At 33.7% G+C, this 72,089-nt stretch overlaps 3 protein-coding genes across 5 annotated transcripts; 2 read left to right on the top strand and 1 right to left on the bottom strand.

The window, feature by feature from the left end:
- Nucleotides 1-39,668: 39,668 nt before the first annotated feature.
- LOC107937329 (receptor-like protein 15) lies at nt 39,669-40,950 on the top strand. Its single transcript, XM_041116284.1, has 2 exons — nt 39,669-40,040; nt 40,263-40,950. The coding sequence occupies exons 1-2, from the start codon at nt 39,674-39,676 to the stop codon at nt 40,676-40,678; spliced, it is 783 nt and encodes a 260-aa protein (XP_040972218.1). The 5' UTR covers nt 39,669-39,673; the 3' UTR covers nt 40,679-40,950.
- A 92-nt stretch (nt 40,951-41,042) lies between these two features.
- Nucleotides 41,043-48,025, top strand: LOC107937352 (receptor-like protein 15). Its single transcript, XM_041116282.1, has 9 exons — nt 41,043-41,126; nt 41,197-41,349; nt 42,098-42,172; nt 42,442-42,585; nt 42,717-42,767; nt 42,915-43,040; nt 43,242-43,322; nt 43,963-44,109; nt 45,099-48,025. Exons 1-9 carry the CDS (start codon nt 41,063-41,065, stop codon nt 48,023-48,025), a joined length of 3,768 nt encoding a protein of 1,255 aa, XP_040972216.1. The 5' UTR covers nt 41,043-41,062.
- LOC107937350 (regulator of telomere elongation helicase 1 homolog) lies at nt 48,023-59,554 on the bottom strand. 3 transcript variants are annotated; one of them, XM_016870218.2, is made up of 23 exons: nt 59,313-59,550; nt 58,649-58,905; nt 57,410-57,558; nt 56,806-56,887; nt 56,509-56,656; nt 56,147-56,303; nt 55,527-55,810; nt 55,336-55,381; nt 54,337-54,478; nt 54,086-54,240; nt 53,348-53,439; nt 53,146-53,244; nt 52,983-53,051; nt 52,144-52,230; nt 51,947-52,006; nt 51,722-51,846; nt 50,912-50,969; nt 50,740-50,845; nt 50,320-50,411; nt 49,831-50,220; nt 49,639-49,755; nt 49,139-49,284; nt 48,023-48,646 (listed from the first exon to the last, which is right to left on the bottom strand). In XM_016870218.2, the coding sequence occupies exons 1-23, from the start codon at nt 59,502-59,504 to the stop codon at nt 48,571-48,573; spliced, it is 3,129 nt and encodes a 1,042-aa protein (XP_016725707.2). In that variant the 5' UTR covers nt 59,505-59,550; the 3' UTR covers nt 48,023-48,570. The 3 variants fall into 3 exon arrangements, with proteins under 3 accessions (XP_016725707.2, XP_016725708.2, XP_040972217.1); XM_016870219.2 differs by lacking the exon at nt 49,139-49,284 and having other exon boundaries at nt 59,313-59,551; XM_041116283.1 differs by lacking the exons at nt 48,023-48,646; nt 49,139-49,284; nt 49,639-49,755 and having other exon boundaries at nt 49,831-50,168; nt 59,313-59,554.
- Between the last annotated feature and the right edge of the window lie 12,535 nt (nt 59,555-72,089).

Below are 72,089 nucleotides of genomic sequence, written 5' to 3'. Positions count from 1 at the left end.
TATTATATGTTTATATATATGTATTCGTCTCTATTTCATGTTTAATACTATTATTATCATGTTTAATATCGCATATATTGTCATTTTTTTAATATTATTGTCATATTTATTATTTGCTTCGATGTATTTCTAACTCTTTTATTTTTTATTTTTGTTTTTCATTTCTCGCTCATTTTATATTGTCGAAACCATTTTTTTGAAAAACGGGATCGACTTTAAAAGCGAAAGTTTGGAGTCGCCACCGATCCTTTTTTGGTTTAGGTGTGATCGGATCACCTAATAAATCATTTTATTAAAATATGGATTTTCGCCCAACGAAAATCAAGGGATGGTTCGGGAGTCGGTTACGTACGGAAGGATTAGCACCCTCGTAACGCCCAAAATTGGTACCTAACTGATTAATTTATGTCCTAATGTTGAAAATTTAAAAAAAATTGAAATACTATCCCCTTAAAAGTGTGTGCACAACTCGAACTGGATTTCAAGATTCACTCGTTTCAAAGAAATAAAGTACCACATCCAGCACGTTAGGACAGTATATTTTAAGCCTCCAAAAATTAAGATCACTTTATGATTTCCAAGACGCCACGAAAAGGGTACTCCATTATTTGGTCCAACGAAAAAAACCAAACCCAGCACGTTAAGGCACGATTTCTCGAATTCCCATGTAACGCCCCAATTTTCGAGAATTCTGTGAATGTTGGCAAAATTTCATGCTTTAATTTTGTCATTTGTGAGTGAAATTATGAAATAGGACCTATGTGAAAATGTTTGAAAATGCTATAGGATAAGTTGAAGTGGCGAAATAAATAGGAGTGCAAAATAGGAGGATTTGCATGACAAACCTCCCATTTTACATGAAGTGGCCAGCCATCATGTTGTTGTAGACAATATGAGCACTTGATATCCATAATTTATGGTACAAATTGATACAAATTGATAATGGGTTAGGTAAATGTTCCATGATAATGGATTAGGTAAATATTCCATGATAATGGGTTAGGTAAATGTTCCATGATAATGGGTTAGGTAAATGTTCCATGATTGGAATTTCATGTCTTTTGTATTAAAGAATTAAATGGATGAAATATGAAATTTTATTAAAAGAAAAAGGGGTGAAAAGAACGAAGTTTTGTCCATCTTTGTTCATCATAGCCTAAAGTTAAAGAAGAGAAAGGAGAGGAGAAAGCTCTTGAATGTTCGATCACTTGGGGAAGAAAATTGAAGGTAAGTTCATGGTAGTTTGCTTCTATCTTGATGTTCATGAGTTCTTCTTGATTCTACCTTAACTCTTGAAGCATATTTTGGTTTTTGGTTGTGTTGTGAGCATTTGGTCATGAATTAAAATGAAGGAAATGGTTGTTGTTTCATGTTCTTTTGATGAAAAATGGAAGATAGGTGAAGTTGAGCCAAACAAATGAGCATGCATGTGCCTTAGATGCTAAGGGGAAAAATCGGCTAATATGTTGTGCTTTAAAATGATGAAATGGAGATTATACTTAAGTAAAATCATAGATATGTGATGATTGATTGGTGATATACATGTTTAAAAAAAAACACATGCATGCAAGTTATGTGTGAAAGAGTGATTTGGTAATAAATCTGCTTGGGACAGCAGCAGTAACGTGATTTTGGAAAATCACCATAAATTGTGGGAGATGAGTTAGAAGCTGCATAAATTATTTAATTAAAGTTTAATGAGTCTAGTTTCAAATGGAATAAACGAGAACATATTTTGAATTCTGTACAATGAGAAATTTGATTCGTAATGAAGAGTGGTCAGATTAGTCAAACAGTGAAACATGCGAAACTTTGAGAAAAATCTGGTATTGATTGGCCAAACCAAAAATTATGAAAATTTTATGGATATAAGATATATGAGTCTATTTTCAGGGAAAATTAACGGCACTTGATTTGGAGTTTCGTAGCTCCAGTTATAAATGATTTAGTGACTGTTGCTCAGGAAGACAGCTTGCAGTGAAATTATGATTATGTGGTAAACATTGACAAAAATTTGTTAATGAGTTGCTTATTGATTTCTTATAAGCTTACTATGATCTATAGGTGTGGTTGGCCGAATATTGTAAGGGGTTAATACGTAGTTTGTATTTGAATAGTTAGATTAATGTGTTAGTAATCCAATTGTAGGCGGTTCGTGTGTGGATCTCGTCAGCATATCGTCGCAAACAGGTGTGTAACTAACACCCTTTTCTTAGTCTGAATTGGAAAAAGTCGAAAAGCCGAAATGCCAAAAACCGGTATTTTGTAGATTTGCGAGTGTGCGAATGCTCGTGAGGTAAATCGATTAATGTTTTTGGTAAACTGCAAAATTTGGACTGCAAAGTGCATGATTTCTGTGCCCTCGATATTTTTGGGCTTAATGGGCCAAAATTGGAATGATGGGCCAACGGGCCCAATTCAGTAAGAACCCTCGGTACGTGATTCTGTTAGTACGTGAAAAGCAGGAATATGTATGAAAAACCCTAAAATAGATAAATTACTGAAATACCTTTAAAAGTGGAAAATTTACAGTTTTACCCCTAGTAGATAAATTACCGAAATACCCCTAGGGTTAAATTGACCTAAATGCATGTTTGATTGTTGTTATTTACTGCATGTCATGTTGTTATTATCTGATGCATGGGACTGGGATATTGACGGAGGAAGTACTGAAAGTGGCTTGTCCACGTACTGGAGGCTTTGCCTCAATTTACTGTTAACTGAGCAGCAAGGCTGCAACTGTGGAGTGTTGGGCTGGGTGGGTTGAGCTATTCCCCACATGGAGTGTATGGCTGGTACGGGTGGAGTGTAGTGGTTGGTGGGTTGAGTAGTCTCCCCAAATGGGCTTGCATATGTTTATTGATGTTGCATGTATTTTGAAATGGGCGTATGGGCCATACTGTTATCTGAATAAGGGGTTAAGGCCCAGTTTATTGTAATCTGAAAAGGGCTCTGGCCCAGTACCACTTTACCCAAATGGGCTTGCATATGTTTACTGATGTTGCATGTATTTTGAAATGGGCCTATGGGCCATACTGTTATCTGAATAAGGGGCTAAGGCCCAAATTATTGTAATCTGAAAAGGGCTCTGGCCCAGTACCACTGTTACCTGAATGGGCTTAGGCCCAATGGGCTTGAGCTGACTTGGGCTTTGAATGAGTTTTCCTTACACACTGAGTTTCCCCAAACTCACCCCTTTTATTTTCATCCACGCAGGAAATCCCCAACCATAGTGGGCTTAGAGCTGTGAGGGAATTCGGAGTGGCCACCCGTTCTGAAAGTTTGATTTTCTTCTGGTGAACTGGACATCCTTTTAATTATGTTTGAGGTTTTGGGCTTTTAAATGTAATAAGGCCGCTTATTTATTTTTGATGGTTTTTATATGTTTTATTAAGATAGGTAATATTTATATTTAACTGTTGAAATTGGATAGCTTTAAGGCGCGTTTTCAAAAACAGTAATTGTTTTCAAAATAACACGAAAACAAGCAAAGCTTTCGCAATGAAGATATTTTCCAAAATTAATCACTTTTCCTAAAAAGGACTTAATCAAATCGGTTTCCTAGAAATATACATGACGTTAAGGTATGGCAATGGTGGTTTGCATGTCTAGGGTTGGATTCGAAGGGAGTTTGGTACTTAAGCAGTCCGATGGACTCACCTCCTCTTTTCCGGTTTCCTACCTGGTGCACAGCTTCCATTCACTTTAACCTATAATGAAATTATCTTTTAAAACACTAAGTAAGTTTTTTTGGATCAACAATATAAAATGTTTTGAACGCTTCAATGTGGCATGTCGGATCCAGTCATAACGTCTGAGCTGGGTTTTGGGTGCTACATCCCAAATGTAATAGCCCAATTTTAATCGGGCCTTAAAACCAAATGAAATAAATAAATAAATGAATGATTGTTTATTTAACAGTCCATATAAAGTCCAGTTTACAAGGCCCGTTAAGCCCAAATACCTTAGACCCATTACCCTATACCAGTTACAACCTTAACCCAAATAACTTACAAACCCAAACTTAACCTACAGCAGACCCAAACCCGAAGGCCCAAATAGTAGGGGCCCAAATGACTTTCAGATAGGGTTAGAAACCCTAGCTCTCCTTTTCCTTGAGCCGCGACTGATTCTAGAAGGTTCAGGAAGCGTCTGTCCAGCTCCTGAATCGAGGCCACCATTCAAGGCTCTGCCTCCGTAATCAGCGCCTCACCATCACCACGAATCCTCACCACCAGACTGCAGGCCTCAATCAACGCCAGCAGCCCTTGAATCACGGAGATCCTCACGGTCACCTACAAGAAAAGGAAAGAAATCAAAGCAAGATTGCAGTAAATAGATTAGAACAGAGTTTGGAAAGAAATCTTTCGATTTCTTTCCAAAATAGGCAGTAAATCAAGGCTATAAAGCCTTTTCTCAAATCTGTAAAAAGGGAGGGAGGCAAATACACAGAGAGATAGGAAAAAACACACCACAAAAGCATTGTACACCAAACATTTGCAATAATATTTCAGAAGGTGATTATTTTTTTTCATACCTTGTTTTCTTTTCTCTTTTACGAACATATAAATCGTTTTTTTTAAAAGTAACGTTCGAAAGAAAAGGGAGTTACCTGTGGAAGGACGAAGGTTTTAGACCCTTAGACCACCATGTATGACGGCGCGTGGGGCGTGTGTAAGACCGATGATCGGAGAGTGGCCTACGGAGGCCAGACCCGGAGCTCTTCTCCTCTCCCCTCTTTCAGAGGAAATTTTAAAGTTTTTTTTTAACTCGGGTTTCAAATGAATATAAAACTAAAAATTTGGCTTATATAGCCTTAACAGAACGACGCCGTTTTAGCTTAATCTAATAAGCTTAAAACGACGTCGTATTAAGACTAAGGATCCGCGCGTTGACCCGATTACCTAGGAAGGATCCGCGTGTTTTTTGAGGATTGGGTTAATTATTCAATCGGTCCTTCCACCTTTTTTGTGTTTATAATTATGTTTTATTTTATTTATGATCTAGCCCTAATATTTTGTTTCAGTTTTGATTTAGTCCCTGCCACAGCTATTTTAAGTCCCGAGTTAAAACGCTGCCGTTTTGGGAATAGGGCATTTTGCCCAATGAGTCCCTTTCATTTTACGTGTGTTTTAATTAGGACATTAATTCAGCTTTATTTTTTTAAAAATTCGCCCCAGTAATTTTATTGAATTTCAAATCTAACCCTATTATTATATATAAATATATATATATATTATTATTATTATTTGTTTTATTTTTAACCTTATTTTTATGTTATATATTATATAATTATTTTATTATATATTATTTATATTATTATTATTCATTATATATTACTTTTCACAAAATATTATTATTTTACATTATATTTTTACTTGTATTATATATTTATTAATTATTTATATATTATATATTATTTTTACATATATACTTTCATATTATATATTATAATTATTTTATATTATGTTATTTTTATACTATTATATATATTTTTTTATCTAAATATTATTATCATTAAAGGTTTTAACTTGTATTACATACTTATTTTTATTTATATGTTAATAATTACTTTACTTATATTCTATTATTATACATTTTTGAAGATATTATAATATTATAATTTGTATAATACGTATATTTCATCATTAATTACTTATTTTATATTATTCTAAACTTATATTTATATATATTATATAATTATTTTATTATAAATATAAATTCTTTTACATATTTGGTATTTTATACATTATTTTTCTAAACAAATATATATTTTTTATTTTATATATAATTATTATTCTTTTATAAATTTTTGTTATTATATATTACATATTATATATTGTATATTAAATACTATTTTAAAATTATTATTAAATATCATATGTTATTTGTATTATATGTATATCTTGTTAACAATTATTCACTTTATTTTATATTTTTATATATACTAACTCTTTTATATTTTTATATTGTATATATCATTTAGGTATTAAATGTTATTTTATAATTTGATGTTATATGAATGCGTATATTGATACTATATTACCTTATATATATATATATATTAAATTGTATATCATGCATTTTTTTAATTATTACTTTGTATGTTTTGCTTATTCATCTTCAATATATGCTATGTATATCTTTGTACGTATGTTGTTAAGATTTGCTATATTTATTATTTTTTTATACGTATGCATCGAATGCATGATCTTTATATTATTGCTATCATTTTGTTTAAATGCATGTTTTATTTACCTATTATGATAATATGTTATCATGCATGATTTATAATGTAATGCGATTCCTCATGCATCAATTTTCCAAGTTTTCGAAAAATATAAAGGCAATGCTTGGCGCTCGGAAATTTCGAGAAAAAACAGTGCCCTAACTTATTGGGTTGCAACTTTTCTCGTTGAGTTCGAATAGTTAAGCACCCTTCTAAGTTTTAAAAGTTTTCAAAGTGCAAGCGACTGTCTTGGAATTTCAAGGCGATGTGTCCTAACTTACTGAATATGGCGCTTTGTTGTTTCAAGATAGGGATTTCCAAAAAGGCTAGCTTGGTATCAATATTTTGATACAAGTGAACCCCAATTTTCAAAATCAAAACATTTTAAAGAGGATTGCATCTTAAAATTTCTAAATTTCCGACATTAGAGACATTTGATAATTAATTAGGTACCAATTTTTGGGCGTTACAAGGGTGCTAATCCTTCCTCGTACGTAACCGAATCCCGGACCCCGTTCTTTTATTTCGTAGACCAAAACTAATGATTTTAAAACAAAATGTTTTAAAGGTGATCCAATAACACCTAAAAAGATTGGTGGCGACTCCCGTTTTCGTTTTTTAAAGTCAATTCTCATTTTCCTAAAACTCGATTTAAAAATGGTTTCAACACCATACATAGAACATTGCCTTTATTTTAAAATTTAGAAAAACATAAATGAAATTTTAAAGGAATATTTGACTATTTTGGGCAAGCGGAAAATTGAAGCTCAACACGTTAGGGCACGATTTTTCAAATTTTCAAAACGCCAAACATTGCCTTTGTTTTAGAAGTTTTTTACAATTGATAGTTATAAAAAACGAATTTAAAGACAACATGACATGCAAGACAACACAAGAACTAAGAATCAATGATATAGACAATTTAAAGACTATTAAATATATACAAAGAAATAACCCAAGCAGAAATTCGAAATAACTTATATGCATATAAAAACTGACAATATATGAATAACTATTAAAATATATATATTACGTAAGGGAAAAAAATAATATAAAATATAGACAAGTTAATTTAACTAAACATGTATATATGAAAATGGGAAAAACATAAAATAGTGTGAATGATATATACCAAGATGCTAAAATATTTTAAATTAATAAAATATACAATGATCTTTTAAAGATAATCGAATTATACATAAGTAAATTTAAAAATATATATATATAAAAAATTAAAAGAGAATATTTACATAACAGTTTTGAAAAGAAAATATATATATTAAATAGATTTAAAAGTAACTATAAAAATAAAATAGAATTAACAATGTATATGAAATAAAACTAATTTCATCATAATTATATATGTACAATAATAATATATAAAAGTATTTTAATTAAATATTATACAAGAATTTAAAATAATACTACATAAAATAGAATTTTAAAATTATACTTTCAATTGAAACAAATAAATAATAATAATAATAATCATAATAAAGTAATCCAAAACGTATGTTTAAATAAAATTTTTAAAAGTTAAATGCTAAATAAATTAAAGAAATAATGAATTATACATATAATAATAATAATAAATAATTAAAAAATGAAATAAAAGGGACAATTAATAAACAAAATAAGCGGTTGAAACCAAAATTAGGATCCAAATGTAGCGTGCGTAAATTCACAAGGACTGAAAAAGCAAATAAATCATGCCCCAAAACACTTCACCCATGCGCTTGCCAAATTAAAACAGTATGCAAACCTCAGGGAAAATTTTAAAAGACAATAAAATGTGAATTGGGCCAATTTAAAAGTGGACTCGAAGGAGGGGGATTAAAAGTGAAAATCCCCCATTTAAAAAATAAATGCACGTGGACCAAGTCATCTACTGACTTTTTCCCTTCCCAATGCTACTGCTTAAAAACTTATTACTCAAATTTAAAAAACTATTTTGAAAACCATTTGATTTTTGTTTAAAAAAAAACCCTCATGCTCTCCAATCTCTCACTCTCCCCTTGCTTCCTCGCCGAAATACTAGCACCGCGGCCATCCATTCGCGCCCAGCGAAGGCCCTCCGACAGTGACTCCGATAAGCTTTTCCTCCTTTCTCTTATTATTTACGTACAATAGATAAAAAAAATCAAAGAAAAAGGAAAATAAAATCGAAAGAAAAATGAGGCTTTTAATCACTTTCAACAAATATGGTTGCTATATTTCTCTGTGTGTGTTGATATTGTTTATATCTTCTATTTTTCCAAAAAAAAAAACCCTAAACACTTAAAAACGAAGGCTTTTATAACCAAAATACAAACAGTTTTTAGCTATTTTTGCTCAACTTGCAGGTCATGAAGATGTGGATGCGAACGTGGAGCAGGGCGTGCGTGCTTGACGGGAGTGATCGTGGCTAAAGGCTATGGTGCTAATGAAGCTTTTAAGGATTTAGGATTTCAGTTTTCTGATTGTTTAGGTTAGAGCATGAGTATTGGGCTTATGTAAACGGGCCAAAATTATTTGGGTTATTTTATGCAATTGGGCTGGTTAAAAAAATTAGGATTGCTGTTTTTTGTTTTATTTTTTGTATATGTATGAGCTCGGGTTAAAAATTGGGTCTACATATATCATTTTGCTATTCACTACTTTAAAGATTTTTATTCATGTTTCTTTACTAATTTCAATAAATAAGGCAATGAATCGATTTAACATTAAGTCATCGATTTCATCGCTATGTTGGGTGAAATTCATCGACTCGTGTTAAAAACGGGACACCCTTCTAAAAAATTGAAAGCAAAAATTCTCATTTTTCAATCGGATCACGATTAGATGTCTAATTGAATTCACATGTTCGAAAATCAAGACAACATCTGTTTAATAAAGATACCAATTTTGGGCATCGCGAGGGTGCTAATACTTTCCTTGCACGTAACCGACTCCCGAACCCAACTTTACTTTGACTTTTGTCGTAAACTTAAACTCGGCCTTCTTTTTTGTTTAAAAAATAAATTTTCTTTTAAGAAAGAGGATTTATTAGGTGTCCGATCTCGCCTAGGAAAAAGGATCGATGGCGACTCCCTTTCTTTTTAAAACCGAAACGGTTTTCAAATTTTCAATAAATCGCCTCAATTAGCGACCCAAAGCGAAATTTTTATGTCGCTACAATTATTATTATTGTTATTTTACTATTACTATCTAATATATTGTTATTATCACTATTATTAATACTTTATTATTATAACTTAAAGTATTATTATTATTATTGTTATTATTATAACTATCGTTATTATTGCTATCATTACCGTTGTATCATTACTATTATTATTTATACATTTTCTTTTCATGTTTACTTATATGTTAACGTTTTCATATCAAACTAATATACATATATACTTTTTAGCACACTTATATTATTTATACATCATCACTCCCTTTACTATCCTTTCATCATTCATTTTATTTATATCTTTTGTAAATAATTTCAACTTTAGACTATTTATTTTTGTTATTGTTATTATTATTATTATTTATTATTACTATCATTTTTACTTTTTGCTACCATTACTATATTGCTTTTTTTTTGTCATTTTCTATTACTATTGTCGTTATTATTAATACTAATATTAATATTTTTATTACTACTATTATTACATTAGTATTATCATTTTTGCTACTATTTTTATTATTATCAATATATATTATTATTTTTTTCATTATCATTGTCATTTTTATGTTGTCATTTCCCTTATGCATTTGTTTTATATTTTTGTATCACTCGCCTTGCTTTTTTTCATCTTTTTATAATTGCTCATATTATTGTTATTAACACCGTCACACTCATTATTATGTTATTATACGTATTAGTACCATAATTTGCTTTTATATTTCACTATAAATCACGTCATATTTTTACTCGATACATTAAATAATTCTTTTTTTAAAAGCAATATTTCATATTTAGAAATTCGAGAAAATAGTGCCCTAACTTACTGAGTTTCGATTTTCCTCGCTTAACCTAAATTATGGAATATTCTTTTAAATCGTAACACGAGTTTTGAATAAAACGCTTATTCTCGGAGGTACAAGGTGTTGTGTCCTAACTTACTGGATATGACATCTTGTTACCTCCAGATAAGATTTTTCGCAAACAAAGGTAATATTCGGTATTTGGAAGTTCGAGAAATCGTGCCCTAACTTACTGGGTTTCGATTTTTCTCGTTTAACCCAAATAATCGAATAACCTTTTAAAATTAAAACACGCGAGTTTTGGAAATCGAAAGACCAACTTATTCTCGAGGGTCTGAAATGTTGTGTCCTAACGTACTGGATGTGGTATTTTATTACTTCGGGACTAGAAGGTCTTTAGAATCCATTTCTATTTACTCAAGCAAATTCTTCGTATAGATCAACATAAAAAGGGATCGTATTCTAAATTCTTTTCGAGTTTTTAAATTTCGACATTAAGACATTTATTAATCAATTAGGTACCAATTTTGGGCGTTACGAGGGTGCTAATCCTTCCTCGTACGTAACCGACTCCCGAACCCATTTTCTCAAATTTCATAGACCAAAATCGTTGTTTTAGTAAATCGAAATGTTTTACTAAAATGACCAAATCTCTAGGTGATCCGATCACACCTAAACAAAAAAGATTGGTGGTGACCCCCGTTTTTTCATTTTTGTTTCCAAAATCAAGTAGACCCCGTTTTTCAAAAAAAATGGTTTCGACATAGATGATAAAAACCAATGTTTTTTAAATTAGATCGGTGGTCAAACTATTAATTAGCTCATTAATCCGTCGATTCAATTATAAAATTATAAAAATTGAAAAACTTTTAAAGAAAACCCTAATTCAATTGGTTTTTAGCCCATTCATACAGATTTTCGATCTAACTGGTTCAAAGTTAGTTTTCAGATTAATCTTCCAGTCAATTCTTGGTTTGATCAACCTGCCACACCCCGAAATTAGAGTTAGAAGTATTAAAGTATGTTAGTTTAGTCAAATGGATTCGGTTAGATTGTTTTATTTTCTTTGCGTATTAAAGTTAATGATTATCCTAATGGTTTAGTGGTTAGGTGTTTAGCTTACTCTTAGTCTTGTATTTGAATCCCAATGTGAAGAAAGAAAAAATTTTGGTTTAATTTTTTGATCCAATTTTGAAGAAAACTGATGGGTTAAGTTTTGTTTTAATTTTACTAGAAGCATATAAAGCACAAAAAGTAAACCATTTGAGCATGAATTTCTTGTAGCATCTAAAGCACCATTTAAGCATGTGTAATCGTGAAGTTGGGCCAGCTTCACCTAATTTCATAATCTGATTTTATCCTTCACATTGATTTTATATATTTTTATAATTAAATTAATTTTGTATTATTTCTTTTGAATGGTCAATAAATCTTGCTTGACTTGAGCTAATCACCCAACTCATGCACAACAATATTTACCGATATAAGGGTCGATTTGAATATACATTTTAACATCAATTTAAAATGAATTAACTATAAAATAACTTGTAAATCAAGGTTCTCATAATTTTAAAAAATATATATATTTTCATAAATTTAAATTTTATAATTAACAAAAAAACTATAACATATTTGATACATTAAAAAATAAAAAAAGAGTTTAAATAATTAATTAATATTTTTTGAGTTTTAATTAATTAATTGTTATTTAATAAAATTTAAACAAAATTAAATATTAAATAAATAATAAAAATTGTTTTATTAAACCCCGGCGTAAGCGGTGGGTGATTACTAGTTATGTTAGGATTCTATCACATCCAGAGGAAAGAAATAAGAGGCTTTTCCATGCAAAATATCAATCATAAATTTTGGGGAAAAATGTAAACCATTTAAGGGATGAATGGACCTTTGTGGAATGAGTTTCTTGGAAGCATGAGGGGGTAGTAATTTTTTATATTTTATATTTTATATTTTAATCAATTTTTTCAAATATAATTTTTTAAATAATATTAACTAATTAATTTTATATAAAATAATTTAATAAATTCTTTGAAGATTAATATATAACTAAATTAAATATAATTTTAAAATATTTAATTTTTATTAAAGTTAAGCATATTTTTTATTGAAAGAAGAAAAAATATTTAATTTTATAAAATGAAAATTACATAAATAAATAAGTAAATTCTTTTTAAAAGATTTAAAAATCTCTATACAAATTAAATGTCAAATATATATATTTATTGTTATGTTTAGTGTAGATGATAAAAAATAATGTTTTTTAAAATCAGATCGGTGGGAAAACCACCAGTTAGTTCATTGATTCGTCGATTCAATTATAAAATTAATAAAAAATAAAAAAATTTTAAAAAAATCTAATTCAATCGGTTTTTAGTCGATTCGTAGAGATTTTCGATTTAACTGATTCAAAGTTAGTCTTCGGATTTGTCTTCTAGTCAATTTTTGATCTAACCAACCTGTCACACCTTGAAAATTGAGTTAGAAGTATTAAAGTTTATTTAATTTTTTTTTATTTATATATTCAAGAATTATGTTGAATATTGTGTTAATGAGTTTTTTCATATAAAACAGTATCATTAAAATTTAAGAGAATTATTTCTTCTTTTTTTCATTTCAAACATGTTAGATTAAAGTTGTCAATGAAATAAATACAAACACAATTAAAATTCGATTAACATATTTTAAATATGATCCATATCATATCCAATCTAGTATTTCATGCCCATTATGATAGCTAGAGTACCTTAAATTTTGAACTCTCTAATTAAAAACATGGATCATAGTTATTGGGATGTATAATATAATCAAATCATATATATATATATAGAAAAATGTGAATCATATATATATATATAGAAAAATGTGAATGTATTTGGTAAGTCTTTCTGTTATAATGGTCAGATCAATTTAATCCTTATACTATTAAAAAATAATTTTTAAATACTTTTCTATAATAAACAAAATTAATAAAACTTATTTGATGAAAATAAAATCAACAAAGCAACAACAATTGGAAACTAAATAAACAAGTGTGAATGTACTGAGGATGATGAAAGACAAGAAACAACAGTGCTGTGTATGAGAAGTAAGCAAAGAAAAGGGTCCACACGGGATTGACTCACTGTACACCTTGTAAGCCATTTATATACATTAACGTGGAAGAAAAACAGAGAGAAAAAGTAAGATGCTTGTAATTAAAATGTAAGAAATATAGGAATTGAATTTTAATTTGATTGACATTAATATTGTTGTTAGTGTAGAAGAATATAGATTTAAGTGTATTAAAACGCGTTATTCTCCTATTTAATTGTTGAAAGAAACTACGGATAATTCTAACTATTAAACCAACTTAGTTGCAGCCTGTAGTTGGCGTTGTTGACTGCCACTCAACAACTATTAGCTCATTTTACCACAATAGAGAGAAAAAAATAAGAGAACTCCATGGAAAATATCTATAATCTATAATGTGTATATATATGTACATGATTTTCAAAAACCTTTTGAACAGATAAGAATACCCTTTATTTTTTATCATATTATTAAATTCACATTTAAAAATAATTATAGTTAAATGAAAGTTGTGATAATTATATATTTAAAAATAATTAGAATTTAGATTATAATTATTCGTTAAAAATTGTGATGATTATAAAATATACTTATTAGTTGAATAAAATTTTAAGTATATTAATCACCTCTTTTTTTTTCCTTCATTCAAACTGTACTGTTGTCAAATACAGACAGAGCAGCAACCAAAGAAAAACTATAATTATGTAGTTAGTTATTATTTTGAATAATATTACTTCACATTAATTGCATAAAATAAAACTATATTGTATGTTTAATATGTTTGAATTTTTTTTATTAAAATATTTGAATTGATAATTTAATACATTTTAATTATATTCAATAATTCAAATAAAAATATTACTTAATATTGAAATTACATTATTTAAAAATTGTTAAATATTAAACATGTAAAATCACATACAACACATGATATTTGAAATTAGTAAATAAAAAAGCTAGGAAAAATGTAGATCACTTAAGCGGGAAAATATAAAATAATTATATTTTCTTTTAAATGATTTTTTGAAATAACTAAATTCTGAAATTATGAAAAGTATAGCAACCTATAACATATTTAACCTTTAAAAAATTTTGTTGCTTTTGCATTATACCTAATTTTAAAAAGTGAATGATTATTTAATAGACAAAAATATAATGTGAAATTGTGATAAATAGAACCGATTAGCTTATTATTTGCCAAAATTGTTACTCTCAAGTAGGGATGTATTTCTACAACTTTCTCAATATGGATATTTATTGGGTATTTAATTTTTTTAAACTTTTTTTTCACTTATTTGGAACATTATATTTTCGTATTCATGTTTGAATATGTGGCCAATATCAATATCGTAAACGCATACTTCAACAAAGAAATGAAGAGTCTGAAAAAGCATTTAGTAAATTTATTTAGTAATAGACTCATTTTACAAGCCATCACTTAAGTCAATAATTCTATCTATTGAAGCAAAAGTCAACATTTTCACCTTCAAACGAAACTTCATAAATATAGTATCCAAACATTTCAAATATATGAAATTCAAATGTTAAATATTAGTATATTTTTAAATTTTTTTTTATTTATGTATTTTAAGAAATATGTTTCATGTTTACACACATTTTCAAATCAAACTTTGTTCTTTCCGGTAAATTGATTAAATTGTCTTTTTTAAGTTTAAATTTAAATAGAAATTAATTAATACAAATTTTAATTTGATTAAATAGTAATAATTGTAGCATATAAAATTGATACAAATTTTAATAAATTTTTTAATTTAAATATTCTATCACGGGAGAGAAATATTTAGATAATAAAATTGGGAAGAAAAAAGTAAAGCGATTAGTGGAATGAGTTTGTTGGAAGCATGAGGGGCTCTTCCTTTTTCTCAATATAAATATATATATATATTTAAAATTTAAAGAATTATTTTTTTCTCAATATGTCATATTCAAGTTGTCAATACGATAAGTAGATACACATTTAAAATTTGATCCACATGATATTCAAACTAGACTCATGGAATGCCAGATTGATATGATATTGATATTCTAATGACTGGATTCAAACACCTTGAAATTTGAAGTCTAATTTAAGACATGGATCATAGTTTTGGAATGTTTAGAATAATTAAACTATATATATAGTGCAGGGTGAATGTACCTGACAAGTCTCTGTATAGCCCAAAATTTGCCCGGGTTTAAACCCATTTTCATACCCCAAAATATAACCCAAATAACCAACACCCTATTAGTCCAACTAATGCCTAAACTAACCTAAACAATTAACCCAACAGAATCCCAAACCCCATTTTACAAAACCCACTTTCACCTAAACCCACTAACCCAAAACAAGACCCAATTACTCATTTAACCCATCTTCAAGCCCAAACTAAACCTACCCAAGCCCAATCCCGAAACCCTAGTCTCCACTCAGCTTCTGCCTAGCCTCCCCACTTGCACTGACAGCCGTAACCACCCCTGGCATCACCTGCTCCACCAGCCATACCCTGCAAAAACAAAGCAAACAACCAAGACAAAAAGAAATAGGAAAAGTAATAATAGAAAAGGCTTGTACAATGGCTATAAAAGCCGATTCAAAAGCTTTGTAAAGGGTTCGGCGTTTTTAATACAAAAAAACGATAGAAACTAGCAATTTTCCAGCAATACCAGAGCAGATCTAGCCTAGAGAAAAACAGTAAGCAGTAAGCAGATTCAATCCGGCGACGGATGGTGGTCCGATGGTCGGACCGGCGACCGACCCATGGCCAGAAATCCCACCGGAAATCGCCCAGCTCCCCCCTCTCTCCCCTTTTTTTCTGGTTTTGGTACAAATGATTTTTTTTTTCTGATTTTAAAGCTATTTATAGTGCTCAAAAAGGGCGCCGTTTTGGCATTAAAACCCAGGGCACAAACGACGTCGTTTTGCCCTGGGTCGAACCAATCCGACCCGACCCGCCAGGATCCGCGTGTTTTTAATTCAATGGTATATTTGCGTAATCGATCCTTCTTCATTTTCATATTTCGTAATCAAGTTATTTTTTGTTTATAAATTGGCCCTGAAATTTAATCCGTTTTATAAATTAGTCCCTTTTACTGCGCAGCGTTTTAATAGTTTGAAATATTGCGCTTTTGATCCCCCTTTGTTTTGTACGTGAAGTCTTTCTCTTTCGTTTTTATTTTAAAATCTATCCCGAGCTTTCTATTTTGTTTTCGATTTAATCCCTTTTTATCATTTTGATACTTTAATAATTAATTTTGTCATTTTGTTTTTTTTAATATTTATTATTATGTTATTTATTGTTATTATTACATTTTTATGTATATAATATTTATATTATTATTATTATTATTATTATTATCATTAATAGTATATTTCTACTATTATTAGCATTATTTTAATTTCAATTAATACTTACATATATATATTCTTTCACATATATTTTTAGTTTTTTTTTGTGTTACTTTTATTCCTAATATATATATTAATATATTATGTATACATATTTTAATACTATGTTAAGTATATATTTTTATTATGTATATATATATTTTTCAATATTATATTATTTAGATTATTTATGTATCATCTTATGCATATATTTTTGATATTATCTCATACATATATTTTCAATAACTGTTATGTACATTTTTAATACTATATATATATATATTGTATGTATTTTCAATAACTATATTATATGCATATACTACTACTATATGTCTATTTATGTAGCATTGTTAATGGTTGCTTTTTTTACTATTATTATTGTCCCTAGTATATATACTATGTATACATTTTCTAATACTTTATCATATATATGTGTAGCGACGAAAAAAAATTCTCTTTCGGTTGGTTGCTAATTGGGGCGATTTATTAAACATTTGAAAACCAACTTTCGATTTTATTAACAAAGGGAGTCACCACCAACAAGAGGATATACATCATAATAAAAAAATATAATAAAAATATATATACAAAACAAATATTAAAAAAATGTACCTTTTCCGGCCACCGCGTGAGGTGGCCGACGGTCGGCCGGTGACCGGCCCCTGGCCGGATTTCCCTTCCCCCCTCCCTTCTCTCTCCCTTCTCTCTTCCCTCTCTCTTCTTCTTTTTTCTTTCCCTCTCACCAAATGAATTTTTTTGGTTATTTTAGGTCTTATATAGCCCTCCAAAACGATGTCGTTTTGGGGGCTACACTTAAGCCCCAAAACGACGTCGTTTTGACTTGGACCGGATCGACCCGACCCGCCTAGGATCCGCGTTTTTTTAGGAGGGGCTAATTGCACTTTTAGCCCTTCCGCTTTTTTATTATTTTGCAATTAAGTCATTATTAGTTTTTTTAATTTGGCCCCGAAATTTGTCGCGATTTTCAATTTAGTCCCCGCTGATGTGCTGAGTTTTGATGGGAGGGAATATTTGTTATTTTGGCCTCCCACTATTTCCGCGCATGTTCAATATAGTCCTTTCCTTTTATTTTTATTTCAATTTTGCCCCAAATATTTTGTTTTTAGTTCAATTTAATTCTTTTTAGTTACTTTACTATTTAAATTAATTATTTTAGTATTATTATCATATTTTATTTACTTATGTACTGTGTTAATAATTTTTTATCATTTCTAATACGTATATATATTATATGTATTTTATATATATTATGTATATATTTTTTAATGCCATTAGTTATATATTTCTTATACTATTCCATGTATGTATTTTATATCATCTTATGTATATATTCTCAAATACTATTATATATACATATATATATTTAAAATACCATATTGTGTATATATTATTATTACAAATTATTACTATTGCTAGTATTATTATAACTATTATTATATTAGTGTATATTTTATGTACATATGTATATATATATTTTATGTACATATTATTATTTTATATTATTATTACCAAATATATCATTTTTCCTATTTTATTATTAGTACATGATTTGTTTTTATTTTTATTTTTTTGTAAATATCATTATTATTGTTATTCTAATATTCTAGTATTCCGTGTTAATATTTTTCATTAATGATATCATTTTTTTTTGCGTCCTTTATCTATTTTTAATTTCTCACTTTAGGAATATTTTTTCTCATGTTTTAATTAATGTCAAAAATAAGGCAATGTACCGATTTAATATTAAGCCATCGATTTCATCGCTATGTTGGGTGAAATTTGTCGGCTTGTGTTAAAAAACGGGACACCCTTTCTAATAAAAAACGAAAAACTAAAAATTCTCAATTTTCAATTGGATCACAAGTAAATGTCAAATTGAATTCGTATTTTTGAAAATCAAGTCAACACATGTTTATGAGATACCAATTTTGGGCGTCGCGAGGGTGCTAATACCTTCCTCGCGCGTAACTGACTCCCGAACCCCAATTTTTCTCTAGACTTTCACGTAGACCTAAATTTGGCCTTCTTTTTGTTTTAAAATAATTTTATTAGGTGTCCGATCACACCTACAAAAAAGGATCGGTGGCGACTCCCTTTGTTAATAAAATCGAAAGTTGGTTTTCAAATGTTTAATAAATCGCCCCAATTAGCGACCAACCGAAAGAGAATTTTTTTTCGTCGCTACAGCTGGCGACTCCACTGGGGAATTCCATTTTTGAGAGTCGAGTTGAATTAAACACGTGTTGTCAAAATTTTCAAATTTCCGTGTTCAAATTAATATTTAATCATGATCCTTAAGTTTTGTTTTCGAAAAATCATACCTACGTATCTCCTAATTTGTTTTATCTTTCGTTTTAGTTTTGTAGTTTTAAAATAAATGAAAGGATTGCAAGTTTCTCCCACACACCGTGCACTTGCATTTTGTATAACATGAGCTCTCTACCCGGGCTCCGCCCCTGTTTAAGTGAAAGTAAACGCTACGCCTTCGTGAGTTAACTCGTCCCTCCGCACAGGCTAGTGAATACTTTCAGGTTACATATGACTTATGCTTTCGTGAGTTAACTTGTCCCTCCGCATAAGCATAAGTAAATGTAATCCCTCGAATTGAACTCGTGACTCTGTGATGGGCTATGACCGAGGCTTCGTACTAATCTTAGCAGATGACAATACGGACAATTCGAGTACCTATCTAGAACCAAAACCGCATATAATAAACCATACGAGCCACCTAACTAGAGCCATGCCGAACCTCCGTCCGTTTAGTAGTCACCAAAATAAGTGCACGGGAGGAACGCCTCTTGCCTTTTGCATTTTCACTTTCTATACAAAGGGGATTGGGTCTGTTTAATAAACTAGATTTGGGTAGTTTGATTCGTTAAATTTTCCATTTTTTTCTGTCTGTATTTAATTACTAATCAAGGTTGTTTGTCTTTGCCGTATTGTTTTTCATCATGCATTATAGGCATCATATTAAAAAGGTGTTGACTAAAGATCAGTTGCCAAAAAACGGGTTTCTAATGGAAGAGTCAATTATACAAACAATCGAGAAAAATGTCGTAGTCCGAGATTGGTCTCTAAAACCTCAAAAAGAAAAAGGGGATAGTCTACGGGAGGGATGTATTGCCAATCTGCCCGAGCACGTAACTGTGAATGTTTGTCAGAATAACCTTGAAGATTTGGTTCGGGTTTGGAATCAGTGGGACTCGGACACTAGGGGTATCTTCACTGAGAGATATGGGGACATAACCAACTTGATTGCTGTCAACATAGACGAACGATTGATCCAAGCCATGGTCAGATTTTGGGATCCGGCTTACCAATGTTTTACTTTCAACCAGGAAGACATGACCCCGACTATAGAAGAGTACGCTGTTCTGCTTCGTATCGATAATGTACAACCCTATAAGATATATGATAAAGAACCTAAGCCGATGACCTTCAAGAAAAAGTTGGTGAGATTGACAGACATGACTGACGCATGGGCCGAAAAACAGATAAAGAAGAAGAATGAAACCATTTGTATTCCATGGTTTTCCCGTACGAGATTTGGTTCTGAACCATCCCGACATGTTGAAAAGGATAAATCTATTCGCTTTGGCCATTTACGGTTTGATCATTTTCCCGAAAGTTCTCGGACATCTTGAAGTTGCAGTAGTTGATTTCTTTGAAAGATTAAAACAAGGAATCAACCCTGTCCTGACTATCCTAGCCGAGACCTTCAGATCCATGAATAGTTGTAGGAAAATAGGAAAATGATGCTTTATCGGATGCGCGCAGTTACTAAATGTCTGGATTTTGAGTCACTTTTGGAAAGTAGAGCGTACCCCGTTCCATATCTTTTCAAAAATATTTGCCCCGTTGGAAGCTTATCTCAAGAAAGAATGGCCAAAGGAGGTCACTAAACAGCATTGGGTCTTAGTTTTTCAGAACCTTCGAGCTGAGGATATAACGTGGAGAGCACCGTGGATACGCCCTTCGTTTCTGCTATACAAGGTCGGAGATCAAGATTGGGTACCACTACTCGGATTATGGGGAGGAGTCGGATATGCCCCACTATTAGTCCAAAGGTAATTTTCTTCGCGACAATTCATACCCACCACTGGAGGATTGGCACAATCCGAATTCGCTTTCGCAGGTGAAGGGTATATGAAAAGGGTTCGAGACACTGCAAAGTCTTGGAAGAAAGTTCATCTCATGGAATTGGCTCTATACGCTGATACCCTCACCCAAGATTACGACATATGGAGAAAGCAACGAGCGAACAGTCAGCAAATCTCGTCAACGAACTACACCGTCCAGAATCCTTTCTCGAAAGAAATATCGTCTGAGCTAGAAATGGCAAGACAAGAATTTGAACGAGAAAAGGCCAAGATGTCTCGGGACCTTAGTGCCCTTCAAGAAGAAAACTACCAATTGAAGATCGACATTCAGATTGAAAGACCCAGAACCAAGAAAGTGCAAAAAGAAGTTGAAGTCGTGAGAAATGACTTAAGAGACCTCCATCTGGAAAATAAAAGGTTAAGAGGCACAATAAAAAATAGTGGGCTGGGCAAGTCGTCGACAGAATGGAAAGAGGAGATAAGCAACATTAATGGAGGGATGGAATTTTGGAAAGGAAAAGCAAAGAAAGATGAAGAAAATGCTGCGCGGGCTATGATAGAATTGAGGAAGAAGAACGCCGAATATGAAGTTGTGTCTGCCGAGGTGATGACTAGTCGATCTAAATGTCAAGAACTAAAAGAAAGGATACGAGAGTTAGAAGATATGCTGCAAGATCGTCAACAACAGTTAGATACTCTCTTGAAGGCTTTGGAAGAAAAAGATAGTCGGTATGATAGAGACGTTCGTGCTTACGAAGAGGGCCTCCAGGAAAAAGAAAGACAAATTAGCTATTTGATCAATGAAATTTGTGGGGTAGCCATGCACGTGGTACAATTATCGAAAGAAGCTGAAAATCTCAGTTGCCAATTTCCACCAAGCCAACAATCGAACATATCGGAATTCTTAGAGCGATTAAAGAAATATGGCGATATAGCTAGAAAGTTTGTGTAATAGCTAAATCAAAAATGGCAAAATGTTTTGTAATGAACTCTTTTGATGAATGAAATGCCTAAATAGGGGCTATCTTGAAATCAACACCAATTCCTTACATGTCATTCATGACTAACATTCATTTGGCATTCAAGCATTCATGCATTTATTCATTCATTCATGGCATATCCCGTACTCATTTACTGAGGTTAAAACGTACAATTCGCAGTTGCAACACTTTAAATCTGAAACCATGCTACTCGTATAGAACGCGTTGACAAACTAGAACAATGGAGGCTGAATTCAATGAAAGGATTGAAAGAATGGAAAGAATCCAAAAGGAATTGCAAGAGCAGTTGGCTAGGTCACAGCAAGTGACGAGAGACTTAATGGTGAGATCACGAGAAGAATCGCTCGAACAGAAGGATCAAATGGCCAAGATGATGGAGATGATGTCAGCTTTAGTTAAAGGAAAGGGACCTATGCAGAGCCCTGACATCGAGGAATCTCGGTCAAGAGTTAATCACAATCAAGACCCGCTCTATTCCCCCGGATTCACTCCACCATACGCTCACGCAGCACAAAGAGGGTACACCCAAGGAGAACCCACAAACCCAGAGCAACGGCCGGTGCCACATACTCATTTAGGGCAAGGAATATTCATATCAAATTCCGGGGCTAATCCTGTCAATCCAATTGTTCCAGATTTGGACGATCCAGCGGAAATAGCCAGGTTGAGAACGGACGATCGTGAGGCTCAAGAGAAGTATAGGAGCTTAGAGGAAAGACTCAAAGCAATAGAGGGTACTGAAGCCTTCTCTGCATTAAGTGCCAAAGAGCTCAGTTTGGTGCCCGATCTAGTTCTGCCTCCGAAGTTCAAGGTGCCTGATTTCAAAAAATACGATGGCACAAAATGTCCAAAGGCGCATCTTGTCATGTTTTGCCGAAAAATGACTGGTTACGTGAATGAAGACTAGCTACTCATACATTGTTTTCAGGATAGTCTAGTAGGATCAGCTCTTCGGTGGTACAACCAGCTTAGTAGGGAAAGGATCCGATCTTGGAAGGACTTGGCATCAGCATTCTGTGAGCAATACAAGCATGTGTCGGATATGGTGCCAGACCGGATGACTTTGCAAATGATGGAGAAAAAGCCGTCAGAAACTTTTAGACAGTATGCGCAGAGATGGAGGGATGTCTCAGCCCAAGTGGAACCCCCACTAACAAAAATAGAGATAACCGTTCTTTTCATCAACACTTTGAAAGCACCGTTTTACGACAAACTAGTGGGAAGTGCCACGAAAGACTTTGCGGATATTATAATATCCAGTGAGCTTATAGAGAATGTCGTCAAGAGCGGTAGAATGGAAGGTCAAGAAAGTTCAAGAAGGGCAGCGCCCATGAAGAAGAAAGAACCAGAAGCCCACATAGTGGGAATGGGAAGTTGTTATGCCCCTAACCCATATCCAAACCAACTCCGACCTCGAAATTATCCACCTCCGAATTTCTATTACCCTCCTCAAACCCCTTACTACCAAACACCGCCTCCTTACTCTTCTTACCCCGTTTATGCCACAAGTAACCCGAGACCAACCGCCACATTCTCACAATATACAATACCCGCCCAAGGTCAACCCAAAAATGAGCATAGGCCAGGAAAACCCAATTCCGAGATACTACAATTTACCCCTATTCCTGTGTCATATAGGAAACTGTACCCAAAACTTTTGGAGAAGCAATTGATATCCCCGCATTATATAGCACCCTTGAAGCCCCCATACCCGAAATGGTACGACCCAAACGCTAGTTGTGAATACTATGCGGGAAACCAGGGACATTCCATGAAAAATTACCTAGCCTTTAAGAGGAGAGTTCAAGGACTAATTGATGCGGGTATCCTACGATTCGATAGTGCCAGTAATGCAACTGGGAACCCGTTCCCTAACCATACTGAAGGGAATGTAAGCACAGTGGGGAAAGAAGATGAATGGCAAGTCAGAAGATGTATTTTAGAAATAAGGAAGCCTTTGTAGAAAATCTAGGAGGCACTGGTCAAGAATGGATTGCTCTGTCGCCCCGACGATAATCTCAGAAAAGAATGTCAATTTTTTGTGATTTTCATGGAATTGTAGGGTATAACATTCAATCATGTGAGGAATTTAAAAGGTTACTGCAAGACCGGATAGATAATAAGGAGATTGAGATCATTAATGAAGGAGAGGCAAATGAGAAAGAAGTATGTGCCTCTGACAATCAATCGTTAGGTTGTCCATATAGCGTCGATCGACCATTCGTAATTTATTACGATGCAAGGAAGGAACCGGTGAAACCAAAAGTGATAATTGAAGTACCGTCTCCTTTCCCTTACAAGGACAATAAAGTAGTACCATGGAAATATGACGTTAATATCGTCACACCTGAAGATGAAAAACCGAAAGCCATGACTGGAAGCGTCGGGGAAGTAGGTCATTTCACTCGTAGTGGAAGATGTTATTCGAAGGAGATAAAGAAGAACAGTGACTTGAAATAGAAAGGAAAAATACCGATACACGTGACCGAAGATAAGCATGAAACTGTGCCTAAACAAGAAGCTAAAAAGCCTGTGGACAAGGAGAAAGCACAAGAATTCTTAAAATTTATCAAGCACAGTGAGTACAACATGGTAGAACAATTGAGTAAGCAGCCAGCGTGAATTTCGGTATTATCTCTGCTGTTGAATTTAGAACCACACCGGAACGCTCTGCTGAAAGTGTTAAATCAAGCTTATGTGGCAAACAATGTATCCGTTAAAAAACTGGATAGATGGATGAACAACTTGAATGCGGATAATTTCATTTCTTCTAGTGATGATGAAATACCGCTCAATGGTAGAGGCTTAGTGAAAGCATTGCATATCACAACCCGTTGTAAGGGCTATATAATACCGAACGTGCTCATCGACAATGGATCGGCACTCAATGTCATGCCTTTGGCCACACTTTCTAGGATTCCGATAGATTTGTCCTATCTAAGGCCCTGCCATTCTACAGTAAGGGCATTCGATGGAACAAGACGAGAAGTTATGGGAAAAATCGAGATCCCTCTAAAAGTGAGTCCCTACATATACGATGTTGAGTTTCAAGTCATGGACATCACACCATCATATAATTGTCTCTTGGGAAGACCTTGGATCCATTCTGCTGGAGCAGTCCCATCATCCCTCCATCAAAAGGTGAAATTTATCATGGATGGTTGTTTGGTCACTGTCGATGGAGAAGAAGACTGTAACGCCCCAATTTTCGGGAATCCTGTGAATGTTGGCATAGGTTTAATTATGTTAGTGGGCCTCTAGAAAGCCCAAACTTAAGATAGAACCCGACAATTTTAGTTAATTTTTGTTCCATAAGAAAAAGGGGGTGAAATTATGAAATAGAACCTATGTGAAAATGTTTGAAAATGCTATAGGCTAAATTGAAGTGGCCAAATAAATAGGAGTGCAAAATAGGAGGATTTGCATGACAAACCTCCCATTTTACATGAAGTGGCCAGCCATCATGTTGTTGTAGACAAAATGTACACTTGATATTCATAATTTATGGTACAAATTGATACAAATTGATAATAGGTTCGGTAAATGTTCCATGATAATGGGTTAGGTAAATGTTTCATGATAATGGGTTAAGTAAATGTTTCATGATAAGAATTTCATGTCTTTTGTATTAAAGAATTAAATGGATGAAATATGAAGTTTTATTAAAAGAAAAAGGGGTGAAAAGAATAAAGTTTTGTCCATCTTTGTTCATCATAGCCTAAAGTTAGAGAAGAGAAAGGAGAGGAGAAAGCTCTTGAATGTTCGGTCACTTGGGGAAGAAAATTGAAGGTAAGTTTATGGTAATTCGCTTCTATCTTGATGTTCACGAGTTCTTCTTGATTCTACCTTAACTCTTGAAGTATATTTTGATTTTTAGTTGTGTTGTGAGCATTTAGTCATGAATTAAAATGAAGGAAATGGTTGTTATTTCACGTTCTTTTGATGAAAAATGGAAGATAGGTGAAGTTGAGCCAAACAAATGAGCATGCATGTGCCTTAGATGTTAAAGGGAAAAATCAGCTAACATGTTGTGCTTTAAAATGATGAAATGGAGATTATACTTAAGTAAACTCATAGATATGTGATGATTGATTGGTGATATACATGTTTAAATAACATGCATGCAAGTTATGTGTGAAAGAGTGACTTGGTAATAAATCTGCTTGGGACAGCAGCAGTAACGTGACTTTGGAAAATCACCAAAAATTGTGAGAGATGAGTTAGAAGGTGAATAAATTATTTAATTAAAACTTAATGAGTCTAGTTTCAAATGAAATAAATGAGAATATATTTTGAATTCTGTACAACGAGAAATTTGATTCGTAATGAAGAGTGGTCAGATTAGTCAAACAGTGAAACATGGGAAACTTTAAGAAAAATCTGGTATTGATTGGCCAAACCAAAAATTTTGAAAATTTTATGGATATAAGATATATGAGTCTATTTTCATAGAAAATTAACGGCACTTGATTTGGAGTTTCGTAGCTCCATTTATAAATGATTTAGTAATTGTTGCTCAGGAAGACAGCTTGCAGTGAAATTATGATTATGTGGTAAACATTGACAAAAAATTGTTAATGAGTTGCTTATTGATTTCTTATAAGCTTACTATGATCTGTAGGTGTGGTTGGCCGAATATTGTAAGGGGTTAATACGTAGTTTGTATTTGAATAGTTAGATTAGCATGTTAGTAATCCAATTGTAGGCGGTTCGTGTGTGGATCTCGTCAGCATATCGTCGCAAACAGGTGTGTAACTAACACCCTTTTCTTAGTCTGAATCGGAAAAAGTCGAAAAGCCGAAATGCCAAAAACCGGTATTTTGTAGATTTGCGAGTGTGCGAATGCTCGTGAGGTAAATCGATTAATGTTTTTGGACTGCAAAGTGCATGATTTCTGTGCCCTCGATATTTTTAGGCTTTATGGGCCAAAATTGGAATGATGGGCCAACGGGCCCAATTCGGTAAGAACCCTCGGTACGTGATTCTGTTAGTACGTGAAAAGTAGGAATATGCATGAAAAACCTTAAAATAGATAAATTACTGAAATACCTTTAAAAATGGAAAATTTACAGTTTTACCCTAGGAGATAAATTACCAAAATACCCCTAGGGTTAAATTAACCTAAATACATGTTTGACTGTTGTTATTTACTGCATGCCATGTTGTTATTATCTGATGCATGGGATTGGGATATTGACGGAAGAAGTACTGAAAGTGGCTTGTCCACGTACTGGAGGCTTTGCCTCAATTTACTGTTAACTGAGCAGCAAGGCTGCAACTGTGGAGTGTTGGGCTGGGTGGGTTGAGCTATTCCCCACATGGAGTGTATGGCTGGTACGGGTGGAGTGTAGTGGTTGGTGGGTTGAGTAGTCTCCCCAAATGGGCTTGCATATGTTTACTGATGTTGCATGTATTTTGAAATGGGCCTATGGGCCATACTGTTATCTGAATAAGGGGCTAAGGCCCAGTTTATTGTAATCTGAAAAGGGCTCTGGCCTAGTACCACTGTTACCTGAATGGGCTTAGGCCCAATAGGCTTGAGCTGACTTGGGCTTTGAATGGGTTTTCCTTACACACTGAGTTTCCCCAAACTCACCCATTTTATTTTCATCCACGCAGGAAATCCCCAACCATAGTAGGCTTGGAGCTGTGAGGGAATTCGGATTGGCCACCTGTTCTGAAAGTTTGATTTTCTTCTGGTGAACAGGACATCCTTTTATTTACGTTTGAAGTTTTGGGTTTTTAAATGTAATAAGGCCGCTTAATTATTTTTGATGGTTTTAATATGTATTACTAAGATAGGTATTACTTATTTTAACTGTTGAAATTGGATAGCTTTAGGGCCCGTTTTCAAAAACAACAATTGATTTCAAAATAACACGACAACAAGCAAAGCTTCCGCAATGAAAGTATTTTCCAAAATTAATCACTTTTCCTAAAAATGACTTAATCAAATCGGTTTCCTAGAAATATCCATGAAGTTAAGGTGTGGCAATGGCGGTATGCATGTCTAGGATTGGATCCGAAGGGAGCTTGGTACTTAAGCAGTCCGATGGACTCACCACCTCTTTTCCGGTTTCCTACCTGGTACACAGCTTCCATTCACTTTAACCTATAATGAAATTATCTTTTAAAACACTAAGTAGGTTTTTTTGGATCAACAATATAAAATGTTTTGAACGCTTTGATGTGGCATGTCGGATCCGGCCATAACTTCTGGGCCGGGTTTGGGGTGCTACAAAGATATTTTCGCATCTATCTCTACTGATGCACCATACCTTGAAGTAAGCAAAGACGCAGTAGAATATTCCTTTCGATCCATTGAATTCATCAATGCCACATTCGTCGCTGAGGGAAACAGAATTTCCGCGCTAAAATTGTCAAGAAATACCAGGATGGGTGTCAAACTGATTGTAGGAAAGGGAGCCCGAGCAAGGAAAGGTTTGGGAAGGTACCTGCAAGGAATAGTCAGGGCTCTAAAGCCAGTACACCACAAGGCCAGATACGGTTTAAGGTTCCAGCCGGACATGCTTCAAAGAAGAAAGCAGTGGAAGAAAGATCAGGAAAGAAGGATCGCGAGAACACTAAGCCGAGAACCAGAATGGGAGCCCATGGGATTCCCTCCTTTGTCAAGAATATTTACGTCTGCGGGAATGATATACTCAGGGCAGTATAGTGCACAAAGCACAATAATAATGATCGAAGAGGGTTTTTCAGAATATCAGTATAAATGTCATTGATAAAGGAGTTGACGCGAGCAAAGACGTCTCAAAGATACGCCCTTGTCCCCCGGGTTTCATGTTGAACAATTGGACTGCCGAGGATCTTCTTGTAGTTTATAAGTCTTCAGAGTAATGCTCAAACATTAACATTCTGTTATGTCCTTAGATATAACAGAATTCTTTTGAAAGAGCTTGCATTCGCTCTTTATCATTTAAATGAATATCAATAAAGATGCATTTTGTCACGATTTTTTTCGCATCATCACTAATTCCATAATCATTTCATAGCCTATCTTTACAATTGCCTCACGCCATACCATAACATTCAATTTGTTGATTTCAATACTTAGATGCCCCTTTATAGTTTCCTTTTTCCATTCAACTTTCAGGTGCTCAGATATCAATTGTATGAACAATCCCGTTACGAGTCCTGAAATCAATTTTGAGAAGGCTGTTTGTTTAAGAGAATTCGAAGCCGAAGAAAATGCTGAAGACTATGTCTCGTCTCCTGACTTGCGAAGAATGGTGAAACAAGAGGATAAACAGATTGGGCACAAAAAATATAATAAAAATATACATCATAAAATTTTTAATAAAAAATATAATAAAAAAATATATATACAAAACAAATATTAAAAAAAATTTTACGCCGGCACCGACGATGGACGGTGGCTGACGGTCGACCGGTGACCGGCCCCTGGCCAGATTCCCCTTCCTCCCTCCCTTCTCTCTCCCTTCTCTCTTCCCTCTCTCTTCTTTTTTTTTCTTTCCCTCTCACCAAATGAATTTTTTTGGTTATTTTAGGTCTTATATAGCCCTCCAAAACGACGTCGTTTTGGGGGCTACACTTAAGCCCCAAAACGACGTCGTTTTGACTTGGACCGGTTCGACCCGACCCGACCTGCCTAGGATCGGCGTCAGCGCCGGCCACCGCGTGGTAAATTTTTTTTTAATATTTGTTTTTGTATATATATATTTTTATTATATTTTTTATTATGATGTATATATATAGATTAATAGATTCAAAAAAGGAAAAAAACATAAAAAATAAAAATAAGAGTAAAATAATAAAGAACATTAAATCACCTTTAGGTATTTTTTAGCTTTCGATTTCTGAGATTTTTGGTTCTTATTCTACGCTATCCACTTTCTTTCTTGGTTTTAATCTGCTAATATTGATGCAAAAATGAAGATAAATTCTTTGTATTGATCAAAATTCCCCCCCCCCTTTACATGATTTTTGAATGGCTTTTTATAGCCATCTTTTACATGATTTTCTATTATCTTTTTTCTATTTTGTAGGTGATGGCGGCAGACAATGGATATCAAAAATGGGAGGAAAAATGGGGCAAGTGGGAAAGTGGCTAGGTGGCTAGGGTTTCTTGGTTTTTTTGGGGGGTTAGGTTTTTTGGGGGGGTTAGGTTTTTTGGGGGGGGCTTAATGGGCTTTTGAATTGGGTTTAATATTTGAGTTTTGTAATGGGTTTGGGTAGATGTAAATGGGTCATGTGTTAAGGGTTTTAGTGGGTTTAGAGGTTTGGTTGGGTTTTGATGTAATTGGGCCCGGGCAATTTGGGCTTCTACAATATGTATATATATTTTTATTGTATTATGTACATGTTGTTATTATATCTATTTTACCCTATTATATTTATTATTAATATTAGTATATTTTATTATACGTGTATATATATATACTTTTTATATATAGTATTATTTTCATATATCCTTATATTTATTATTATACTTATTATTTTATTCTAATAATATTATGTATTTATTTTAAAATATATGTAGTATTATTAATGTATATAATTTTTATGTTATTAGTATTTATAATGTATCTTGTATATGTTCATTTTATATATTATGTAGGTATACATTATGTATGTATTTTTGTATTACTATGTATACACTTTTCACTCTTATCATTACATATACTTTAGTATATATATGTATGTATATATAGCACTATTAGTATTTTTAATATTAGGTTTACGTCACTTCATTTATTATTACTATATGTTTATATATATCCATGATTTTATTTCGTGTTTAATGTTAATATTATCATGATTAATACCATATGCATTATTATTGTTTTATACTATTATTATCGCATGTATATTGTTAATGTCTTATATATTATCTGTTCCGTATATTCTTAACTTTTATTTATTATTTGTCTATCCCGAATTTAGCATAGTAGTTCATACCATAGTGCAACATCAATTTTAGTTTTCTTTTACTTTTATTTGTTCTATCTAGAAAGATTTTTATTCATGTTTTTTGCTAATTTCAATAAGCAAGGTAACATACCGATTTAATATTAAGTCATCGATTTCATCGCTATGTTGGGTGAACATCAATCGACTCGTGTTAAAACGATATGTCCTTCTCAAAAATCAAAAAATTAAAATCTCTCGTGTTTTAAACGGATCACGATTAAATGCTAAATTGAATTCGTATTTTTGAAAATTAAGACGACACCTGTTTAACAAAGATACCAATTTTGGACGTCACGAGGGTGCTAATACCTTCCTCGTGCGTAACCGACTCCCGAACCCTATTTTTCTCTGGATTTTCGTGTAGACCTAAACCCGGCCTTCATTGTTGTTCAAGAATAAATTTTCTTTTCTAAAAAGATGATTTATAAGGTATCCGATCACACCTAGAAAAAAAGATCGGTGGCGACTCCCTTTTTTAATAAAATCGAAATTCAGTTTTTAAATTTTCAAATAATCGCCTCAACTAGCAACCGAAGTAAAAATTTTACGTCGCTACAGTCTCTTTGTTATAATGACTCGATTAAATTAGTCTCTCTATTATTAAATGAATAAATTTAAACTCTATACCATTAAAATATAAAATAAGGTGAAATTTGAAAAGAAATAACATTTACCCTTTAAAATATTTCGCAAAGCAACAACAAATGGAACCGAAGAAACAACAGTGGATGTAATGAGGATGATGAAAGACAAGAAACAACATTGGTGTGTAGTGTATGAAAAGTAAGCAAAAAAAAGAAATGGTTTGAATTAGGGTCCATACGGGATTGAGTCACTGTGCACCTTCTAAGCCATTTATATACACATTAACATATATATCTTTAACGTGGAAAATAAGAGGCTTCCATGGAAAATATCAAGTAAGTAAACCATTTAAGGGACGAGTGGAAAGAGTCTGTAATTTAAACAAATCATCATGAATAGGGGAGGGGGGGAGTCCATAATTGATATCTAGTTAAATAATATCAATTGTTTTATTAAATCCGGACGTAAGCGGTGGGTTAATTGATATTGTCTCACATCCAAATTAAAATTACTAAAGTTGGGAAAAAAAAGTAAACCATTTAAAGGATGAATGGACCCTTTGTGGAATGAGTTTCTTGGAAGCATGAGGGGGCTAATCATTTTTTTAATTTTATTTATTTTTTAGATCATAATTTTCTAATAATAGCAACTAATTAATTTTATATAAAATAATTCAATGAATTCATCCGATTAATATATAACTAAATTTTAAATATAAATTTTAAATATAAATTTATGAGTTTCTGTTTGTCAAAAATCAACTCATATTACGAGAGGTGAGTTGAGCCTCAATATACGCTGAGGTAATTTCAATTTCTGTCTTTAATTTCTGTTTTTCAAAAATCAACTCATATTGCGAGAGGTGAGTTGAGCCTTTTAATTTCTGTTTTTCAAAAATCAACTCATATTGCGAGAGGTGAGTTGAGCCTCGAGACATATTGAGGTATTTTTAGTTTTTATTTTTAAAAAATCAACTTATATTGCGAGAAATGAGTCGAGCTCAAGATCACATGCCAAGAAAAGAATAAAGATTGAAGCTGATGGAAGACACCAGATTTAGATCCCCTGAAGTTGCAGTAGAGCAGGTCAAAGTTGCAAACCTTGTCTCCCTGGAGTTGCAGTGGAACCAATCAAGGATATCAAATCTTGCCTTTCTAAAGTTACAGAAGAAAAGACCACAGACTGTAACGCCCCAATTTTCGCGAATTCTGTGAATGTTGGCATAGGTTTAATTATGTTAGTGGGCCTCTAAAAGGCCCAAGCTTAAGATAGAACCCGATAATTTTAGTTAATTTTTGTTCCATAAGAAAAAGTTAGTGAAATTATGAAATAGGACCTATGTGAAAATGTTTGAAAATGCTATAGGCTAATTTGTAGTGGCCAAATAAATAATAGTGCAAAATAGGAGGATTTGCATGTCAAATTCCCCACTTTTAATGTAGTGGCCGGCCAAGGTGATGGATAGTTGATAATGTATGCATTTTAGCATTTTAATAGTTAATGGATGATGGGCATGGTAAGCATTATGGGCATATTTTTATTGGAATTATGGCATGAGTATGGCACAAATATTAGTATATCATTTATGTGTCATAAAATGTTGAGTGATAAGAATAACAAAAGGGAGTAAATGAAGGTTTTTGTTCATTCTTTGTTCTTCATAGCCGAATTTGAGAGAGAGCAAATAGGGGAGGAAACCCTTGAATATTTGGTCACTAGGAGGGGGAAAAATTGAAGGTAAGTTCTTGGTACTTTGCTTCTATCTTGATGTTCATGAGTTCTTCTTGATTCTACCCTAACTCATGAAGAATATTTTGGTTTTTGGTTGTTGTTTCATGTTCTTTTGATGAAAAATGGAAGATAGGTGAAGTTGAGCCAAACAAATGAGCATGCATGTGCCTTAGATGCTAAGGGGAAAAATCGGCTAACATGTTGTGCTTTAAAATGATGAAATGGAGATTATACTTAAGTAAAATCATAGATATGTGATGATTGATTGGTGATATACATGTTTAAATAACAAGCATGCAAGTTAGGTGTGAAAGAGTGATTTGGTAATAAATCTGCTTGGGACAGCAGCAGTAACGTGACTTTGGAAAATCACCAAAAATTGTGGGAGATGAATTAGAAGCTGAATAAATTATGTAATTAAATATTAATGAGTCTAGTTTCAAATGAAATAAACGAGAACATATTTTGAATTCTTTACAATGAGAAATTTGATTCGTAATGAAGAGTGGTCAGATTAGTCAAACAGTGAAACATGGGAAACTTTGAGAAAAATCTGGTATTGATTGGCCAAACCAAAAATTCTGAAAATTTTATGGATATAAGATATATGAGTCTATTTTCAGAAAAAATTAACGGCACTTGATTTGGAGTTTCGTAGCTCCATTTATAAATGATTTAGTAACTGTTGCTCAGGAAGACAGCTTGCAGTGAAATTATGATTATGTGGTAAACATTGACAAAAATTTGTTAATGAGTTGCTTATTGATTTCTTATAAGCTTACTATGATCTGTAGGTGTGGTTGGCCGAATATTGTAAGGGGTTAATACGTAGTTTGTATTTGAATAGTTAGATTAACGTGTTAGTAATCCAATTGTAGGCGGTTCGTGTGTGGATCTCGTCAGCATATCGTCGCAAACAGGTGTGTAACTAACACCCTTTTCTTAGTCTGAATCGGAAAAAGTCGAAAAGCCGAAATGCCAAAAACCGGTATTTTGTAGATTTGCGAGTGTGCGAATGCTCGTGAGGTAAATCGATTAATGTTTTTGGACTGCAAAGTGCATGATTTCTGTGCCCTCGATATTTTTAGGCTTTATGGGCCAAAATTGGAATGATGGGCCAACGGGCCCAATTCGGTAAGAACCCTCGGTACGTGATTCTGTTAGTACGTGAAAAGTAGGAATATGCATGAAAAACCCTAAAATAGATAAATTACTGAAATACCTTTAAAAATGGAAAATTTACAGTTTTACCCTAGGAGATAAATTACCAAAATACCCCTAGGGTTAAATTGACCTAAATACATGTTTGACTGTTGTTATTTACTGCATGCCATGTTGTTATTATCTGATGCATGGGATTGGGATATTGACGGAGGAAGTACTGAAAGTGGCTTGTCCACGTACTGGAGGCTTTGCCTCAATTTACTGTTAACTGAGCAGCAAGGCTGCAACTGTGGAGTGTTGGGCTGGGTGGGTTGAGCTATTCCCCACATGGAGTGTATGGCTGGTACGGGTGGAGTGTAGTGGTTGGTGGGTTGAGTAGTCTCCCCAAATGGGCTTGCATATGTTTACTGATGTTGCATGTATTTTGAAATGGGCCTATGGGCCATACTGTTATCTGAATAAGGGGCTAAAGCCCAGTTTATTGTAATCTGAAAAGGGCTCTGGCCCAGTACCACTGTTACCTGAATGGGCTTAGGCCCAATGGGCTTGAGCTGACTTGGGCTTTGAATGGGTTTTCCTTACACACTGAGTTTCCCCAAACTCACCCCTTCTTTAACCTTGCAGGTGAGCCTTGATGTGGGTAACTTGGAGCCGGAGGGGATTCAAAGTGGCCATGGTGAATACTTTTGGGTTTGAAAAAAAAAAGACTGGTTTTCTTAAGTTATTTTTAATTACTATTTAATTTTTGGGTTGTAATAAGGCCATTTTAACCTTATTTTCTTATTTGATTTTTCTGGGATTATATTATTTAAAACAACTTTAAATTGGTGGATACTAATTCAAATGGGCTAGACTTAGGGCGTGATTTCAAAACGATACTTGTTTTTTTTTTAAAATAACACGACGTCGTGAATATTCGATTTACCAAAGAAATTTCAACTTGTTATAACCAAGTGTGGCAATGGATGTGGACATGTCTAGGATTGGATCCAATCGGAGAGCTTGGTACTTAAGCAGCCTTCATGGCTCACCTCCTCTGTTATGGATACCTACCTGGTGCCCAGCTTCCATTCACTTGGTTAGTTTGACAAAAGTCGGCTTTTTAAAACACTAAAAAGGGAACACGGGTTTTTGACTTCAAAGTGGCACGTCGGATTCGGCCTTAACGTCTGGGCCGGGTTTGGGGTGCTACACAGACCCTATCTCACTGAAGCGATTGAAGAGCAAATTGAAGCTGTAGACCTCATCTTTCTGAAGCTGCATGGAAGTAGATCGAAGCCACAAATCTCACATTCTTGAAGTTACATTGGAGTAGATTGAAGCTACAAGACGTATGTCAGAAGATGCAGTGGATTGAACCAGAGCTACAGGATATGGTGGACTAAAATGAGGTTACCTGAAGAAAAGAAGGGCACCAAAGAAGTCAAAACCCGGCAAAACCAGGCAAAATTGGCTTTTCTTTATGTCTTTGCTCTATTCTCGTTACACGACAATGAGCAAAGAGGGGCAGCTGTTACAAGCCAATTTTTAACCCAAATACCCCTAACCCACTTACATTCCATCAGACCCAATACAACAAAATATTGACCCAACCTTAACCCATTCAACCCATTACAGACAACCCAATAACTAAAACCTAATTAACTAACCCAATACCTATCGGCCCATTAAACCCTTACCCAACACCTAACCCGCTAAACTAACAACTCACTAACCCATCAAAGACCTAGAGCCCAACAACAGACCCACTACCCAACTGACCCAGGCCCAATTAACCCATTGGCCTAACTAGGGTTTCAGAAAAGCTGAAACCCTAACCACCTTCTGAGCACCCCAGCGCCGCAATGTCCCATCGCCCATGCTTCTGCTACCACCTGCTCCACCGTCACCAACCACCACCTGCAAGACGAAGAGAACACGCAAACAGCAAGATCTGGAGAAAAATCCTTGTAAAAATCGCTATATAAGCCGATTAAAAGCCAAAATGAAAGGACCTTTTTTTGTTTTCGTTTTCTTTCTCTTTCGGTTAGATCTATTTGGCTATTCATACATCAATAAAAACCAGACATTTTAAACAAGATATATAGCAGAGACCAGATAGAAATAAGCAAAAAGAAAACACCAAGAACAGAAGACAAAAAATGGAAATAAAAAAAACGAAGGTGACTTTTTCGAATCGATATTTTCTTTCTTCTTTTTTTTTCGTGCTCATAATAATATACAAATACATGCATATATTTAATAAATAAAAAAACAAAAAAAATATAAATTTTTTACCTTTTCGGCCACCGTGTACGGTGGCCAGCGCCGGCGCCGGCGATGACAAACGGCGGTCGGAGCAAGACCGGCCCATGGCCGGAAATCGTCCATACCCAGACCCCCTAAACTCTTTCCTCTCTTTTTTTTTTCAAAAACACAGCTGAAATGAAAATTAGACAAAAAACTTGACTTTTATACTGTTATTGAAACGACGCCGTTTTGACCTTGAGATCCAGGGCATAAAACGACGTCGTTTTGCCCTGGATCGGGTCGATCCAACCCGCTTCGGACAAGGATCCCCGGGTTTTTGCTCTTAGGGATTATTTATGCGCGCAGTCCTTCCGCTTTTCTGGCATTTACAATCAAGTTTTTCGTTATTTTAATTTGGCCCTGAATTTTTGCATGGTTTTCAATTTGGTCCCGTTCAATACGGTACGTTTTGGAGGCTCGGGTTTATTGCGCTTTTGACCCCTCCAGTTACGCGCGTGTTATAATTTCATCATTTTCTTTTATTTCTATTACAAATCGGCCCTGAAACTTTGTTTTTATTCAATTTTATTCCTTTTTAGTTTATTTTCATTCCTTTACTATTAAATTAATTAATTTTGATATTTTCTATTATTATATTTACTATTATTTATTGCCATCTCTATTATTATTATTATTATATACTCTTATTATGTATGTATATATATTTATATTTAATATTTTTTATTTACTTTATTTTAATATTTTATTAATGTTATGTTTGCTTTTTATATTTCAATATTATCATTATTATCATTATTATTATTAATATTAGTTTATGTTTTATTATATATTTATATATTTATAATACGTATACATACTTAATATATTTGTATATACTTATGTAATATTATTACTAAGGTTTGTTATTCTAACATGTACACATCACCTAAATATTTTAGTATTATACGTATATATATATTCTTCATATATTATATACATGTGTCTTTTAATACTATACTTTATATTATTATTATGTTCAAATACTATATTATGTGTATATTTTTTCACATGTATGTTATGTACATATATTTTTTAATATTTTATATATATATATATTATCATGTATATATTTTGATATTATTAGTAATATATTTTTTATACATTATTTCGTGTATATACTTTAGTATCGTAGTTATATGTTTTTATAATATTTCATGTATATATTTTCATGCATATATTTTCTTTTACATATCGTGTGCATACTCTTTTTAATATATCATATATGCGTTTATACACAATTAGTTAGTTTTATATACTAATTTATACGTATATTTCTCATGCTATTTCATATATGTATAGTCCTTATTATTGTTATTAATACTACTATATATTTCATTATATATGTGTGTATGTATATCTAGTAGTTTCCATTATTTCATTTCAATATTATTAGTTTTTTTATATACCATTCCATGCCCATACTCTATATTATCTTTTGTATATATTCCTAGATACCATTATACTTATACAATTCTTTTTAATATCTTGTGATGTATATATTTCTAATAGCTATTATGTGCATTTTTATACCCTATATATGCATGTATATGTGTTTTTGTTACACTATGTACGTATATATATAATATGATCTTAATTACTTTATTTTAATATTATGATATTATATTTATTTTTATATTACATCATCATTTTTAGTATTATTGTTATATAATATTAGTGTATATTTTTTATATGTGTACATATATATTTGTACATAGTATCACTTTTTTTTCTTTATTTTAATATTTTTATATATATTATGTCTATGTATGTGAACTTAATATGCTTATGTATCATATTACATATATCTTTTATGTACGTTATGTATGCCTTTAATACCATACTTTTATATATTGATACGTTAATAATCTTAATGTCATTTTTATATATGAATAATCGTTGTGTTCTCGTATTTGATACTATAATTATATTTAATCTTGCATGCATGGTTAGCGTTTTAATATTATTTTCATATCTGTTATTTGCTTTAATATATTTCTAGTTCTTCCATTTATTTCGTCTCAATTTTGTTTTACATTCCTTCGAAAATCTCGTTCGTGTTTTCTAATTAATTTCAATAATCAAGGCAATGTACCGATTTAATATTAAGTCATTGAATTTTATCGCTATGTTGGATGGAATTTGTCGGCTCGTGTTAAAGACGGAACACCCTTCTAAAAAACCAAAAACTAAAATTTCTTGTCTTTTCAATCGAATCACGATTAAATCTTATATTGAACCCGTATTTTGAAAATCAAGGCAACACATGTTTATGAGATACCAATTTTGGGCGTCGCGAGGGTGCTAATACCTTCCTCACGCGTAACCGACTCCCGAACCCTACTTTTCCTCTGGATTTTGACGTGGACCCAAACTCAGCCTACTTTTGTTTTTTTTTTTTAAAACATAAATCTAATAGGTGTCCGATCACACCTAAAAAATGATCGGTGGCGACTCCTTGTTTATTTTAAAATCAAACCTCAGTTTTCAAGTTTTCAATAGATTGCCACAATTAGCGACCAAGCAAAATTTTTACGTCGCTACAGTCCCTATACTATTAAAAAAATTATATAAAGCCAAATTTAAACAAAGTTAACATTTACTATTTAAAAATATCATTCATTGTTTTAACAAAGGTATATTATTTTTGTTTGGTGTTGAATTCTAAATGAAAAAATAATAATTATGTTAGTATTAAACAATGAATGTTAACTATATTCCTATTTGGTCTTATTTAATTTTTTTTATTAATACATTTATTTTTTAATAGTTTTCTCCTGATAATAAAACTTATTTTATCACAATAAATCAGCAAAGCAGCAATAATTGGAAACTGAGGAAACAACTGTAGATACATTCAGATGAAAGACAAGAAACAATGGCACAGGAGGAGTCTCTGTTGTATATGAAAAGAATGGAAAGAAAAGATAGTGGCCCACACGGGATTGACTGACTATACACCTTATTAGCCATATGCATTAACATATGTATCTTTAATGTGGAAAAAAAGAGAGAAATAAGAGGGTTCCATGAAAATATCAATGATAAAGTTGAAAAACAAAGTAAACAATTTGAGCGATTGTGAATGAATTTCTTGGAAACATGAAGCGTTCTTTCTTTTTCTTTTAGCATATAAAGGGGTTGTGCATTGGCTACAAATGCATAAAGTGGTGAGATGGAGTTGAAATGGTTGGCCTTGGTTCTTGTAGTGTTATCCTTAGGAGCTGGGCTGTGTGATGGGTGCTTAGAGGAGGAAAGATCTGCTCTCTTCCAACTCAAACCTTTCTTTGAGTTCATTAATTATAAGTTTCAACCCAATAACTTTGAGTTAAATCCAAAAAAAGAGAGTTCATCAAATTGTTGTGAGTGGGAAAGGGTTGAATGCAACCCAATAACCGGACGAGTCACCCATCTTTTCCTTAATTATTCCGGCTACAATAAGATGGACTGGTACCTTAATGCCTCTTTGTTTCTTCCTTTTGAGGAATTACAAAGTCTTTCTTTAATTGGAAATTCCATAGCCGGTTGTGTTGTCAATCAAGGTTTATTACCTTTCAACTTTATTATGAGCATTTATTTATTTTTCTTATTCTGCATGTAAAAAAAATCATTTTAACTACTTGTTCATCATTGAAATGAAATTTTATTATTGCATCAATTTATAGTTTTGGTAAGGACTAAACTAAAAATTTACCATATTTTTTTGGAGCCAAGACCCTATCCCCTGACATTGCTAATTTACTATATTTCCTTATTCCTTGTAGGTTTTGAAAGGTTATCATTGAAATTGGACAAGTTGGAGAATCTTGACTTGAGTGAAAATTATTTCAACGATAGCATTTTAGCCTCCTTAAGTGAACTTTCATCACTCAAGTCTTTAAATCTAGCTTACAATATATTCACAGGATCAAATCCTACCAATGGTAAAAGTATTAAATTGTATATGATGCAAAACTTATCCAAGTTTAAAGTAGTTTTGTCCATTTTTTTAATACTATTGTTGACAGGTATTGAGATGTTACCAAAGCTGAACAATTTAGAAACTTTGGATTTATCTCGCAACCATTTAGGAAATAACATCCTATCACAACTAGATGGTTTTACCTCTTTAAAATCATTGGGTTTGAAGCATTGCGGACTAAAAGGAACCCTTAATATACAAGGCATGTTTCCTTTTTGAATATCATGCTTAAATTGATTAAAAAAATAGAAAGCTTATTAGTTAGTTTTTTTTATAAGGGTAAAGCAACATTTAGTCCATGAATTTAGTAATTTTTTCTTAGTCCATAAACTTTTTTGGTCCACATTAGTCCTAAAATTTAGCAATTTTTCAAGAATTTAGGTGATGACATGACACAATCTCATAGTGCCACATCATCTCATGGACCAAAGCTATGGAAAGATGTTAAATTCCAAGACTAACGTGGACAAAAAAACAATTGAAGAACCAAGTTGGAGAAAGTTACAAAATTCAGGGACTAAATGTTATCTTATCCCTTTTTAAATAACTTGATCAACTAACATATATTTTGATTGGATATGAACAGAAAGCAATAATAATTGGATGAACTTGAAGGAGTTGTATTTAGGGGGAAATGAAATTAACAGCCTTGGGTCTTTATTCCATGGTAAATCACTTGGCTTCAAACATATGATCTTTTTTAAGATGAAATTACGTCAACTTTTTTTTCTTTTCAGGAAAAGAAGGAATGAAGTTGAACAAACTTGAGGTACTTAGTTTATATGATAATCTCTTTAACAATAGCATATTCCCGTCCCTTGCTGTGCTATCGAATTTGAAGTCTTTGGATTTATCTTATAACCAATTGGAGGGGGCAATTTATACAAAAGGTAAGAATATGGTATCTTTTGATTTTATATGATTTGCAATTTTCCTTTCACAATTAAATGCTTTTCATCCATTTTCCAATTAATTAGATATATATAAAAAGGCTGTAACTTACTAATATGTAATTATATTAAATAAATTGTTAACATTTATTTGCAAGCACCTAATTACCTTTCAAAATGGTTTAAAAAAAAGTCATGCTCTTTCGAAAGTAAAAATTAGATGAAGATTGACGTATTTAGAATAAAATATAGACGGTTTAATAAGATATTATTTGAAAAGAAAAAAAAACATAATTTCAAATATGTTAAATGGTATTTGAAAAATCCTTATTTGAGAACAATTGAAAAGGTTCAACCCTTATTTGGTCATTTTGTAAGGTTTCTCTTTTATTTGAGGAAGACTTAACTTTTACTTAATTATTTTGGAAGTTTTGATTCATGTGCAACTCATAAAAAGTTTCATCTCTATTTCAATACTTAGCCTAATATTTATCACCGACAATAAAAATTTCATAAGTTGAACTGAATAAACCCATTCAAGCTAGACCAAAACTTAATCGAAAAGCTCATTTTCACATTTACAAAAGAATAATTATTGTTTTGAAATAATTAAGTGGGAAATTGAAAATGACTTTGTTCAAAATCTAACTCAAATTAATGTAGTAGGCTAAATGAATAGTTCCCATTAGTTTTCACATGCTAAAGAAAAAACACTTATTTTTAGTTTCCTTTATAACGTTATCTTCAGATTTAAATGCTCTCAGCAATTTAGAGGATTTGATCTTATCCGGTAATGAAGTGAATGGGTTTATTCCATCTCAAGGTATTTATGATTTTTTTTAATTTTTCAATTTAACATTAAATTTATTTTTTTTAAAATTTTGTTATTGTTAAATTTATTATAAACTTAGAGAAAATATTTGGTATATTACTTGTGGAGATTTTAAACTTCATAAGTAAAGTAATTGGATTGACAAGTGTCCCATATAAATATAATAAAATATTTAAAAAAAGAAACACGTGTTAATTTAAAAAAATAAATATTTTATGGAATAAAATAAATAAAAATGTTGTTACTTGATAATGGTGCAGGAATAAGGCTGATGAATTTGAAAGTTGTTGATTTGAGTGGTAATGATTTCAACAATAGTATAATGTCATCTCTTGCTACACTTTCAAATCTAAAGACTCTGTGGATTGATATCTATCAATGCAATGGATTAATAGATATGAAAGGTAAAAATCACCCTTCTCCCCATCCTCAGTATTTTTATTTTCTTAAGAAGAAAAAAGAAATATTGAATGAGTAATATACATTCATAAGCTTTATTTGAACTAAACTATTTTTCATTTCTGATTCTCCTCAGATTTTTATGGTTTCAGCAATTTGGAGGAGCTGAATATGGCCTGCAATCTAGGTAATGTTAAACTCTACTCTTTGGGGGGGGTAAACTATAAAATTTATAGATATGAAGAAGAGGAAAAAGAAATAAAGATTTGTTTTATTTGCCCTGACTTGTTAATTACACATATTCTAAAGAAATAAAGCATTGTTTTACATGCAGATGCAGATGCAGATGCAGGTTGTAGCTTCTCATTACAATCATTGGGCTTATTCCCCACTTTGAAGACTCTTTCTTTACAAGGATTTAATATTAATGAAACCACAATGCCTTCTTATTCCCACAATGGTCAGTTTTGATGTTTTCTTACAAATTAAATATTATGAATTAATTTATATATGTAAGTCTAATTATGCATACAGTCCTTATACTCATCGCATTTTTTAAATTTAATTACTTTATTTTTATATTTGATGGTACATATTTTGTTGGAATATTTCTCTAATATCTTTGCCTTTTTGTCTTTCACACACATTTTGATATTGAAAGCCTCTGTTACAGCAGAATTTACTTCATTGAAGCGTTTAGAGTTGTCCTATTGTAAGGTCAATAAAAACTTCACTCGACAAGGTAATTTTATTCTTTCAATTTTCCTCTTATGATAATATTTATTTGATTTTAAGTATTTTTATTTAAAATTGTCCTTAATATTAGATACTTGATAATATTGTTTACTTGAAAGGTCAAATTTTTGTTTTAAATCCATTTTCCAGATTTTAAAAAAATAAATAAATCTTGATTAATTAATTTCGTAGTTTTAATTTATGAAAGGATGTTAAGGCGCGGTTTAAGTTTTTTTAGGGTTTTTCTCACCCAAGGCATCGCCCATTGTTAGCAGTGCATGAGGTGACAAGTGACAAAATGTTAGGCAGCCTCGTGGTTTTTTAGGAAACTATTTTCCAATGTTGTAATTTCCCCCCAAACTAATGCATTCTGTGGATCTATTTTCAAAAAAAAAAAATTATGAAAGGATGTAAAGATGAGAATGCAATAAATTAGTAAACTTTTTTTTAATAATATATAAGAATACTCAAAATGTTGTAATCATAAATTGCATTCCTTTATTTTATGAAAATTGAGAAGTTAATTCTCTATTTTAATTTGTTAGGATTTGATCCTCATATTTGATATTTTCTTCATAGTTTTATAAAAATACTTTGTTTCTCATATTTTCTTCAAAATATAACTTGCAATTAATGTAATTGAACAGAAGGGCTAAATTTAAGAAGTTTGGAAGAGTTGGAGTTGCATGAATCATCTTTACCTTCAAACTTTATTCAAGTTTTTGGACCACTCATTTCCCTTAAAAATTTGACCGCCCATGGTATTGATGGTAACAACACTCCACCTATGAATGGTAAATATTCTATTCTAAGTTACTCATCATTTTAGTTTTATATATCTCTAGATATAATATATATAATTGTGTTGAATTTTTAAAATTTTAAATTTAGTTTCTCTTAAATGTGGTAATTTGGAGTATAGATTAAAATATCCATAGATTTGATCTGCTTTTTCTATATTCAAATGTTACAAATTAAGATAATATTTGGATTCAAAATAGATATGGATAAATACATATGAATTTGCTTTGCTTATTCATGTAAAGCCATAAAGGAAAGATATTTAAATCCACTTTACAATTTTGATTTTATATATAAATAAAAAATTTAACTACTTGAATCAAACCTTTGAATATTAAAATGCATATATTTCAATTTAATGGAAATTCATTAACAATACACCAATTAACCTTTAAATTTCAAATTGCACAAGTAGAAAGACTAAAATTTTTAATTCTACAAAGCATATGGACCAGAAAAAAAAATTAAACTTAAGCAATATAACTGGCACTAAAGGCAAAGAATTAGGGCTTAGCATCTTGATATGGATATGGATAATATTCGGATTCAAAATGGATATTCGGATTCAAAATGGAAATTCATTAACAATACACCAATTAACCTTTAAATTTCAAATTGCACAAGTAGAAAGACTAAAATTTTTAATTCTACAAAGCATATGGACCAGAAAAAAAAATTAAACTTAAGCAATATAACTGACACTAAAGGCAAAGAATTAGGGCTTAGCATCTTGAATGTCTAGATTCAAATCCCATCACATGTAGATTCTCTCCCAAATAATTGTAAGTTTCAAGTCCATTATATATGAGTTTTACTTAAATTTATTTTGATTTAGATTTGAATATATTCTAATTTTCACCCTTGAATATTTTATATTGAGTTGATTAAAATTCTAATTAATTTAACATATTATTTGTTATTTAGATTTGTACCTATTTGTAAACTCCTTAAATATATACATATAATACTACTGCTTTTGCAGATTTCTGTGAATTGATAAATCTCCAAGAGTTGGATATCAATGGCAATAATCTAAGGGGTAGCTTACCCATGTGTTTCTCCAACCTCACCTCCCTTAAAACGTTATCTCTTTCTTACAATCAGCTTTTCGAAAATATATCTGTCCTTAAGAACCTAACATTGCTTGAATCTTTGGACCTCTCTTCCAATCAGTTCTCTGGAAATATATTTGCCCTTAAGAGCCTAACATTGCTTGAATCTTTGGACCTCTCTTCCAATCAGTTCTCTGAAAGTATATCTGCCCTTAAGAGCCTAACATTGCTTGAATCTTTGGACCTCTCTTCCAATCAGTTCTCTGAAAGTATATCTGCCCTTAGTATATCTGCCCTTAAGAGCCTAACATTGCTTGAATCTTTGGACCTCTCTTCCAATCAGTTCTCTGGAAATATATTTGCCCTTAAGAGCCTAACATTGCTTGAATCTTTGGACCTCTCTTCCAATCAGTTCTCTGAAAGTATATCTGCCCTTAAGAGCCTAACATTGCTTGAATCTTTGGACCTCTCTTCCAATCAGTTCTCTGAAAGTATATCTGCCCTTAAGAGCCTAACATTGCTTGAATCTTTGGACCTCTCTTCCAATCAGTTCTCTGGAAATATATCTACCCTTAAGAGCCTAACATTGCTTGAATCTTTGGACCTCTCTTCCAATCAGTTCTCTGGAAATATATCTGCCCTTAAGAGCCTAACATTGCTTGAATCTTTGGACCTCTCTTCCAATCAGTTCTCTGGAAATATATCTGCCCTTCAAAGCCTAACATTGCTTGAATCTTTGGACCTCTCTTCCAATCAGTTCTCTGGAAATATATCTGCCCTTGAAAGTCTAACATCCCTCCAATTGTTGGATATTTCAAACAATAAATTTCACATCCCAAGCTCATTAAGACCCTTGTTCAACCTTTCAAAGCTCAAGGACCTCAATGCAGATAACAACAACATACATGCTGATGATCATGAGATGTCGCATTCTTCGGCTCCAAGGTTCCAATTGAGTACCATCAAGTTATCTTGTTGTGGAAGTGGTGGGTCATTTCCACAATTCTTGTACCATCAAAGTGAGTTGTGGGTTGTTTTTCTCTCAGACATATATTTCAAGGTGGATCGATTTCCGTTTTGGTTGTTGGAAAACAACACGAAGCTAGTAACCCTGAGTCTCATGAATTGCTCTCTGTCAGGGCCATTTCAAGTGCCATCGTATGTGCATTCTGCTTTATCATATTTGGATATCTCCAACAATGCCTTCGGTGGCAACATCCCAGTAAAAATGGGAGCACACCTACCAGTTTTGGGTTATTTGAACATGTCAAAGAATTATTTCAATGGCAGCATTCCCTCTTCATTTGGTGATATGAGTTCCCTAGAAGTTCTGGACTTATCAAACAACCAATTGTCTAGAGAGATACCTGAGCACATGACTATGGGCTGCTCTTTATTACAGGTCCTTGCATTATCAAATAACAAATTACAAGGATCAATTTTCTCTGGGAATTTTATTCTAACAAGGTTGGTCGTGCTCGAATTAAATGGAAATAACTTCACTGGGATGATCCCAAATGTCTTAGCTAACTGCTCTGACTTGTATATACTAGATCTTAGCAATAACTCTATCTTTGGTGAAGTCCCAAGTTGGATTTGGAATATGTCAGAGCTGGCAGCATTGGATGTGAGCAGGAACCAACTCTTTGGTAGATTGCCACAATGGAGGGGATATGCTTCGAATTTGGAACAAGTTGCCATGGCAGATAATCAACTTGAAGGTTCAATACCTAGGGCAATTTGTAGTCTCAATTTCAAACTTCAATTTTTGGACCTTTCCATGAACAGTTTATCTGGGACTCTACCATCTTGCTTCAAGCCGGTATCGGTGAGGGAAGTTCATTTATTTAAAAATAAGCTACAAGGAGCGTTACCGAATGCTTTTCATGATAGCTCGTCGTTGGTGACATTGGATCTCAGCTATAACCACTTGAAGGGTAACATTCCAAATTGGGTTAGCAATCTTTCTAAATTAAGTTATCTTCTCTTAAGGAGAAACCACTTTGAGGGTGAAATTCCAATTCAATTATGCAAGTTGGATCGTTTAAGCTTGATTGATCTTTCTCAAAACAATCTCTCTGGTGGTATTCCTTCTTGTTTAAAAGTTTTTGCACTGAATTATGCACCTGAGCAATATATTTGGCATCAAACTATTTATTACGGCATGAATAGCTCAGTGTCCATTGAAGTTTCAATAGAATACACAGTAAAGAGCAGATCCTACAATTACAAGAGAAGAATGCTTCAATACATGTCTGGAATTGATCTCTCCTGCAACAAGCTTACCGGTGAAATTAGTTTTGAAACAAAAAACATTAAGAAGATCTTCACATTGAACCTTTCTCACAATAGCTTGACCGGACCAGTGCCACAAGCATTTTCTAACCTCATGGACATGGAAAGTCTAGATCTTTCCTACAACAATTTGACAGGGAATATCCCTGCCGAATTTGCAGTGTTACATTTCCTAGAATACTTCAATGTGTCATACAACAATTTATCTGGAAAAACACCTGAAAGGATTGGACAATTGGGAGCATTTGATGAAAGCAACTATGTCGGGAATCCTTTTCTTTGTGGCTCATTGGTGGGGAAGAATTGTTCGCCCGTGGAAACACCATTGACACCGAAGGCTTCAGCTGGCAACAAAGAAGACCATGGTTTCATTGATATGGATGCTTTCTATGCAAGCTTCTTCGCATGTTACGTGATGGTGCTATTGTGTATCGCAGCTGTGCTGTACATAAATCCTTATTGGAGGCAAGCATGGTTTTACCATATACATATGGCCGTTGATTCCTGCTACTATTTTGTGATAGATAATTTCCCCAGAAGTTTTTTTAGTGGAAACATGTAGCAAAGCAATTGCGGTTTCCGATAAAAGAGTTTACAAGGGGTATAAAGCTGTCGATTGCAAAGCCAGGTTTATATGGAATAACTGTGTTAAGACATGGATTTAAAGTGCTTTTCTGGAACTGAATAAAAACTCCCACAAGCCATATTCTTAGTTTCACTGCTATTTCAGTTGGTTTGATTTCAATTTGTACAAAATGTTAGCTGTCACCAGGTCTAGTCCTTCATAATCTCAGTAGCAGCAACAAATAATTATGGAAGATTGCTTGCTATGTGTAACACCACCTTCATGTTGAATAAGTTTCTTTTCTCCACACACAAATGAGCAACTTGGTTGCTTGGTTATGCATCCAAAAGCTTCCAATCGCTGTGCAAAGTTGCAGTTTATTACATACAAACCTTCCATAATGTTTGTATGTTTCTTCAAAGATTCTTGATCTAGAAAGTATCATGCTGCTAAAGTCTCAAAGTTTCACTTCTAACCATCACATTGGCAAATGGCATCGTCTAATTACTGTTTCAACCAGATAAGTTTAGTTCGTCTGATTTTCAGGCATTTCTTTTACTGGTTTCGAGGTACTGCTCATACAAAGAACGATATCTCGCAGGCACGTAATCCTTGAATCTGTAACAGATGACAACAGAGGGTAAGGTCCAGTAAAAATAATCGATAATAGCTGCAAGCTAACAAGGGGGATGGAAATGAATGACAGGCTAAAGAATATCAGTAGACAGAAGTCTAGGTATGGTGTAAACTAGCAATTTGTTTCTTTGCTAGTGTTGCTGATAGACCTCTGATGGCACTTGCAGCCTTTAAGGCTCTAACATATTTGATGATTTCAAACAATGTTGGGCTTAGATTTATAAATCATTTACACAAGCCAAGAATAAGAAATTAAATTTGCCACACTTCCAATGAAACCTAGAACCGCAAAATATGGTTTATAGCATCATAGGATTAACTGGATGAGTATCAGAAAGTCTCTGCTCAATGTATACAAGGTTAAGCCTACTAAATTATTTTTCACAATGCCTAACTGACAATGTTAAGTAATTGCTCAGTCTTCAAATTTAATGCTATATTTTAGGTGACAACCATTTTGGAGTATTTGCACACCTTTCAAGAAGATGAAGCCTCTCAGATCCTGAAAATAACTCCACAATGCATTGCAGAGGATTACCAATATTTATCACTTTCGACTTTATTTCCTTCATATAACCCACAAAATCTTTGTATTCTGCAGGACTAAGTTTCTCTTTGACCTGATGGCAAAGAAATTTTCAAAAAAATTCCCAATCCGAATCAGTTAATGCAATCAGGAAAGTGAAAATCCACAAGAGTTAGCCTGTATTGTGAATTTCAAGAGAAAGCAGCAAAAGACAAATTAACAATAAATCACTAAGGGAAGATAGTTCCAACAATTAAACAAGGAATGAATGCATGTCATACAAGTCTTTTCAACTTAATTTCTCTAGAGGTTCCAAAGATAAGTTTCTCAACTTAAAACCCAAAACTCATTCCAAAATTCACATAGAATCAAAGCAAATATCAAAGCAATTAAAATTTTCAATTGCTGGCATTTATAAGAAATTTTGGAAGAAAAAGATGCATTTTACCTGAATCAGAAAAGCGGAGCCTCTTGTTTCCTCTGCACCAAGTTGTTCAGCACTTCCACGAACATCGTTCTTTTTATGATTTAGAAACTTAGCATCCACCTCTGCATCTCCATCATCCTTGTGCAGTAAATGAACATTAGCATTCAACATATTTGTAGTCGCATAAAGATTGCTGTGCTTCACTAAACTTACTGTGAAAGGAAGGTCTCTTGGCACTGATCTTTGGGCATCTGATGCATTAACATTGGAACTTTTATCATGCTCTATTAGTAGTGCTTTGCGTTTCTTCATAGAACATAGTTGTTGCTCTTTACTTTGTTGTTTATCTGATGGAAGATGACCAGTCAAACCAATAACATCATGATTTTGATATTGCATTTTTCCCCTCCCAGTAATTAACAACTTTTTTTCTTTGCTCATTGGATCACTTGATCGCTTCAATTTTTTCAAATCCATACACGGAGTGAAACATGAAAGATTGGCGGGAGGAATATCTCTGAGATGGCTCGAGTTGTTGCTGCTTTTAACATCTAAAAGAGAAGATAGTTTGTGTTTGGAGTGAGGTAGATCCATTGAAGTAGACTGCAAACACATGTTATTAAGATACAACTCATATGAAGGAAAAACAAGAAACAGAAGTTCATAAAAAAGCTGACATTATGCATAGAAAACAATAGATACCAAAACAGAGAGCTTTTCCGTGTAAGATTCGTCCAGAGCCTGAGCAGTTTTTATCTCATCGGGAACTGGTTTTGTAGAAGTTGGACTTAGATCTGTATAAAATTAAGAAATATGGATGATTTTATTAAGGTAATCTTGGTGACGAAATGATCAAAAATGCTGTAATCAGAAGAGGGTAAAGAGCCATGCACTTATAACAGCAAGGCATCGCATTCAATGACAAAGGTCAACTTCCCCACCAATAAAAATTGAATAGAAATTGCAGTTGATTACTAGAGCAAAAACTTCAGACTTCAGATCTTCAAAACTAAAAAGAAGCTAGGTTTAAAACAGCTCCATCAATAGTTTTGGACATTTTAAGATCAAGAGATACGAATCAAAGAAACATGACAACAGTAACATCATTAAAGGACACTTAACCAAGGGTTTTCTGGTCCGCTAGTTCTGGCTTTGCAGGAGTACGGCTTCCTCCATCTCGGAAGAAACGAGTCAGCGTAAAAACAGCATCCCCAAATTTGGAATAACACTGCAAAAGAAAAGAGGAATAAGCAGTCCTTCTAATAAAGGGTTGCTTCATTTTGTAGAAGTATACCTTAATATGAGGCAGTATCCAAACTGATATTTGAGACTGTCGACTTGATTGAGCAAACCTGTAAAGATCTCAGAAGATAAATTAACAATTGAAGGCAAATGCACAATAAGTTGACCAAGTTAAGGAGAACAAGTTTTAGGGAAATGCATTTTGCAGTTGAAAATTTCTGAAAACCTCAACCATACGGTTCCTAGTTGAATAGATTATAACAATATATGGAAACAAACACATCAAACTCAAACAAACAATCAATCAACATTATAATAAACAGAAAACTAGTTAAAAGAAAATGTACAAAAAAAAAAACATAAAACGTTAATATATATATATGCTGCAGGTGTTAACTTAGAAGTGATATGCATATTACTTTACAGAAAACAAGGGATAAGAACAACTCCATGAATGATTCACAAAAAAAAAATGGATGGATGGGTTCACACAAACAAATCGCTTGTGAGCCTTCAACTTCCCAAGTTTACAGCTTAGGTCTTATTCTTCCAAACTGAGAAAACTTTTCGCTTCATGCTTGGTCAGGTCCAGACTGATAATGTAAACTAAGGTAGTACATCCAAGTTTACCACTAAATGCTTAATTTTACAACTGGGGGTTTTAAGTAGTTAAATCAATGCATTAATAAGCACTGGAGTAACAGTTTTAACCCCTCATTATGGGAAGTGAAAAGCAAAACTAGATATAAAATGTTTCCGAAAGAGAGTCGAAGGGAACACATCAAACATAAACTGTTATATTTACTACTTGGAGAATTCTCAGATGAAAGATCACAAGGAAAGGGCAATAGAAAGCAAGTACCTTTCATCACAAAAGATAATCGCTCCATAATCATGACGGTGACGGATAACTCGTCCGACTGACTGATTTACAGCTCTTGATGCTTGTTGATTGTACCACTCTTCTCCAGATAACAACTTAATCATCTGATGAAATTAGCATGGAAACTGTTTACTTAAAAATGAAAAGCATTTAATTAAATTTCAAAAACATCTTTACTCGAGAAATATCTGCATCAGTCATCACCTTACATCCTTCCCTGGGTGATTGTGCCTGTAGGTCCAGGTACTCACGTTTGAGACGAACCTGTCATATTACCAGATGTAGACACTCAGTTCTACGATGCTCATTCAGTAACAGATTTAGAAAAAAGCAAAGCTGATAAAGAGTGGAATGAAAACTGCCAATGAAGAAACTGAGCAATAGGCTAAGGATGACCAAACCTTGGGGTCTGTCCGTGTGGCAAATGGCATCCCAGTGATGACCACTGCCCTTCCAGCATGGTCAGCAAAATCTAATCCTTCACTGACCTGAAGAAATAGAAAGAGGGGGAAAAAAGAATCAACCATGGTAGACAAAGCTGAGCTTCAGAAAGATAAACAAGAAGCCTTTTTTTTTTTTTTTGGGGGGGGGAAGGAACCAAGACTACAGTAATGTAGACTCACAAACCATGTAGAACATTACACATTAGCAAGAAATACGACCTGAGTCATTACTTTTATTATATATTATTACTAACAGTACTGTTCATACAGATCTAGAGAACCTGGAACCAAACATAAGTATAAATAAAGATGAAGTTCAGGATCACAAAGAAAATTGCTCCATAGTTTAATCCAAGGTTTAGTAACAAATACAAGGTGAACTCGTTCGTATATCTGCTAGTGAGGAATAATGCGTTATTCACTAAAATCTTACATCTCTTGAATATATAAAAAAGTATTTATTAAGGAATCAGAAATCAGAAAAGATAAAAAATAAAAATAAAAAGTATGCTAGAAACATATTCTGGAATTTATATAACACAGCTATTTTCCATCTAGCAGGTAGCATGTATTTTCTCCTTTGTAAAAGTAAAACACCACTACACAAGAATTATGTCAGAGAGGCTTGTAAGGGTGCATCTCTGAAGCCCCCAAACAACCTTTCCATAGGCACAATATATGGTTGAAAGCACAAGGGAGATCTCTCCATTCTTTTATCACCACAAAACATGTTACATGTATGTCTGGCAGAGTGCAAAAACAAAGATTTGCTTTAAGTTTGGATGGGAACAGCATACCTTGCCACGACAAACTGCAAAAAATACTGCTCCCGAAGTGGAGGTGTCCTTTAGTTTAGTCATATAGTCCTGCCAAAGAAAAGAAACTATTTATCCGGGCTATGAAGTCTCTGATTGTTTGAATACTATATAAGACAAATTAAAATTTTCCTGAATCTACAACCTCAATTGCCATAGGAAAGAGGGAAGATTGTCTGGGTTCAATAACGGGTTTCTTAAATTTGCATATTCTTTCCCATATCGTACTTGAATTTGTATTACCCTGCAAGGAGAAAAAAAATAATGTTTATGAAAAGAAAATAATTTATGAAGCTAAAAGTATGGATTCACTTCCTTTCTCCATTATTCTTGTTCCAAGATCTTACCATGTTCTTCCAACAACTAATGCACTGGTCCAAAAGGTAGTAAGATGGAAAGAACACAAGCAGTCCATCAGGTACAATTCGAGCAAAATTGACTGGAAAAGAACTCAAAAAGAGAAAAAAACAATGTTACTGAAACATTATGGCTACGAAGGCAAATATGGAAACCTAATTGTCATTAATTATCATAAACTGAAGCATATGCAAGGCAACTCTGCACAATTTGAGCATAATACTTCAAGCCTATTATGGTTAAATAAAGGACTTCCTTCTTTGAAAGTTATTGTTTCCATGTATAAACTTAGAAAATCCCTCTTGGATCAACGCATTAATAGTTGATATTGCCTCATGTAAACAACATGCTCTTTCTTTTACAAAGCCTGAATCTTTTGAACATGTATACTCAGCCCACCAGACTAAAGATAGTCATAGCATGTTTTTATCTACAGTCAAATGATCTCCCACTGAGCTATGGACCTATTGACAGCTCTCTTAGCAAATTTTATCCAAATAGCATGACCTGCTCATGTCTATTATTCAGAACATTGTATATTCAATGAATTCCCTCCGGTGCAGTAATATGATGAAGCTGAGAAAAGAACCAATAGCCTTTCTACCACCAATAAGTGTTAATATTTCTCATTGGATTGAGAAATTGAGAAGAGAATCCAGAGATCATTAGACTAATACTAGTTTTACCATTGGCACATCTAACTATTATCAATGAAAAGGTTCACATACCAATAGCATTGCCCAGCTCTTGTTTGTATTCTGGAGAATCACGAAATCGGAAAGATGAATTGAAGGGACGACCTGATGGACCAAGTGGTACAACTCCAGCCCATATCTGATTTGAGGATATTACATGAGGATTTTCCAACTGAATAGGAAAATCTCTGAGATAACATGCAGAAGATTTCTCTCTTTAGTAATTAAGATTCAAGAAAGCCAAAGCAAAATAATTTTAAAAAGAATGAATTGGTGCAACTTACAATTTGAATTCTTGTGCGAATGAATCCAAGGGAGATAATGTACCCGATGTCAATATAATAGATCCAACACCCCTTTCGGAGAACTCCTGCATGGCAATTCCCGGATTGAAGCACCACCAGCTGAGTATCCTGGATGACTTACCTGCCAATGTTCAAAAAGATGAATATGTAATTCATTTTTACCACAAAGCATATTAAAACGTCACAGCAGAATGGTGGTATCCAGGACCAGAACCTTGTAGCTCCCTTATCTGTTATTATTGACTGATGAAGCTATATGAAGTGCATCAATTATTGTCAAGAAGTGGAATAAATTCAGAGAAAATGATAGGAATGTGTTCCATAAAATCTGTATAAATTTTGAGATGAAACTCTACAACAAGAAAGAATATGCACCTATAGTGCACCTTGGAATACACAAAAGTCTACCTCTTTTGTCTGCCCATTTTGGTATACAGGAGGCTGGAAGATGGAAGATCCTCATCTTGTAACTAAATGGCTTACTATTCCATGCAAGTATAGCAAGTAAGATTTTGATTTTGAACAAGATACAAGGAAATACCAACAACCTTGTTACTAACAACAATATCTTACAACCAATGTGGGTAATTTCCACAAGTTCCAACTAACATCACATGCATACGCCAATAAGCACCAGTTCTTTTTCAGTACTTCTTATTGTTCATTTTCTTTTCCTGAATCCTTACTGCATCCCAGACTCCCAGCCAGTTTTTCATTTAGTAAGGGAAAAGAAAAGAAAAGAATAACCTCATTTGTTAATGTATTAATAAAGTTAATCTTCTTTGTAAACCATGAGGCTCCTAAAAAAGGGGTGTTCATATGCCTACATTCATACTTGACAACCGGAAGAATCATAATGATCTTTAACAATGTCAACCTGATCTAAATAAAGAACTAAATTGAATCGAGCAGGGTAAATACATGTAGAACAAATTAAAGAGCAAATAACAAATTCTAACAATTTGGTCTCTGAATTACCTTTGAAGACTTCTGTAGCATTTGCCTCAGTCTCTTGCACATGAACCTAAAATAACAGATGAGAGTTCAAACATAAGATGCCTAGCTTAGGGAAGAATAGTATGGAAACAATGCCCACTATTAAAAAGGTAATGATAACAACATCCACTGTCATGAGTCTGTCAACTCAAGGCACTGAGATCCAAGCTTACACGATAAGAATCAGCATGACCATTGCCCTTGTCTCTGTATATACTTTTAAGGATGTTGCCAATGATTTCCAGCCTACAGCCATTTCCCTTTGCATCATGCTTCTTATCTTCCTCAAGTAGCACAGTAGCATCCTCAATTATTTCAATAAGCTTAGATGCAGTTTCATGTGTGATATTAAGATCAGCAAGTAGTTCATAAATGTAGGGCCCGGGCTTGGTAAATCCAAGTTCCTTGGATTCAATGGGAACTTCATCAATTCGCTTCTGAAGTTTCAAAAGAAGAGCTAAAAACAAGAAGAATAAGCTCCAAATAAATGTATTGATAAGGATACGCGTGTATATAAAAAGAAAGTGAGATGCGCACACACTCATACATAAATACAATGAAATTACAAACACAATTAAGCTGAAGCTGCCAGCAAAGTGATTGAAAGGTTTTCTAGAAGTACAATATCCTCAACTTAAAGAACCAAAGCTAACTCAGTGCAGGAGGGCAAAAACAACTCATTGAAGAAACAACTGTGGCATTTGAAAATAATAAAAGGTTATATATAGTTGCATACAAAAGCATTTCTAAGAACAGCAATATAGATACGATCTCAATGTACCAATTGACTAACCTCTAAGGATTGCAAAGTTATCAGGATTCCCTGATTTATCATTTGACTCTTCTCGCCTCCCAACAGCTAGGTCAACACAATGTTTCGCTTCAGATATACATGCAGTCAGAAGCCCAGAAGACAAGTCAAAAGAGGCTGCATCAGCACATATGCTTTCCTGCATTGTATTCCCATGAAATTAGTAGCTAAGCTCACATAACAAAAGAATGAAAGTCGACTGTCAAATGAGTTGGCCTATTTCATTCAATAGAATAACTAAATTCCAACAGTAGTGAACAAAGAATTTCAATTAGCGGCAGAAAATATGTTCTATCTAAAATTTACACATAAGTTCCAGTTACAAATTTCAATTTTCCCCTTACAAGGTTGTGAGCTTCATCAAAAATCAGTATGCTATTGTGCCACTCAAAATTAAGAGATCCTCTATATTCACGATCAATGAGATAGTTGTAAGGTGCAAATAAAATATCAACAGTCTTGTGGAGTTCTCGCGCTACATAATAAGGGCACCTACAAGAAAAAAGACATTGTAAAAACTAGCAAGAAAACATAATCAACAATATTAAAATTAGTAGTGGGGCTTTAGACCAGGACATGCATTGGAGTAAAAATAACAACCATATGAAGTATGGAAAGAGAACACTACTGCAGAAACCTACGGTCCGTATTTTCTTCCAATATTCACCAAATCCTCTATGTCAACAGGCTCATCACCAATATGAGGATTGCTCTTCATATAATCTACAATAAAAAAGATACATTAGTTGACAATGGATGCCCCTGAACTATTTCCAACTGAAAACTTCAAAAAAGAAATTAGAGAGATAGTTGCTCAATTCACTGGAAATAATTGAATAGTATGGTCCAGAGAACATTAGAACAGTATCTCAACTCTTCCCTATTGTTCATATCAAGCCTGTATGACCATCATGAAGTAATACTTTGTAAAAGGAAATCAAGCAAACTGTCTCTGCATTACCATGATGAATATATATAGGCATTTCTTACTTTCCTCTTGTAGATTGGATAACAATCCAATGTGATACAAAACTTTAACAGCAATTCCTAATAATAATCACACACTCTAAAGCCAGAATCAAAGTCCACATCCTCCCCTTTTACAGTCAGTCTATATAAGATAAAAGTGTACATCAACCAAGAGTTAAAAGTTTAAATTAAACGACCTATTGAATAGATGCTGACATATTCAGGGCATGGGCAGTGTATGTCAAATGACATCTATGCATAAAAGTGAACAAGTACCAGCAACACGTGAAAAATGAGTGCATGAACGCTTCTGACGCTTTCTGCAAAGGAAACGGCAGGCATTTGTCTGGGCTTTTCCTCGAAGTAAACTTACATCTTCATGTATGCACAATTGCTCTCGAGATCCCAAAACTATCATCTTGGGCCTGTACATCCTCTAATATTCAGAAAGTCAAAACCCTAAGCCAAAATATTGAGCTTATGAAAATATCAACAACATAAATGTCCACTGATACCCCTGAAGAAGCTTAAGAACATATTTTAACAACAATGATTAACAACAAGAGAAGCTCCCTTAGATGTAATAGATGACAAGAAAATGCTAGGAAATCTGCAGTATCTTCATATTTCTCCTTATTTTCATAAAAGACAAACAAAGTTTATGCCACATTCAAAGAAATGAAAATTCAAATGTTGTTATACCTTCAATTTTTTTTCTTTTAAGACTTGATGTTTCTAGACATGCAACATTTCATATAAATACTGATCGAAAAAAAAAAACCCAGTTAGGCAAGGAGTAAAATGCAGATAATCTAAGAATGATTCAAGTTGAAACCTCTAGTGAAAAGATTTCCTAGAAATACAGCAGTTATTTTATGCTCCAATCAAAAAGCAACTGAATTGAGGTTTAAAACAGATGGAGCTTGGGTTAATAATCAAACCAAGCTCAAAATGCGATGTAAAACTCATTTGTTAAACAAACCAAGTATCAGGAAATTTTTCGCCAACTTGATCAAGCCATTGAACATCTGGCTTAATAGAGTTTCACGATTGCTCAGTTCCAAAGCATATTATATTACCTCAAGATCCCACCTCTTATCTTATCAAACAGATTTAAGACAATAGATTCTACCACAAATATTTTTTAAAAAGAGATGAGAGAAGAGAGAGAGAGAGAAGTTGTTATCAGCTCAAAAATATTCTCCTGGGCTCTGGCTAGAACAAGACAAAAGTCTTCCAGGAGAATGGATCAGATCGGACATATCTGGTAAGCCAGCCCAAAGACATTGGTCTACAGCCTAATATTGGAAGTGGTAAGACTGAACAAAATCAGCTCAGATGCAGATGTCAAAAAAGGGCACGAACCAACATATGCTCTTCCAGTTTTTCCTTAAATTTGGAGGACAAAGACATGTCAATCATCTCCACTACAGCAAACCACGCATAACACAACTGGAACAATAAGATATTGATAAAGAAACCTAAATCATGTGTAATGAAACAATCAACCATGACCTGTAATTGCTTCTTCTCAACTCTTGAACGACTTGCCGAAGTTGGCTGTGAGTACGTGAGGTATACACTATGGTTGGATGGTTACTGGACTGAGACTCTGATGGTCCTACGTCAGATTGGCTCCCATGGAATTCACTCTTTCTTTGACTACTCCCAGTTGAAAAACCACCCAAACTTTTCCTCCAGGCCAATGTGGCACAGAGAAGACATAATGTTTTCCCAGTTCCAGTAGGACTCTCCAAAAGTGCATTACACCTCTGCAACATAAAACAAGTAGAACAAACCTTAAATAAACAAAATTCATACTACACATCACTTAGTTCCTAAAAATAGAACCCAGAACAAGAATTTAAAACAACCCAACATCAATATCCAACTCAACTATGCCAAAATATAAATAACAATTACCCGAATGCCCTTCAATTGCATAACCACGTTTCAAAACAGCACCCAAAATTTTCTTATAATTTAACACATTTCTCCCAAAAAAAATCAGTACTTTCAATAAACTAAAATTTAGTTTTTTATATATTTTCTTAAAAAAATTGAAGAAAATCAGACATGTGATCACTGTTCCTTAAATTCAATTCCACCACTCAGAATAACAAAAAAAAATCCTTACCACTAAACAGCAAAAGTAACTACAAAACCTTTAAGAATGTACCTTTTGGAGAGCGTCAATAACTTTCTCCATGTAAACTAGTTGGCAATCGTATGCCTCGAACGGAAAATCAACATCGATTCCCCGTAACTTGTAAGTGGGCATTTTCCTTTTTTTTATGTTTGGATTACGAGAAAAATGATAGGGTTTACCTTTTTTAACTAGTTTGAATTGAGTTGTAGTCTTATAGAACATGGTGTATAAACCCTAGGGGGCGAAGGAATGGGAGTTAGATTTTCCCGCCATTGCGCTCCTGATTAGTGCATAGTTTATTTCCAAGACGCTGTCGTCTAATATGATTGTAATTTGGTTAAAATTTTCTATAAGCCCCTGTGTTTTTTGTATGTTTTGATTTTAGTCCCCTATTTTCATTTTGAATTTAAAATGCAAATCCAATATTTTACACAATGAAATTCTTTCTATTAGATTTCAGTCTATTACAAATTTACAATTGTGAAAATTTTTAACTTTGGGGTAGCTAATTGTGGCGATCTAGTGAAAAAGTTTGAAAACTGAAGTTCGATTTTGAAATAAAAAGGAGTCGTCACCGATCCTTTTTTATAGGTGTGATCGGAGACCTATTAGATCTATTTTTTAAAACAAAAGAAGGCTGAGTTTAGGTCTACGTTAAAATCCACAGAAAAATTAGGGTTCGGGAGTCGGTTACGTGCGAGGAAGGTATTAGCACCCTCGCGACGCCCAAAATTGGTATCTTTTAAACATGTGTTGTCTTGATTTTCAAAAGTACGAGTTCAATTTAAATTCTAATCGTGATCCAATTTAAAAGACGAGAACTTTCAATTTTTGATTTTTGAGAAGGATATACCGATTTAACACGAGCCGACAAATTCCATCCAACATAGCGATGAAATTTGATGACTTAATATTAAATCAGTACATTGCCTTGATTATTGAAATTAATTAGAAAACAAGAACACAATTTTTGTTGTAATGCAAAGCAAAGCTGATATGGAATAAAAATGAATAACTGACATAACCAGAAATATATTGAAGCAAATAATAATCGCGGCAATAATCTCAAAAACAATAATCATGCATGCTATATTAAACATAATAATAGTATTAAACTAAAACATTATAAATATATATATGTATATATGAACATATATTAGCAGTGATAATAATAGTAATAATAAAAAGATGTATATATATATACCAACTAATACATAATTAAAAAAGTAAGTGAAAATAATAGGTATAATAATGAATGTAATAATATACGAAAATAATATTATATGTAAAATGTATATACAAGAATAATGAAATATGTGTACATAAGATCGTATAAAAATATATAACAAAAATATTAAAGTATATACATAATATGTATAAAAACATAGTATGGTAATGGAAATATATACATGGGATAATATGGAAATATGTACATAGTATAATGTTAAAAATACATACTCGATATAGAGTTAAAAAATATATATATATATAAAAGACAATATATAAGATCAAATGTAATACAGTATTTGAAATATGTACACATACAAAAATACAATACTAAAAAAAACATATATGTAATATATAAAAAATGCATAATATAATGTTTAAATATTTACATAATATATATATATGCATAATAATAATGTTGAAAATACCTATGAATAATATTACAGAAACATATACTTATATGTATTAAGGTTATATACATAAATAATAAAACATATGCTAATATTAATGATAATAAAATAATGTAAAATATATGCATAAGATTGTATAAATATATATATAAATATTATGGTAGTTAAAAAAAATATGTGGAATAATAAAATAAACATATAACAAATAACATAAAAAACATAATATATATAAGAAATTAGATAATATGTACACAATATACATGTAAAAAATATATGCATAATATAGTATTAGACCATAATAATACAACATTAAAAATATATGATATATGTAAAGTATAGTATTAAGAACACATATATATAATATATGAAGAATATACATATACATGTAATACTAAAACATTTAGGTAATATATACATATTAAAATAAAAACTTTAGTACTAATATTACATAAGTATATACAAATATATTAAGCATGTATACGTATTATAAGTATATAATTGTATAATAAAACATAAGCTAATACATAATAATAATAATAATAATAATAATGATAATACTAATAATACTAATATTATAAAAATAACAAGAATATTTAATAAGAAAATAAGAAAAAACAAAAAAATGACTAAAATTAAATAAAAAACAGAGTTGTGAGGCCAATTTAAAATAAAAACAAAGAAAAGGGACTTAATTAAAGCACGCGCATAACTTGGAGGGGTCAAAACGCAATATTGCCTTACCCTCAAAACGCAGCGTGGCAGTAAAGACTAAATTGAAAAACGGGTGAAATTACAGGGCCGAATTAAAATAAAAAAAATCTGATTGTGAAGGCATGAAAAAACGGAGGGGCTAAAAGTGCAATTAGCCCCTCAGATGAAAAAACACGCGGATCCTTGGAGCGGGTTGGGTCAGCAGACGGGTTAGGCCAAAACGACGTCGTTTTGAGGCTTAAGTATAGCCCCCAAAACAACGTCGTTTTGGAGGGCTATAAATAGGCCTAATTTCAGAAAAAAAAAATCATTTGTGAGGGGAAGAGAAAAAAAAAAGAAAGAGAGGAAGAGAGAGGAGGGAGAGAGGGGGGCTACCGGCCAGAAGGTCGGTCACCGGACGGCCACTGGAGGCTCGCCGGTGCCGGCGCCGGCCACCATACACGGTTGCCGGAAAAAGGTAAAAATTTTAGATTTTTTAGTTATTTTATTTTATTTCTTTTATGCCTTAAAATACTTTTTTTATTTATTTAGTTGTTTATAAATGTTTTTAAAAAAATATTCGAAAATAAAACTAAAAAATAAACAATAGGGTATTCACCTTAGGATTTAGTCTCTGATTCTGTGATCTGGATTGCTCGGCTGCTTTTTGTTTATCTAAATGATGAAGGAAGATTGCTATTGTTTAGGATTTAGAATGTTTTCTTATTTTTCTTGTTTTCAAAACTGTCGAACCCTTTACAATGCTTTTTGAATCGGGTTTTATAACCCTTTTTGCAAACTTTTTCTATTATTCTGTCATGTCTTCTGTCTTGGTCTTTGCAGGGGATGGGTGAACGGCGGAGCAGGTGACCATGGCAGATGTGACCGGTGGTGTGGAGGCGCAGAGGGTAGGTGGGGGTAGGTTCGGCGCCTGTTAGGTTAGGGTTTCAGTTCCTGAAACCCTAAGTCTAAAGTTGGGCTTCTGTTTTGGTTACTTGGGTTTAGGTGGGTTGACGGGTTTTGTTGTATTGGGTCTGATGGCATATAAGTGGGCCGGTTGATTTAATGGGTTAGGTGTTGGGTAAACGGGCTTAATAGGTTAGTTGGGCTGAGGGTTGTTTTGGGTTGGGGGTTTGATGTGTATGGGTTTTGTAAAGGGGTTGAGGGTAATTTGGGTCTGGGGTTGGGCCCAAAATTGGCCTGTACAGCTGCCCCTCTTTACTCATTGTCGTGTAACGGTAATGGAGCAAAGACATAATGAGAGGCCAATTTTACCTCGTCTTGACTTCATTGGCGCTCTTCTTGCTCAAGTAATCTCCTTCCAGTCCATCGCATCTTGTAGCTTTGGTTCAATCCACTGCATCTTCTGATATATACCTTGTAGCTTCAATCTACTCCAATGTAACTTCAAGAATATGAGATTTGTGGCTTCGATCTGTTTCACTTGTAACTTCAGAAAGACAAGATCTACAACTTCAAATCTGCTCTTCTATCGCTTCAGTGAAATAAGATTTGTAGCCTGGTCTTCTGCAACTTTAGAAAGATCTGATATCCTCGATCAGTTCCATTGCAACTTCAGGAAGACAAGACTTGCAACTTTGACCTGTTCCACTGCAACTTCAGGGAGGCCAAATCTGGTGTCTTCAATCAACTTTAATCTTTATTCTACTCAGCATGTGATCTTGAGCTCAACTCATTTCCCGCAATATGAATTGACTCTTTGAAGCAAACATTAAAACAGAAATTGAAAATAGCTCAGCGCGTGAGCCAAGGCGCAACTCATCTCTCGCAATATGAGTTGGTTTTTTTTTTTGAAATTTAAAAGCAAATTTTGAAAATACCTAGTCATGTGACCCAAGGCTCAACTCACCTCTCGCAATATGAGTTGATTTTTGAAAAATAAAAACTGAAAAATAGAAATTGAAAATACCTCAGCGTGTCCTAAGGCTCAACTCACTTCTCTCAATATGAGTTCATTTTTGGGAAACAGAAATTAAAAACAGAGTTTGAACTCAACTCATTTCCTGCAATATGAGTTGATTTTTGAAACTTAATTTGAAAAATAGATTTTGAAAAACAGACATTAAAAGGCTCAACTCACCTCTCGCAATATGAGTTGATTTTTGAAAAACAGAAATTAAAAGGCTCAACTCACCTCTCGCAATATAAGTTGATTTTTGAAAAACAGAAATTAAAAGGCTCAACTCACCTCTCGCAATATGAGTTGATTCTTTAAAACAGACATTAAAAACAGAAATTGGAAATAGCTCAGTGCGTGTGCCAATGCGCAACTCACCTCTCGCAATATGAGTTGGTTTTTGAAAACATGAATTAAAACAGAATTTGAAAATACCTCGGCATGTGACCTGAGGCTCAACTCACCTCTCGCAATATGAGTTGATTTTTTGAAAAACAGAAATTAAAAAATAGGAATTGAAAATACCTCAGCGTGTCCTGAGGCTCAATTCACCTCTCGCAATATGAGTTAATTTTTTTGAAAACAGAAATAAAAAATCAAAATACCAAAAGATGTCATCTGGTGGAACTCAGGTGTCTTTTCCTTGATTCAGTACATCTATCATCACATCTTCTTGCTCTACTGGAGTACCTGTATATGTCATGTATGCTGTTATCATGATATGCAAATGTTGGTCTTAAATGCTTTCATGCCTACATGATTATGCTATGCGTCTTGGGCTTGTTTGTCGTATGTTCTTTTTCGTCATGATTCATCATGATAATCTGTATTCATGACTTCAGCTCTTGACTTTCTCTTTAGGCTTTGTACCCGTCTCCAAATTTCGCGAGTAATTTGTGTTCTTCAGATATCACACTCTTGCCCATTGTTGAACTTTGTCCTTGCTTTGAAGCTCTTGTATTTGTCAAATTTTCGTCCAGGTAATGCTTAACATTTCTTTTGTTTAGAGTATGTCATTTCACTATTTATCATGTAAATAAACACATAATGAGATGCATGAAAATGGTTAGGTAAGGGCAAAAATGCTACCTCACATTTATTTATTTCAAATGTAGCAAACAAAGAAAGTTAATCAACGATAGTAAAAGTGTCATAAAGAGAAAAGGGATCGCATTCAACGGATACAAATGCTCTAGATATTCAACACATGAACTCTTCCACGCTCCTTCATCAATAATCTTTTCGAGCATGGCTTCTTGCTTAGAAGATTTCGAGCTTTCATAACTGCTTCAAATACTGCAGTCTCGCTATTTGACCCACCGTTCGAAACGCCTTGTTCTTTAAGCCCGGGTTTGCTTCATTAGAATGCCCTTTCGGGTTTTCATCCTAATCTTTTGTGTTTAATCAAGACGCCCTTTTCGGGTTTTCACCTTGATCCTTTTTTTTAGATGCCCTTTTTGGGTTTTCATCTTAGTTTCCTTTTTCAAGCATAATATTTCTTTATAGCATCTGAGTTCACTAGATTCGGTAACTCCTTCCCATCCATCTCGGTGAGAATCAAAGCTCCGCCCGGGAATGCCTTCTTTACGACGTATGGACCCTCCCAATTTGGTGCCCATCTTCCTCGGAAGTCTTTTTGTATTGGGAGAATCTTTCTCAGCACGAGTTCTCCTTCGTGGAATTTTCTTGGCCGTACTTTCTTATCATGGGCTGCGATCATTCTCTTCTGGTACATCTGTCCATGGCAGATTGCCTTCAGACATTTTTCTTCAATAAGGTTTAACTGGTCATATTGAACTCGAACCCATTCTGCTTCTTCTAGCTTTGATTCTATTAAGATTCGTAGAGAGGGGATCTCAACTTCGATGGGAAGCACAGCTTCCATTCCATAGACCGGAGAGAAAGGAGTTGCTCCTGTGGATGTCCGCACAGATGTGCGATATGCATACAAAGCAAATGGTAGCTTCTCGTGCCAGTCTCTATATGTCTCGGTCATTTTCCCAATAATCCTCTTAATATTCTTGTTGGCCGCTTCAACAGCTCCATTCATTTTCGGGCGATAGGGTGACGAGTTATGATGCTTTATTTGGAATTGTTCACACACCTCATTCATCATCTTGTTGTTCAGATTCATGGCGTTATCTGAAATGATTCTTTCAGGCAAACCATATCGACAAATGACTTTCTTTTTCAAAAACTTACAAACTGCAGTCTTCGTCACATTGGCAAACGAAGCGGCTTCTATCCATTTTGTGAAGTAATCAATGACCACAAAAATGAACCGGTGTTTATTAGAAGCTTTTGGAGAGATTGGCCCTATAGCATCCATGCCCCACATAGAAAAAGGCCACGGAGAAGTCATGACATGAAGGAGCGAAGGAGCTACATGAATTTTATCACCATAAATTTGACATTTGTGGCATTTCCGTGCAAAACTAATGCAGACACTTTCCATCGTCAGCCAGTAATAACCGAGTCTCATAATCTTCCTGGCCATAGTGAAACCATTAGTGTGTGTCCCACAAATTCCTTCATGAACATCTTCAAGTATTTTTCTGGCTTCAACAACATCTACGCATCTTAAGAGCACCTGATCTTTTCCTCTTTTGTATAGGATGTCCCCATTAAGAATAAATCCCGCTGCCATTCTTCTGATTGTTCTTCTGTCGTTCATATTTGCTTGCTCGGGATACCTTTGATTCTTGATGTATTCTAAGATATCATGGAACCATGGCTGCCCATGTGGCTCTTTCTCAATGCTGAAACAATGTGCAGGGACTTCATATATGCTCATTTGAACAGGCATTATTTCTATTCCTCTGTTTGCTTTAAACATTGAAGCCAAAGTGGCCAGGGCATCAGCTAACTGGTTTTCTTCTCGTGGGAAGTAATTAAAAGTTATTTCTTTGAATTCTTTAATCAACCCTGCCACGAGGTCACTGTATTTGACTAATTTTGAATCCCTCACTTCCCAATCTCCACGGATCTGATAAATCACCAATACTGAGTCTCTGTATACCTCTAAAGTTTGGATGTTTCGTTCAATTGCTGCACGAAGTCCCATGATACAGGCTTCATATTCCGCTATGTTATTGGTACAGAAGAAATTCAGCCTGGCAGTGAACGGATAATGGTTCCCTTCTGGTGATACTAAGACTGCTCCAATCCCATAGCCCAATGCATTCGATGCACCATCAAAGCTCATCTTCCATGACTTTTCTTTTGATGACTCACATTCTTTTTCTGTAATGCACATTAAATCTTCATCTGGGAAATCAAATTTCAATGGCTCGTATTCCTCCGTTGTTTGAGTTGCTAAGAAGTCAGCTATTGCACTCATTTTTATCGACTTTTGGCTCACATAGACGATGTCATATTCTGATAGTAAGATCTGCCATCGTGCCATTCTTCCTGAGAGTGCGGGTGATTCCATCATGTACTTTATTGGGTCCAACTTTGAAATTAGCCATGTCGTATGATACAGCATATATTTCCTGAGTTTCCGAGCTACCCAAACCAGAGCGCAACAGTATTTTTCTATGGACGAATACTTTGCCTCATATTCAGTAAACTTTTTGCTAAGGTAGTAGATCGTCTTTTCTTTCTTTCCTGACTCATCATGTTGCCCCAGTACGCAACCCATTGAATTCTCAAACACAGTCAAATACAATATCAATGGTTTTCCTGGCATTGGCGGTACTAGCACTAGAGGATTAGAAAAATACTATTTTATCTTGTCAAAAGCCACTTGGAACTCCTCGTTCCATTCTCTAGGATTATGTTTTCGAAGGAGTCGAAAAATTGAGTCGCATTGGTTGGTAAGTTGAGCGATAAATCGGGCGATGTAGTTTAATCTCCCTAAAAATCCTCTGACTTCCTTTTGCGTGCGCGGGGTGGTAACTCTTGAATGGCTTTTATTTTATCTGGATCAACTTCAATGCCTCTCTCGCTGACAATGAAGTCAAGCAATTTTCCTGAGGTAACCCCAAACGTACATTTGGCCGGATTGAGCTTTAGCTGGAACTTTCTCAGTCTGTTGAACAACTTCTTCAGGTTCACTACATGCTATTCTTCCCCTCGGGATTTAGCAATCATATCGTCGACATAGACCTCTATTTCTTTAAGCATCATGTCATGGAATAATGTTACCATAGCCCTCTGATACGTTGCCCCAGCATTCTTTAATCCGAATAGCATCACCTTGTAGCAGAATGTTCCTCACATTGTTATAAAAGTAGTTTTCTCCATATCCTCAAGGGCCATCTTGATCTGATTATACCCCGAGAATCCATCTATGAAAGAAAACAATGAATGCTTTGTTGTGTTATCCACCAACGTATCAATGTATGGCAAGGAAAAATTATCTTTGGGACTTGCTCGATTCAGGTCACGATAATCCATGCACATTCGTACTTTACTGTCTTTCTTTGGTACTGGGACTATGTTAGCCACCCATTCTGGATATTTGGATGCTTGTAGGAAGCCAGCACCAAAATTGCTTCTTGACTTCCTATTTTATTTTCAACAACATTTCGGGTCTCATCCGTCTTAACTTTTGTTGAACGGGTTTGCATTCTGGCTTTAATGGGAGCTTATGGACCACTACATCTTCATCCAATCCTGGCATGTCTTGATATGACCATACGAATACATCTTTGTACTCGCGGAGTAAAGCAATCAAATTATGCTTAGTGTCCTTTGAAATAGAAGTCCCAATTTTCACTTCTTGCTTCTTTTCTTCAGTTCCCAAATTTATTGTTTCAACAGATTCTTGATGAGGCAAAATCTGTTTATCCTCTTGCTCCACCATTCTTAGCAAGTCAGGAGACGAGACATAGTCTTCAGCACTTTCTTCGACTTCAAATTCTCCTAAACAAATAGCCTTCTCAAAATCGATTTTAGGACTCGTAACGGGTTTGTTCATGTTGTTGATATCTGAGCATCTGAAAGTTGAATGGAAAAGGAAACTATAGAAAGGCATCCAAGTATTGGAACCAACAAACGAAATATCATGGCATGGTGTGAGGCAAATGTACAGATAGGCTATGAAATGAGAAGATGATTATGAAATTAGTGATAATGCGAAAGATCGTTACAAAATGCATCTTCATTGATATTCATTTAAATAATAAAGAGCGAATGCAAGCTCTTACAAAAGAATTCTATTATATCTAAGGACACAACAGAGGGTTAATGTTTGAGCATTACTCTGAAGACTTATTAACTACAAGAAGGTCCTCAGCAGTCCAATTGTTCAACATGAAACCAGGAGGACAAGGGCGTATCATTGAAACATCTTTAATTGCCCCACTTTCCTTTGTCAATGACATTTATACTGACAATCTGAAGACCCCTTTCAATTAATAATAGTGTGCTTCGTGTATTATCCTGTCCGGGGTATATCATCCCTGCAGATGTAAATGTTTTTTACAAAGGAGGGTACGTTATGGGCTCCCATTCTAATTCTCGGCCCAAAGTTCTCGTAATCATTCTCTCCTGATCCTTCTTCCACTGTTTTCTTCTTTGACGCATGTCCGGCTAGAACCCCAAACCGTATCGGGCCTTGTGATGCACTAGCTTTAGAGCCCTGACTATTCTTTGCAGGTACATTCCCAAACCTTTCCTTGCTCGGGCTCATTTTCCTACAGTCAACTTGACACCCATCCTAGTATTTCTTGACAGTTTTGGCTCGGGAATTCTGTTTCCCTCAGTGACGAATGTGGCATTGACAAATTCAAGGGATCGAAAGGAACATTCTAAAGCATCTTTACTCACTTCAATGTATGGTACGTCGGTAGAAATAGATGTACAATATCTTCTTCTCCCTCGACGGTGACCAAACAACCATCCATGACGAATTTCACCTTTTGATGGAGGGATGATGGGACTGCTCCAGCAGAATGGATTCAAGGTCTTCCCAAGAGACAATTGAATGATGGTGTAATGTCCATGGCTTGAAACTTAACATCGTATATGTAGGGACCCACTTCTAGAGGGATCTCGATTTTTCCAATGACTTCTCGTCTCGTTCCATCGAATGCCCTTACTGTAGAATAGCAGGGCCTCAGATAGGATAAATCCATCGGTATCCTAGAAAGTGTGGCCAAAGGCATGACGTTGAGTGCCGATCCATTGTCAATGAGCACGTTTGGTATTATATAGCCCTTACAACGGGTTGTGATATGCAATGCTTTCACTGAACCTCTACCATTGGGCGGTATTTCATCATCACTAAAAGAAATGAAATTATCCGCATTCAAATTGTTCACCCACCTATCCAGTTTTCAACAGATATATTGTTTGCCACATAAGCTTGATTTAACACTTTCAGCAGAGCGTTTCGGTGTGGTTCTGAATTCAACAATAAAGATAATACCGAGATTCGTGCTGGCTGCTTACTCAATTGTTCTACCACGTTGTACTCACTATGCTTGATAAATTTTAAGAATTCCTGTTCTTCCTCCTCATCCACAGGCTTTTTAGCTTCTTGTTCAAGCACAGTTTCATACTCATCTTCGGTCACGTGCATCGGTGCTTTTTCTTTCTATTTCAGGTCACTGTTCTTCTTCACTGGTTCAACCTCTTTCGAATAACATCTTCCACTACGAGTGAAATGACCTACTTCCCCAACGCTTCCAGTCATCGCTTTGGGTTTTTCATCTTTAGGTGTGACGATATTGACGTCATATTTCCATGGTGCTGCGTTATTGTCCTTGTAGGGGAAAGGAGATGGTACCTCGATTATCACTTTTGGTTTTACCGGCTCCTTCTTCGCGTCATAATAAATTATTAACGGTCGGTCGGCGCTATACGGGAAACCTGACGATTGATGGTCAGAGGCGCATATTTCTCCTCTATTGGCCTCTTCGCCTTTATAAAAAATCCCAATCTCTTTATTGTCCATCATATTTTGCAGTAATCTCCTGAACTCTTCGCAAGATTGAATGTCGTGCCCCTCAATACCATGGAATTCGCAAAAACTTTGATCTTTTGTATTCCTTCCTTCGAATATTCTGTTAAGATGACAGAGCAACCTTTTTTTAGCTAGTACCTCCCAGATTTTCTGCAGAGGTGTTCTTATTTCAGGAACTCATATTCTACTTTGTCGTTTGTCCTCCTCTCCCACTGCGCTCACGTTCCCTTCGGCGTGGTTTGGGAATGGATTCCCGGATGTACCGCCGGTGTCATCAAATAGCAAAATACCCACATCGATGAGTCCTTGAACTTTCCTTTTGAAGGCCAAGCAGTTTTCCGTAGAGTGCCCCTGGTTCCCGGCATGGTATGCACAACTAACATTTGGATCGTACCATTTCGGGTATGGAGGTTTTAGGGGTGCCATGTAATGGGGAGATATTAATTGCTTCTTCAAGAATTTTGGGTACAGTTCCCCATACGACACAGGAATAGGGGTGAATTGCTGTCTCTCAGGATTGGGCCTTGTTGGTCTTGGTTCATTTCTGGGTTGGTTTTGAGTGGTGTTGTAGGCCAATTTTAGCCCATTTACATCAAAACCCAATTTAGCCTTACCTAACCCACCAAAATTAAACCCAAAACCCAAAATCTTAACTACCCAAAGCCCAATTTACATCAAAACCCTAATGGCCCAAACCCTAAGCCCAAATCAAAATAAAAAAACCTAGCCCACAATTTAAACTTTTCTCAACTAGCCACACCTTTTCCACCACCAACTCCACTAGCCACTCATTTTCCACCACCAACTCCACTAGCCACTCATTTTCCACCACTAACTCCACTAGCCACACCTTCTCCACCACCAAATCCACTAGCCACACTTGCTCCATTACCTACTCCACTAACCACACTTGCTCCACCACCACTTGTACCAACAAATGAAGACATAAACAATAAAAAAATATTTTGTAAATGGCTATATAAGCCTTCTCATATTTTGTATATGGGGGGATTTTTTTTGAGAGTTTTTGGGAGAGAAAGTTATTGTAAAGGATTTTTGGAGAGGTTTCTTTTTAAAGTAATCAAGGAGAAGAGTTATTGTAAAGGCTAGTTTTTGGAGAAGCTAGTTTTTTTTTTGGAGATTAATCAAAGATCAAAGCAAAAGAGGTTTCTTTGTCTATTCTCGTTTTAAGTTCTTTGTTTACTTATTGTTTTCCTTTCAATCTTATTTTGTTTCTTTTATACGAAAGTAAAAAAAAATAAAAGTAGGAAGCTTACCCATTTTTACTGAAAAAGTTTTTTTTTGAGGTCCGGCTGCCGTGTACGGTGGAGCTGACGGCGGCCGGCGGCGGTCCGACGACCGGACGATGGCCGGCCTTGTGGCCGAAAATCATCCACCCTCTCCCTCTCTCTCCTTTTTGTTATTATTATATTTCTTAATATTATATTATATATATTCTTTTAATATATTAGGTATATTTTAAATTCTATATTACGTATATATATTATACTATTTTATGTATATATCTTTAATATTATATTATTTATATATATATTTTTTTTTCTACATGTTTTCTTATGTATATATCTTAACTATATTATGTATGTATTTTTAACACTATATTATGTACATATTTTTAATATTATCAC

This window comes from Gossypium hirsutum, chromosome A06 (genome assembly GCF_007990345.1).
Source record: "Gossypium hirsutum isolate 1008001.06 chromosome A06, Gossypium_hirsutum_v2.1, whole genome shotgun sequence".
Classification (NCBI taxonomy): domain Eukaryota; kingdom Viridiplantae; phylum Streptophyta; class Magnoliopsida; order Malvales; family Malvaceae; genus Gossypium; species Gossypium hirsutum.
This window is presented reverse-complemented; position numbering and strand designations above follow the sequence as displayed.

What these genes read in the sequence shown, in the direction of transcription:
- LOC107937329 (XM_041116284.1), top strand. Translation starts at nt 39,674, where the DNA reads ATGGAGTTGAAATGGTTGGCCTTGGTTCTTGTAGTGTTATCCTTAGGA. An exon ending in CGGTTGTGTTGTCAATCAAG is followed by an intron (nt 40,041 to 40,262) that starts GTTTATTACCTT and finishes TATTCCTTGTAG; the next exon opens with GTTTTGAAAGGTTATCATTG.
- LOC107937350 (XM_016870218.2), bottom strand. Translation starts at nt 59,504, where the DNA reads ATGTTCTATAAGACTACAACTCAATTCAAACTAGTTAAAAAAGGTAAA. An exon ending in TTCGCACAAGAATTCAAATT is followed by an intron (nt 54,241 to 54,336) that starts GTAAGTTGCACC and finishes ATGTTATCTCAG; the next exon opens with AGATTTTCCTATTCAGTTGG. An exon ending in CGGAAAAGCTCTCTGTTTTG is followed by an intron (nt 50,221 to 50,319) that starts GTATCTATTGTT and finishes ATGTGTTTGCAG; the next exon opens with TCTACTTCAATGGATCTACC.
- LOC107937352 (XM_041116282.1), top strand. Translation starts at nt 41,063, where the DNA reads ATGAACTTGAAGGAGTTGTATTTAGGGGGAAATGAAATTAACAGCCTT. An exon ending in CCTTGGGTCTTTATTCCATG is followed by an intron (nt 41,127 to 41,196) that starts GTAAATCACTTG and finishes TTTTCTTTTCAG; the next exon opens with GAAAAGAAGGAATGAAGTTG. An exon ending in TAAAAACTTCACTCGACAAG is followed by an intron (nt 43,323 to 43,962) that starts GTAATTTTATTC and finishes GTAATTGAACAG; the next exon opens with AAGGGCTAAATTTAAGAAGT.